At 29.8% G+C, this 72,089-nt stretch overlaps 2 protein-coding genes across 2 annotated transcripts; both read right to left on the reverse strand.

The window, feature by feature from the left end:
* Positions 1–3,139: 3,139 nt before the first annotated feature.
* On the reverse strand, positions 3,140–4,509 carry LOC123215072 (short-chain dehydrogenase reductase ATA1). The gene is made up of 2 exons (XM_044635130.1): positions 4,461–4,509; positions 3,140–4,100 (listed from the first exon to the last, which is right to left on the reverse strand). Exons 1-2 carry the CDS (start codon positions 4,499–4,501, stop codon positions 3,305–3,307), a joined length of 837 nt encoding a protein of 278 aa, XP_044491065.1. The 5' UTR covers positions 4,502–4,509; the 3' UTR covers positions 3,140–3,304.
* An 8,692-nt stretch (positions 4,510–13,201) lies between these two features.
* Positions 13,202–16,659, reverse strand: LOC123213401 (myb family transcription factor MOF1-like). Its single transcript, XM_044632835.1, has 6 exons — positions 16,121–16,659; positions 15,966–16,042; positions 15,844–15,880; positions 15,141–15,291; positions 14,748–14,952; positions 13,202–13,640 (listed from the first exon to the last, which is right to left on the reverse strand). Exons 1-6 carry the CDS (start codon positions 16,245–16,247, stop codon positions 13,389–13,391), a joined length of 849 nt encoding a protein of 282 aa, XP_044488770.1. The 5' UTR covers positions 16,248–16,659; the 3' UTR covers positions 13,202–13,388.
* Positions 16,660–72,089: the final 55,430 nt, after the last annotated feature.

Here is a 72,089-nt window from a genome sequence, read left to right on the forward strand (position 1 = left end):
CAAATGTTTACATGATTGCTTGGGGTGTCAAAGAGGGTTTAGCATGGTACATGGTGTTCAAGGAAGGAGGGAGAGAAGAGAAGAGAAAAACAATGAAATAACATTGCTAAGGGATGGTAAGGAATAGATGAGAACCATGGGATAAAAAAGAAAAAGAAAAACTTTCTTCATTTGAAGCCTTTTTTTAAATGGTGTTATTATTTGCAATCTAAATTTCTCTGTTTTAATAATATATTAGATAGTTAAATATTTTATATGTTTAAAGACCAATTTGCCATTGTGTAGTCAGAACTTTTTTTTTTTTGGTCAAATTCATAGAAGCAACCTTAAAAGGTCTATTAATTTATATATATATATATATATATATATATATATATATATATATATATATATATATATATATATATATATATATATATGAACTAGACATGCGAACTAGTTCATGACATAATACAGGAATAAGACCTTCTGTTTAAAGAATGGGAAGGAGAATTATTGACATTTATATTTATTGTTTCTGATCTTTCTGGCATATTTTATCCATCCCCTATCATTAAGGGATTAAAGATCACTCACAACTAAAATGAGAGTACACTTTTTTTTTTGGTCAAATTCATAGAAGCAACCTTAAAAGGTTTATTAATTTATATATATATATATATATATATATATATATACATACGAACTAGTCCATGACATAATGCAGGAATAAGACCTTCTGTTTAAAGAATAGGAAGAAGAATTATTGGCATTTATATTTATTGTTTCTGATCTTTTCGACATATTTTATCCATCTCTTATTATTAAAGGGTTAAAGATCACTCACAACTAAAATGAGAATACACGTTTATCTATTAAACAATAATTTAATTAGAATTTTCAATTATTCAACTGTGTAATTACATTTATAACATTGTCTCTTGTCATATAAATTAAAGATTATATAAAGGTATGAAACAACACTTTTAGCATTCATATTATCACATTGTCAAAAATTGTAATAACAAACACTATTAACATAATGATGGGAGTAAATTTTTGAGTAACTAACCAAACCTTGGTAGAAGCCTCACTCTACTTATAACAATCTCATAGTTTTACTATTTTTTTCAATCATATGCACCAAATTGCACACACGATTTGGTGTACTTCATATTGGTGTGATTTTAAACAATTTGATACTAGATTGAAGGCACCTATAAAGTTCATTAGTTTTCCAACAAACAAATGACTTTTTCTATTAATTTTCTAAGAACTTTTTTTTGGATGGCTTATGAAAGAAGAACTAAGAATATCCTAAGTGACCAAGTTATCGAAAAACCAGTTTCATTACTCTAAGACCTAGTGACTTTGTCAATGAAATCCAACTTTTCCTAATGACTGAAGATCGATTGATTGAACCTATGCACAAATGCAACTAAAAGATGTCATTGGTAGTCTGACCAATGTTATCACTACTCTAATCTAGCGATTAGATTATTTTGCATTGATAACAACATCAAAGACTCTGATTACTCATCCATCAATAGTTGTTACAAGGTCTTGAGACTCTCAAGCAGCTACTCCATGTTTCCATCAATAAAGACAGCGATAAAGTGCCCCTGAGCTGAGGGATTTGCCCCTTCGATATACAAAAGAAAGCTTACACAATCAAATTGTTGTTTCCTGTCACGACACCAATGTACAGTGTGAAGGCCTTAACTCACATGGCAACCTAATGCTAATTGCTTAATACATACCTCTAAGAGGAACCGAGGACTTTTGCTTTTATTATGGTAGTATTTGGTTAAATACACTTGCCTTTCAAATTCTTAATGAACTAGTTTTACCCTTAAGAAACTTCACAAATCAGCATTTTATACATATGATATTGACTGAAGGGAGCCATTCAATTGTTCTCCTTGTGGTTCCAATTTACAAATATCTCCCAAAGGTTTCCCTTAATACATTCAGTAGATGTCTATTTACATTGCCTATTAGATAAATAAAACTTTTTATTTCCGATGAAAAACAATACATTATAACAAAAACTAGTCGTATCTATTTAAAAAATTCCTAACAATTAAATTGAAAGGCTAGAGAACTTTTTGTACAATAGAATGAATTCTTAATCAGTTATTTCAATTTACATTATTACTCAATCTCGTTGATATATAGTATCTTTTTGGGTTTTTTTTTTATTGTAGCACATCTAGGCAATTTTCACATTAATAAAGCATAGAAGAGAAGTTATGTATATAAACAGCTCATATTACTTAAGAATGATAACGCAATATTAGTGTAATTGTCCACATATGTTTCAAGTTGCAACACTCAAACGTAAATTTGTGACAAATTGTATGTCTAAAGCAAATAACACATTGACAGTGAGTTATATTGTGGGGTCAGGACGTTACAAATAGTATTAGAGTCACTTCACATATCATGTTGAATAATGGTGAAGCAAACTTCAATTAGAATGTTAGATCTCATAAAAAGGGTTGCATGTAATACCCAAGACAAATCTGATATCAACAATGCATGAGAGACACATTGGATATATGAATCTTTGAGTCCCATAAGAGTAATGAATGTATCATATTTAGGAAAAAACCAACATCGACAAAGCACAAAATTGTGGGTTTTATGATCACTTAGTCACATAAGAGGGAAAACCCTAGATTGACAAATCACAAGTATGGTGGGAAAAACCTCAATGAGATCATTGAGTCCCATAAGGGGTTAAATGTAGCACCATCCTCATATTGATAAAGCACATAAGAAAAGTTGGGTATATAGACATCCTAACCACATCACTTGAAAATGAAAAGAGAAAATTAGTTAATAGTCTATGAATTTTTAAGTTGTTAAAACATATTTTGAATTACAAAACATAAAAATAAAATTGTGACAAACTATATTCAAAGCGCACATTATTTTGAAAATATGACAGATTGTAAGAGATAGTTGTTACCATTTATAAGCACAAATTTTTTTGTTTATACTTTATATGAGAATGTCTCCATCGGCCCAAAAATATGCATAGGATGCAAGTCCAAAGAACTCAAGAATTTATTTTGGAGATTATAAAATAATATGTCAAGATATTATATTTTTTGTTAGCTTCTTTCATGTAATGTTTACGGTGACTCTGTATTGATTGATCTAGGTAGGCCTTAAAGTCCAAATTTGGCCTATAATATTATGTTAAGCTTCGTTGGAAGGTTACAGTTCCAATATAGAAAGGCTTTAAAACCATTTTTACATCTTCAAAAGAGAGTTTATTTTAATTATTCATCTTAATTATTCCATTTCTTTTTTGTGACTATTGGTAGATAAAACTCTTGGTAGTGGAAGCAGAAGTGTAGCCTCCATCAATAACAAGATTGTGTGCTGTTATGAATCCGGCGTCTTCACTGGCAAGAAACAATGCAGCCTGTGCCACATCTTCAAAGCTGCCGCATCTCCCTCGCAATAAACTTCCTTTCTCGGCTACCATCTCACTCACTTCTTCAGCCTTCATGTCCACTTTTTTGAGGAGTTTTCTATAGGCCGTGACAAGCATTTCAGAAGGAACACCATGAGGAGAAATACAATTCACACGAATTCCATGCACACCCAACTCACAAGCTGTGGTTCTCACCAATCCAATGATAGCCTCTTTCGACAACGAGTAAGCATGTGATGCGAGGCCTGACATTAGGGCTGCAGAGCTCGATGTGCAAAGGATGCAGCCGCCTCTTCCGCCTTTGATCATCGCCCTCGCTGCGTGCTTGATTCCATGCACAGTTCCATTCAGATTAATGGACAGTAGAGAGTTCAGTTGTTTCATGTCAAGATTGGTGATGCTGCCTTCGGGGCCAGAAATGCCTGCATTATTAAACATTATATCTAATTGGCCCTTCCATGAAAGGGCGAGTTGGATAGCGGATTCCACATCTGTTTCATTGCTTACATCGCAATGTATGTATCGACCTCCGATTGAATCAGCTAACTTAGTTCCCAATTCATCTAGTATGTCCGCAATCACAATATGGGCACCATTTTGAGCAAACACTTTCGCTGTGGCAGCTCCAATTCCTCTTGCACCGCCGGTTATTACAGCAACCTTTCCCATTAACCTTCGAAAAAACAGAAAGAAATTCTAGTTATGAAAAGTTTTGTCACTTACAAACTTTCAATAACTTGGATTCCTAATGGATACATATTTGTGTAGCAAATAATTTGAAAACCATGTCATCATAAAATCTGCAATAATAGAAGATTGATGTGCTCAGATGTCATGCATGCAAGGAGCTCTGATATCTCCAATATACGATTTGTAATTAAATCAAAATATGCTAATGAAAGGATAAATTTTTTTAAAAAGCAACAGCAATAAATTATTATTGAATGTTCCATTTTGGTTTCTTAAAAAGAGTTTTCGATGAAGCAATATACAGCAAGCAATTGGATCCTTTCTGATTATTGGTAAAACTAACCTCTTTGTAGAAAACTTTTGTCTCTCATCAGGGAGCTCCATTTTATATGTATGATGCTTTAAGAGTAATTGGATGCCTTTATATAAGGAAAACTCAAATGCAAATAAGATTTACATGGGGCATCCCAGCAATGCCTTTTTGAAGGGTTATTTAATTACTCATTCGCACTTTTTTCATTCATAACTAATTACTTACAAACTATGAACTAAAAGCTATCTACATTTTTATTTTTATTTTTATTACTTTTATCCTTTTTATAATGCCAAATCAATCTAATTCTTAACTATAGAAGTTCTACTTTTTGCATAAGTGAATAAGAATAATAAAGTCATAAAATCATAAGAAAAATTAAAGAAAATGTAAGTGAAATTTTTCCTTTTTATATCACTTTTTAAAAATTCATTAAACCATTTTAAAGCCTGACTTTTTCAAGTTTAATCGATTCTTTTACCAAGCTTAGGCTACCAATAATCTTTGTTTCTCCCTCTTCCTAAATAAAAGCATGTCCTAATTCTCATCAGCTACCTTAAGCCAGCAACAAGAATCCAATTCTATTCATCAGCTAATGAAGAGATAAAGACTTTTGCCTGTAAGGCTGAAGGGAAGAGGAAAGTTGCTGTTTAGCATTGAGTTGTAGCTAAAACTAAAATATGAGGACAGGAAGCAGAGATGATAGTCGGCTGTGCCGGGGCCAATCCAGTGGGTTGTGGGTCTTCCATCATTCTTTCCTTCAACAACATCACAATTGCCACCAATAATGATCAAACTCACTCAGAAACTATTCTAACGGTGTGCTCAGGTGTTATCAGCAGTACTTGATTCCGATTTGGAAAATTTTTCTCATGGGTTCTAAATCTTCTCCTCCTGAATTTACTTAAGTAACATCAACTGGTAGTGATTTCAAAACCATAGCACAATTAAGAAAATAACTTGGTCATGTTGAGGGATAGGTTGTATGCACTATTTTGAAAACCGGACCGAATTGGCCAGTTCAACCGGTTGAACCGAGAACCGGCTCCAAAGTCTAGTCCGATTAACATTAAATGGTAGTTTACTTATTGACTCGGTCAAATCCAATCAAAACGGTGAATCGGATGAACCGGTCAAAACCAATAAAACTAGGTTTGACCAAAATTTAAGATATTTTTAGAAAATTTAATTATTTTTGAATAATTTGATTATTTTAAATTACATTGGATGAATTTCTAAAGGTCTATAAGGAAAACATTAGTTCAAAATTTAAATGAAAAAGATGAAAAAAAATATCTTTTATAGACAATGACTTACAAAATTATGCTTTTTTTTTTCTATATCACAAGATTGAGATTTTTTTAATCTAATTGTTTTATTAAAATCAGGCAGTCCTGGCCACAGTTCATGGCTTGAAAAAATAAGGACCCTGAACTGAAACCATAATAGGACGGTTTGTAACCGATTCAAAACCGATGGTTCCGATTCATGACCCCAGTTTAGAACTGATGGTCTCGATTCGAAACTGACGGTTTCTTTTCGAAACTGACGGTTTCTTTTCGAAACTGACATTAAACTGTCAATTCTAATACATGATCTTGATTTAATTTTTAAATTATTAATTACAATAATTGAAAATTAAAAGAAAGGTTTGGACTTAATTTTTCAATTAAACTTCTTACGTATCTTCTTAGGGTTTAGAAGAATCAAAACCTACATAATTCTCTTACCTTTGCATATCTAATAGCTGACAGTACCCCCTTACCTTATCATTCACCTCCACTATCTTGAGTATTATTTTCCGTCATCGAACTATCCGTAGTTAACTCAAACGATTCTTCATTGAAGTCCACTTTTATTTTTTGTTGGCGTAATTCGACTCTTGTCCAATCGTTCATGCATACTTGGGCTTCAATAGATTCGAGAGCCAAACTTGATCGCCTCTCATCCAATATATTACTCCCTTGACTAAAAGTTTGTTCTACTGCGACAGTTAATACTGGTGTTGTCAGAACTTGTTTAGCAATAGCTGCTAATGTTGGAAAAGTTTATGCATGTCGACTCCACCATTCTAAAACTGGAAAGTCTTTACCTATATTGTTGTCACCAAACTCAAAAATAGTAGTTAAATAAATATCAAGCTCCGAGGTGGAGTCTAATGTTCCTCTTGGTCTTTTGCCCCCTTGCATTATAATACAATCACCATAACTCATATTTTAGATTGATGATAGGGCAATATTAAAGTTGGTTACCATAAATTAATGAATATTCAGGTTAGTTATAGTTAATGGAATATTAACTTCATCCACACAATCTAATTGGTCAAATACTGTAGGGCATAAATTACCATAAATTAATGAATATTCAGTATAAATTTCTTTAATTAAATTCATAATGTTAGTTATAGTTAATGGAATATTAACTTCATCCACACAATCTAATTGCAAACATTCATAATATAATGTCAAATAATCTGTGACACCATCTAATTTAAATCTAGAATCAAAAAAATATGCAACAAGAAAAAGTTCTGGAATTGTTTTATAGTAAGTTAACTATTTTGTTTTCATTAAAAAAATAGCTTCTTGTAGGATAATATCTTGTTCGGCTTCTTGTAAAATTCCAATAATATTAACAGCTTCATTTAAAAACAAATGAGAAGTGGGATAATAAACCTCAATTAAAGTATAAGTTGCATTATTAAAATTTTTTAATACGTTTGAAATTGTTTTACAAATATCTTAATGTTGGGGATATAATGTAACTTGTAACACATTTTATGAAATAAATGAGCATAATAAATCTCTATAATCAAAAGACTCGTTGAGTAATTTATATGTTGAATTCCAACGAGTCGGCACATTTTTAAGAAATCTTTTTGGTCTTCTATTATATTGTTTACAAAATTTATTCTATTCTTTCAAAGTTTGGGGATGTGTCTATAAAAATAAAATTGTTGTTTTTGTTGGACTAATATAATTATTAAGACAATATAAACCATCTTGTACACATAAATTTAATACATGACATGCACATCTAAAATGAAAAAATCTACCACCTAAATTAGGTTTGCAAATATTAATTAAATCATTTATTGAGACAGTATTTGAACATGCATTATCAAATGAAATTGAAAAAATTTTATAAAGTAATTTATATTCTTCTAATATTCCTTTAATTATTCTATAAATATTATCGATCGTATGTCGTTCATCAAACACCTTAAATGCTTAAAAAAATTTTTGTAATAAAAATTGTCATCTATTCAATGACAAGTTATACCCATATAACCCATATAAGAGTGAACTTGTCAATGGTCACTCCAAATATCACTACATATAGATACACGTCCATCAAAATTTGTAAAAAATTGAATTAATTCTTTTTTTTGCTTTTTATAAAACTAAATAATGTTCTTTTTAATGTGTTTCTTGGAATAGTTTTATGTGCAAGATTTAATGTAGTTTTACAATAATTATTAAAATCTAAATTTTCACCAATACTAAATGTTAAATGATCTATTGCTACCATTTTTACAAATTCTTCTTTGCTTTTATTATCACTATACATAAATAAAGATTTGTGTGTAGAACCATACCCGGTTATTTGTGTTTGGCCTCAGTTTTGCCACATTTTTTTCGGATGTTTTAACTCCAAGTGCCTTTTGAACGTCCCGTATCCACCTCCTTATTTGAATTTATAAATTTACCTACAATAATTGCAAGCAGCATCGAAATTACCATCTTCCTTTTGTATTTTCTTGAAATGAATATTGAAAATATCGGATGTAGGAATTTTTTGAGAGTGTTGCTTCATCTCCATTTGTTGTTGATGTTGTTGTTGTTGCTCCACCTCTACATATTGGCTTTCACTTTCTTGTGTTGAAAAATCATCTATAAATTGATTTTCATTCACATTTGATATATGTGAATATTGACCAAATCTCTTATTACCGGAAGAATTTCTACTACTTATCATTTTTTGATAATAAATAAAATTAATTATATAAATAAATTATATGATTAATTATGACAGATAATAAAAAAATAATAAATAAAATTAATTATAGAAATAAATTCTTTAATTAATTATGGATTGTATAATAAAAATAGAAATTGGAATTAATAAAAAATTAAGAAAGAATTTAATTAAATTTAAGAGAATTTGATTGAATTGAAAGATTGAGAGAGTATTAAGAGTTGAAAGAATGAGAATGAGAGTTTGAAAGATTGAGTGAGAGAGTGGAGAGATTGAAATTTGAATGGGTATATATATAGGAAAAAAAATTTTGAAAAAAATTAAAAAATAGGGGGGTGAAATGCGATTTTAAAAAATTACAAAGGACCAAGCTCTGAAAATTGCAAAGAACTATTGGTTGTTTAATAAATTTAAAAAAATTCAAAATTTTTTGGTTCAGTATAGTAAACCGCTGGTTTACATGTCGGTTCATAAACCGGGTGTGAACTGATTGTTTCACGGTTCAAAATTAGGTAAACCGAAACCGAACAGCTAAAATCTGGTTTCGATTCTGGTTCAGTCCAGTTTCGGGTTTACCGGTTCCAGTTTCATTTTTATCCGGGCTGGTTTCGATATAGTTCACGGGTCAAACCGGCTCGTGGTCAGGTCTAAAATCAGGTGAATAATTATCACTCCTTAGAAATGATATGTTATAATCATCATAAGTCATGGTATCTTAATTAATTTTATTTTTTATAAATTTTTAAGTAAAATATATTCATTATAATTTGATAAAAAGTTGAATCAACCGATTTCCAATTGAACCAGTCAAATCATAAACTAATTAGACAACCATATTGATTATTGGTTCAATTTTAAAAACATTGGTTGTATGAATAACCTATTCACATTGTATTTATAGCCTCCAAAACTCTTAACATTATACGAAAATAAATTTGAATAGAAAAATAAAAAACAAACCAAACATAACTTGTAGGTAAATAATTCAAATGGGGAAGCTTAATACAAGGAAAATTGGGACTCTAGTATTTGGTAAACTAGGAATGCTAGGCTATTAAGGGTTGCGTCATTCTGTTCCCCTTAAATTCAACCTCCATTTTAGAAACGGCACCTCAGGGCTCAGGCTTTTCTGCTAAGATGTCCTCAATTCAATGGATGCTACTGTAGACACCTTTGTATTATCATTGCTACAAATGACCATCTTCTTCCCTTCCATGCTAAAATACACAGTGAGTTTGGAATGTAATGTCACCAAGTATTCGAAACCAGTTAGCCACAAGCACTAAGGTCTTTGTGAATATCTTAGCTTTCTAAAATTCAAAGGGAACATAAGGAATTACTAATAGGTTTTTTGAGATCTAATCCCCTTTATGTTTGGTCCTTACATGAAAAACAAGATTAGAAGCAAGTGAGCTGTTGCTTTGGTTATCACATCAATGTGAGATTTATTTTCGCATAAACTAAGTTAAATCATGCAACCTTAGTTTCACATTATTTACGCACATATTATAAAATACTAAATTAAACTTTAAGATTATAGGAATAACTGAAACATCATGAAATTTGAATCCAAAGAACTTTTGAGAATCACCTAAAATTAAAAATTTGTTATGACTAAACTTTCGCTCCAAAAACCTCCCTTAGCAATTAAGTTTTGGAGTGAATTCCTAGCCAATTTATAAAAGAAATTACTTGGAGTCTCTTATTAAAGGTCCAATAACTTAAAGGCTCACACTAAATCATCCACCCAGATTATAACTTTTGAGTTTATTAGGTTTATCTTTATTGATCACTTAAGTTTATCTATAAACTAATATTGAACTATTCAATTATCTAGTTTTACTAAACTAAAAACATAATTAATATTAGCCCACATCAGGAAATTTCTAACAATCAAATCACTAGACTTTAAGAATTGCAATCCAAGTTCATGAGATAGACTCCTTAAACAACAAAGTTATTTTTGTGGTTATTTGTGTCAAGTCTCTATATTCTACTTGTGGAAGACAAAGTTATAACCTTTTGTTTCTTAAAGCTCGATTTAATTAGGTTTGAGCCTAGAAATAAACGATACTAGAGGTTGATCTTTTATGTTGAAGACTACTAGCCCAATTTGCATTTGCATAGTAGTTTAGTTGTAACAAAAGGTTTAATTTAAAAAAGAGACCAAACTCAAGTGTGCCTTTGATGTATCTAAAGACTCTTGCATGAAAATTGAGTTTATGTTTATTATAAGGTCTAATTTGAGGATAAGTTGCACATATAAACACTTTAACATGAGAATAATCAAAAGATCAGTTACAAAAAGTTTTATTATCATAAACGATTATAAGTAGTTTGTTAAGAAAATAAATTATTGTTTGAAAGGCTACCTTGAGCTAATAGGGTCAGCTCATTTTTAACTATTTACTTATGTATTCTTTCATCTTTTGCATCTTCTTGATGAGTGTGTATACAAGAGCGTACGAAATATATTCCATTTTTAGTTAAGTAGGGAGTAGAGTTTCTATTATCACTACTTCTATCTGTTTGAAGACACTTAATTTTGATATTAAATTTTTAGCTAAACTACAAAAGACAACAAGATTGAAGAGCTTCAAACTTGAGTTTTAGAGAAAGACTCAAGTAAACTTACTAAAATCATACATAAAATGGATACTATACTTGTAGTATACTATTGAAATAAAAATGTCATAATACACTAATTCAAGAAAAGATGAGGCTGTAGAATTATTTTTTGGGAAGGTGGGTTGATGTAGTTTTCCATGTTGACAGGCTGATCAAAAGAAAATGGATTGAGAGGGAGGACTGAAATGTATCTATTTGAGAATTTAAGTAAGAACCTTAACATTTGGGTGTCCTAAGCTATTATATTACAAGACAATTTTTCTTTTCTTTTTTTTTCCCCCAAAAACCTACAAGACAATATTTAGATATGGGCCAGACAAGGCTTGGGTAGCTTCATCGCATGTGTTAGGGTTTTTTAAGATGAGGTAAACTCTAAGTTGTGATTCACATGTAATTTACAAGGTTTGATGCTTGACTTCTGACGTAGAAGGTTGTTCAAAGATTATAGTAACAAATGTATAGGAAGTAGTTTACAAATTCAACCAAAAGTTGTTGACAAAGTAGATGGAAATAAGAGGTAAAGAGTTGTAAAAGAATTTCTTAAGGAGTCCAAGAAGGCAATTAATTAGTAAATTAGTAACTTAATTTTAAAAAGGAAATTATATAATTAAATCAAATCAAATATTTTAATTATATCATCTTCATCTTTAATTCAAATCACTTAATCACATTGATATCATCTTATATATAGATAATATTATTCATATCAAAAGCCTCAAAAAACAACACAAAATTGAATTCATATCAAGTGAAGAGAGCAGATGAGAAGGTAGAGTTATTGCCTTAGATGATGATATATAGGGGTTTAATGGTTGAAGCAGATCAGCCTGAGAAGTGTTAGTGGGTAAACAAAACGTGATTACCTTGACTCTTCTTTATCTCTAAATGATTTCGTCTTGAGTTGGTTCTTAGGTTTCTTGTGAAGGAGGAGGCAAGGTTTTCCGGGTCTTCATAAAAAGAACTCTCTTCCATGAAGTTTGGCTTCTTAAGTGCCATCTTGAGAAGGAAGAACACAAATCAGCAAAACCTTACCACTAGTTGGAAGCAACTGACTTGGTTTCTTCGTTTTTATTTTTTTAATTTATGTTATCTGTAATCTTTAACCAAACCAAACCATTCTGTAATTTATGTTAAAAAAATTGAAGACCGATTGGTAACGGAAATTTACATTATGTGTTTACAACAAATTAAGTTGAAACAAATAAGAAAATTTATAATTAAACCAATTGATCCCGAATAAAGGATAACTTTCAATTTGAATTCAAGATAGTCAAATCAAATTTGGCTTGCTCAATTGATTGTTTTCTTTATGGAAAAGTTGTTTTAAAAAAAAAAAGGTCACTAAAAATGGAAAAATACCCATCAAAAATTTAAAAAAAAATCCAAAAAAGTAGTTATTAGAGAAGTTAAAAGTAAAAAAGTAACCAAAAAAAATGAATTTTCATGGACTCCTCCTCAAGATCAAGGCAAGCTGACTTGATTCGATCTCAAATTGAGACTACATATGTTTAAGTTCAGCTTTATACAAATTGAAAACTGAATGAGTGATTAGGGACGAAAGTATCAACATTTCAACAAAATTTCACAGAAATGGTTTCCATGCTTCACCATACTGAAGTGATAAAACTGACGGATCAAAATCCCTTATCTCTAGTTAGTAAATACTGTAACAAAAAAAAAAGTTATAAAAATTATTCAAATATAATATAATAAATAATAAAAAATAGATTTACATAAAAAATTATAAAATTCAAATATAAAAAGAATACAAAACATATATATATAAATTTAATATGACACATAATTAAAAATACATTTTTAAAAAGACAAAATTATCAATAATAATTTTAATATTTTTTATAAATTATCTTATTAATAATTTATATATAAAAATATCTAACTAATTATTAAATCTAATATAATATAATACATATATAAACTAAATTAAATAATCATCAAAAATTATCAAAAAAAACTTTAGAGATTCAAATAACAAAAATATTTTTTGTTTTATATAATTATACCATTTTGATCATTAATTAAAAATATAAAAAACATTTTTGCATTTTAAAAAATTCATAAAAAATAAAAACATATATATAATATATTTTAAGTTCAAAAATTTGAAATAAAATGTTTAAAAATCGTATTAAACAAAACAGAAATTAAACTTGAATAATTCACGTTTTTACCAAAAAGTATGCAATATCTTTTACAGGGTTATACACTTGGAATCAAAATCTGGAGCTCAAGAACTAATTAAGGACCCAAAAAACCAAGGAAAATCAATAATGAAAAAAAGGAAGATGAACTTAATTCATAAGAAAAAGAATAATTTTACAGTAATATCGACTAAGTGCCGCAGAGGGCAATGGATAGATCTAGGTTAATATTATATCTCCTGGTAGATGAACCCAAGCACTCTTTAAAATTAGACCTAGAGTATGAAACTGCCTCGCTCATCTCGCTTGTTGAAGATCCATTACTTCCCTGTGATGGCAATGACAGTGACAAGGATAACTCGTAATCGCCATCTTCTTTGTTGTCTACTCTTCCCCTTGCTTTGTTTCCATGTGAGGTATTGAAATCCTTTATCTTATCAACCTGAGAAGCAAAAATGTTATCTAAGTTTTTAAGTAATCCGAAAATAAAACTATGTTTACAAAAATATCTTACAAATTTATCCATATAAACTGATGTAACAACATATGATTTGATAATATGATTGATTATTTTTTCTCAAACTTCAAAATCATTCAGTCCCTTGTCGTCACATTTGATAGTATAAATAAGTTAATAAAATTTGTTTACACATATAGTATCACTAGTAATCTAAACTCATACCCACTACAAAATAAATACTGGGTGTGCGTTTTATTTTTAATTATATTGACTTTGTAATATGAAATTTTGCAGGAGATGAAACTGCAACAATCAGAAAGGCAGCCCTATTATTCAATGAAGGAGCAGTACTAGTCCTAGCTACCACTGAAAACTAAAAAGAAAAAACTGTCGGTTCTAAGAGTACTGCGTTTGAACGCAATAAAAGCTGATTTTGAATTTCCAATTGAATCTCCGATAGATCCCCCATTAATAATAATAATAATGAAGTTTCTGCCCTACTGGACAGGACCACTGAACTACAGAAAACTTGACTTCAGATTATCTCATATTTAAAGAACTAAAAATATATTATGCATATAAAGAATGTGTTTTTGGCTTCATTGCCACCAACTAAAGTGCTTTAAAGGGTGAAGAAAGAAAGAAAAAAATTTTCAAAAAATTATAACCCTAAAAGGAAATGCTTTTCTCCCGGAATGGTTTCGAGCTGTTAGGTGCAAATAAGCTGTACAGTGTCTAAAATTGACCTTACGATCCAATGGTCACAAAAGAAATTATTCTAAATATCCCCTTGTGGGTGTCTTCAAACATAAGCATAAACAAACCATTCAAAAAACATTAAAAACACCTATTATTACCTTGAGGAGGTTTCAAATTTTCAGAAACTTTGGGTTTGAAAAATCAAAGGATCCTCCTAATGGTACATGAAAAAGGCTCTTCACGAAACTACAAAAAGAAAGACTACCCTATAATCTGTAGAGGAGTTGAGTGTAAAAAGAAGAAAAGTTGCTACGAAAAAACCAGCATTACACTCAACCTCATCAAAAAGGCTGTCAAAAGAAAGAAGAGAGAGAGAGTTAAAAAGTGTACCTTGAGGAAATGAGATTCTGGCAAAGCATATTTGAAAGAGTTTACGTTGCAAATATGAAGTGGTGGAGCACCATAAGCCTCCTTTATTCCCTTGTGCAGAAGAAAATCATCAAAGGGGTACGGAGTTGCGACAGTTTCACATATCCCTTTGCTGCCTTGTTGCAGATTCTGGTCAGAGATTGAACTCCTCGTCTCGGTTCTAGTTCTAAAAGAATGTACACAAAAAGAAAATCAAAACAGAAGGAATTTGAAGAAAAGGCAAGGACCTTAAGAGAAAAGAAAAGATCAGTTAATGTAGATCTTTTCTTTAGTTGTATTTTTTCACACTAGCATTCAACTTTTGGTGACATTTTTGGGAAGTGTGAAAACCTCAAGGGGTAAAGCAAAGCGGACCTTTTTGAAGGTTGAGAAGTGTAGATGCGTGAAGAATCTGACTCTTTAATTGGTTCTGAAGATGGGTGCTGAAAACCCATATCATTTTCTTCATCAACACACCCATCATGGTGTTCAAAAGATTGTCTCCTTTGTTGAGTGGAACTCTTATCTATCATTTAAAGACAATAAATAAGAAAGAGTAAAGCTTTTCTTATAATGCATGAAGGTGCAACATCTTTGCATTTAACATGGATTTGATTCAGAGAATTATAGTGAAAGGAATTGTGACTGGATTTCATTAAAAAAAAAATACTAATATTAGATCATCTGGGATGTTGCAGGTAAAGTTTGTGTCATCTATTTTAGTATCAACTGAGGCAGAAAGAGAATAATATAATAAATGAAGTGTTCCAGCAACTTAATTTTCAAGGAGATTTTGTTAAAAATGTGAATTCATAGAATTTCAGTTGGACTTTGTAAAAGAACCAATTGAGGGAAAAAATTGTTAAAAAATGTAAAACAAAGAATTTCATTGGGACTTTGTATAAGAACCAATTGAGGAAACTTCATTGAGAAGAATCGCCTGCCTTAAATGCATAGACAAAATTATGTATATGGTGGACAAAGTCTCCTTAAACACACTTCTTCAAGCTGATTTTTCCAAACTGTGGAAAACTAAATGAAAACTAAAGAATAAGAAGAAATTAATTAAAGACTTTACCTTGTCTTCCCAGATCACTCCTCATGCTTCTATACATCTGGGGGAAACAAAGAGAACAATATTTAAAGCTATTTCATGAAAGAAATAAAAAAATAACATAATAAAACAAAAAGAAGGCCAACCTGAAGATGGCTTTTGACATGTGAAATGGTGAGTCCTTTCACATCCATCAACTGAAGAACAAGTTTAGGAGTAGCTTCTACAGAAAGAAACGCTTATTTATGGGAAGAACAATAGAAAGGAACCAAACAAAAGAGAGAGAAGAGAACAAACTTACTTTCATGGCCACCAAGTCTCTCAATGGCGTGAACAAAACAGTGATGAAGCTCAGGAGTCCATCTCAAACGAGGCACCTTTGATCTTATATACTGCCTCACCGTTCCACCCCTCCCACAACTACCCATTTGCAGGAAATTTAAAAAACAAGATCAAAAAAAAAAAGAAAAGGGCGATGATATTCAATCTTGTTGAAAGTGTCTAGGTTTAAAGAAACAATGGAAGCAGTGTTAATGAATAAATAGGAGAAAGAAAGAGAAAGTATCACGAGAGGAAGCTGTAAATTCCTGAAGAAGGGACTGATAATACAGAGAGATTGAGAATGAAAAGATGAAAATTCTTTATCACGAGTTTCTGATCTGCCTTCACCAAAAATCATTACCCCTATACTGCCATTAAATCTCAACTGCCCTCCTTTGACCTTTGTTTCCTTTTTCCCTTGTAATAAGCCAACGTTGTCATCATCACAATTTCATATTTTTATTTTTACCCTTCTATCGACAAATTAAAACAGCCTTTTGACTGTTTTACTACTACAAGGAGGAGGATTGCAGGAGTCTTCCCTTTTCTATGACTATTTTGCCCCTTTAACTATCAACTGATAAGACATTGTTGCCCCTTAATCTAGGATTTTTATGCCACCCAGAGAGGGGGGGGGGGGGCCCAAAACCTGACCAGAAATAGTGCTAAATTTTACATTGACTGTCTAACTTAATCTATCACAACAAGAAATCAAACCTAGCCCGCGTTGAGAAAATTTTGTTCTCTTTACTTACCATGCAGTTTCGTCTTTAAGAATGTGCAACATTTGCGGCTACTTGACAAATATAAATTGCCCCTAACTACCCCTCTATTTATGCATTAATAAAATTATATATATATATTCAATTTTAAATATTTAATTAAATATTTAAATTATATATTATTATATAATTAAGTGATCACATATATTTTTTTATAATATAAGATTTTGCCTATATTTATTAAACAAATAAACTTGAGATATAGTGCCCATACCAATTGATATTTTCTGCCCTGTTATTACACCAAATTGACTTCAAAGTTTTGCTGGAGCTTGAATTGGAATTCGAACTCTTTTCAAGGGAATTGAATTCACCCTGTACACCAAATTGATCGCAAAGTTTGATTGGTCAAATCAAACTGGAACACTCTTTACAAGACTAAAAAAGTCAACTATAAAAGGCGGATGAAATTTTATGGATGAAATGATTCAATTGAAAGAAAGCCCAAACAAGACAAAGTCACACAAATATGAATGATTAAAAAGGAAATAGAATTTGAAAAACTTGCCAACACAATCTAGATCTAGACCGTCTATTTTCTTCCCATCCAAAAAGAGACGTCGAAATCAAGTGGCTAGGCCATAACATGAGAAGCAGAAACACGTAAAGAGAAATATATGATATGACGAGTTCCGTATATAGAATTTTTAAATTTTGTAATTAGAATTTCAGAATAATTCATTCAATCAAAATCAATCACGTTAGTCATCGTAATTATAGACAACTTTGATCTTTCTAGGTGCCGACTTCTGAATTTTTCGTACCATTTATCACTTATTATTATCTACTTTCCATTTTTACTTTTATTTTCATAAGAAATATCTCTACTTTACATAACCATTTTTTCTTGGACACGTTTCGAAACCTAGATAAAAAAAAAAAAAAATGGATATATTATTAATCCCAGATTTTTTTTAAAGAAAAAAATGTATTTATCAATTAAAAATACAAACAAATGTTTATTTAACATAAATATATATATATATATATATATATATATATATATATATATAAATGAACACATTAACACCAACAACATAATCATGGATCCTTTGATTAAGAGATTCCCATGTAAAACATTTAATTAATGTTTAATTGATTTAAGAAAGATTTTAGTTATATTTTGTGAGTTATATTTTATTTTTAAATCATAAATTATTTAATGACACTATAAATCAAATAGAAGAAGAATGTAAAAATATTTTTATTAGTGTTGTTATAATAAATTATGGGTTCATTAGTGTGGTTCATATGTAATTGTCATTAGTGTGACAATTGGATATTCAAACTTATAAAGTTAGAGCAAATTTTAAAATCAATAAAATCGAAGTATGTATAAATAGAAATTAGATACTTACATTAATTTTAATGCATATGAAGAAACAGATTGTGTATTGCATTTATATATGAATCAATATTAATGTTTTATTTTTAATTAAAATAATTTAAATTAGGTCTTCAAAATATTATTGAATAAAATTTCAGGGACAAAATGTTATTTAACTTGAGGGTTTTTTTGTCTTTTCAACAATTTTATAAAAATTTAACAAAATTTTTTTCATAAATTAAATATATGGGTGGAAAATGACTTTTTTTAAGCTTAACTAGTGTGAAAAATCATTTTGTTAAACCTGGGTGGGAAATAGTGCTTTAGCATATAATATTTTTTTTAAATAACCGCATAAACTACAAACCAAACCGTAAATTGTTAAAATTTATTGACTCAAAATAAACTGTTTTATAAACCAATCAAATTATACATATCTTTAATCTTGTATTTTTTGGGATAAATTGTAATATTATCAATTGTTGGAACTTGGATCTTGGTATTCAAAGAATAGATTAAATTTAAAAAACTAAAATAAAAGAAAATCTTGTGTCTTGATAGTGCCTTCAACCCATGTAAAGATTGTGATTGTTTACTCAGTTGAATTGTGATTCAAAATGATCCAATAATTGATTGATTATCAGCTCTTAGTCAAACAGGATTAATCATCCCAATCCATCTGATTTTTAAAATCATAGTTCTAAATTTACATTAATTAAATTAATTTTCATCATTAAAAAACAAATATGGATTTGGACACAACTAGCCGCCATCCATGACTTGTTTTTTTATTATTTTGTGATGCTAAATTAGGCTTTGTCATTTCAATTAAAATTTAATTATTGCTTTATCAGAAATATCAACAAAAAGGTTATTAATTCAATTGATATTCTTTGTTGGTTTCTAGTAATTAAGTAATGAGTTTGAATGAACATGTTTTGAGAGTCACTCGTTTTTACTTTGAACGGAAACGCGAATATTTACTATTTCATCTCTCGGAATAACCAGTTATTAAAATAGAAAAGTTCAAGACATATAAATTTTATATTAATTATTTATATTTTTTAATATGAGATTTAAATATTATATTTTATATATTTTATATTTAAAATTTTAATATATCACTATACTCAACAGCTTAACACCCAAATAGATTGATTGTGCATTAACTTCTTACTTACCTCTGATAAACACTATAATGTTAACGTCACTATCTATACTACATGATTACAATTGAGAGAATCATATTCTACACCATGGTACCCATATGGGTTAGCTTTTTGCTAATCCTTAACAAATACTGTAATATTAATGTTATCATTCGTATTATACAATTACAACTAAGAGACGTGATGATAATTTTAATATCTAATAATTTAAACTTAAAAAAGAACTATATTTTAAAAATTAATTATTAAAATAAAAAAATTCAAAATCATACCAACGGCGGACTAATTACTCTTTATTTAACACAAAATTCAAACCTCATACCTCATATATGAGATTTTTACCTCAATTAATTTTATAAAAATATCTAATTCATAAATCCTTAACGACTTGTCAGAGGATAGATTGCGTCTTGTAAAGCTTGAGGGCACGTACACGTAAACTACGTACACCAATCCCGAACAACAATGACAGGATTTGCTGAAATACCCTTGAATTTGAGTATAATTACAGATAAGGTGCTTGTCTGGGTTTGTGGACGACAAAACAAAATGCATTAAATGAGAGCAGGCCAGCTGCTGGGGCAATGGCCTATGGGGTGTGTCTGAAAGAATATCCAAAAATTTCAGTCCTGCAAGGAATTATCATCACACTGCCATTTTATTTCCTTGGAAGACACCAACCTGTACGTACTCTCACGCGCATTCATTATCATTCCTTTTCCCCACGACTGCTTTTACCACTTGTTCAGCCTCCTCGCCCTCCGATCCTACGGCTCCTTGGTTAAATCATGAGATAACAACATTTTGTTGGCCAAAAGACTTATTGTCCCCTAAGAAAGGGTCTATTTAAAAACTTTCATGTGCATAATTTTAAAAACATAAATATTTATTTTTATATTAAATTTCTCCTTATTTAAGTTTAAAATATTTTTAAAAAATTATTATTTTATTATATTTTTTCTCACAATTTAAAAAAGTAATAATGTTTTATATCTAAAATTTGAAAAATTATCTTTTCTTCTCTAATATTTTTTTCTCCTCATGTGATGCTTAGAGATGATAATGGGGAGGGGTGGGGAAGGGATCTCAATCCCCGTCCCCATCCCCGTAGGGGATACCAATCCCCGTCTCGCTACGGGGATGAAAATGAGTCCCCGTCCCCTCCCTGCAAAGAAAAATTTTCTCTTCATCCCCTCTCAATCCCCGCGGGAAAAAATCTCCTCCCCGTACCCACAAAAAAATTTTATTTTATTTTACTTTCTAAACACAATATAAATATATTAAATAATATAATTAAATTAAATTAAAATTAACCTACTATTTTAAATATCACAAATATAATATATTAATTACTTTAATATATACAACAAAAACTTAAATAAATTTGAAAAATATAAATAATTTAAAACTATAAAAAATATATTAGTATTTTAAATAAATATATTAATATAAAGGGATAAGGATGGGGACGGGGAGGGGACACATGTATCCCCATCCCCGACCTGTTTCTGATTACGGGGATTTTTTTCATCCCCATCCCTTTCTCCGTTTCTATCAGGGAATCTCCTCCCCGTTAGGGTCGGAGCCCCTAAAATTGGGTCTAAATTGTCATCCCTAGTGGTGCCTTCTCTATTTTGACTATTTCAACATCTTCTTCTCCCACGAACTCCTCTCTTTAGTGGCTATTTTCATTAAACGAAGATGAAATGTTTTAGTTGATTCAATCAAGGATGAAGATTCATCTTCATTCACTCAAAGATCGACATCAAAAGAATCGTTTGGGAGATGTAGATTAATGAGATATCGTGCAACAAACCAGAAAAAAGATCAACGATAAACCAGGGAGAAGTAGATGCGGAATGAACTTGATAAAGAAAAAATCGCACAATGTCGCCAAAGGAGAAATCATGCTCAAGCACTAGAGAGAATTAAAGGTCAATGTCAGCATAGTCTTAAGCAAAGATCGAGGTTAAAGGAGGGAAAGAACATCAGAAGAAATGTTGGAAACTGAAGTTAAAAAAGGGGTAAAAGTGAAGTTTTGAAAAGTTTAGGTGGTTGGCTAAAATGAGAAAAAGATGGAAACCCTAAAAGGAGAGGAAATAACTTTTAAAAACTAAGTTAGAAGGGAAATTTCAGTTTTCAAAGTTAATGTAAAAAAGAGGGATACATTTTTATTTTTTTAAAAGAAATTATTAAATAATATTTTTATCCTAAATCCTAATAAATAAATTTGATAGACTTGCAAGTATTTAAGTTTTTAAAACTTTGTAAATAAAAGTTTAAAAATATACTAAATCTTGGATGGGAATAAGTCTTTTAGCCTATTTTGTATTATAATTTAAAATACTTTTGTATGAAGTAAATTGTGCGAATGATGTTCTAGTTTTGTTGGGAAATTAATTAAAATAAGAAGTCAGTTTGTCGTGTAAACCTTTTTCGATATTAATTCTTAGCCTTTATCTTTTTAAGTAAATCATATTTTTCATTCCAAAAATACATCTCTTCTAATTTTTCAGTTTTTACAGTAGTTTTCATAACATTAATCTCTTATATTTCAAAAGATATACATTAAACTTAATTTTTCTGTAATGAATAATATCTACAAATGAAAAACAAATTAAGTTTTTATATAATAATTGATTTTTATATACATTTATACAATTACAAAATGATTGATATACCGAGCGTTTTCTCAAAACGGTGTTTTTTTTTTCGAGCGAGTGCGAAAATGTGCAAAATGATGCGTGAAAGGATGCGGGTGTGGGAAGAGTTATGGGTGTGTAAAAGGGTGTGACAATTTGGAAAGGGTGAGTGAAGAGGTGTGGGTGCGTGGAAGGGTGCGGAAGAGTGCATGAAGGGGTGCAGGAACGGGTGTCAGTGCGGGTGCATGAAAGGCTGCGGCAATTTCGAAAGGGTGTGTGAAGGGGTGCGGCAATTTGAAAAGGGTACGGATGCATGGAATTGTGCGGCAAATTTGGAAAGGGTGCGTGAAGGGGTGTAGGAACAAGTGCGGGTGCGTGAAAGGGCATGACAATTTGGAAAGGGTGCGTGAAGGGGTGCAGGAACGTGTGTGGGTGCATGGAAGGATGCGACAAATATAAAGGGGTGCGGGAAATGCAAATATATATATTAGATATATTATATTAATAATATATTATATTATTAATATAATATATATAATATATATTTTTTATGTTTCATGCATTTGTACCCTTTCACGCACCCCTTCATGTATCCTTTCCAAATTGTCGCACCCTTTCATGCACCCGCACCCCTTCATGTACCTTTTCAAACGTGCTACACATTCTATGCACCTGCACCCTTTCACGCACCCTTTTAGCATTGTCGCACCCTTCTACGCCCCCGCATCCTTTCACGTACCATTTCGCACATTTTCGCATCCGCTTGAAAAAGCACACCGTTTTGAGAAAACGTTTGGTATATCCATAATTTTGTAATTATAGAAGAATCAATTATTATATAAAAAATTAATCTTATTCGTTGCAAAAAAATTAAGCTTAATATGTATCCTCTGAAATATAAGAGAGTAATCTATGAAAGTTATTGTGAAATCTACTGTAAATGCTGAGATATAAGATGAGGGGTATTTTTAGAATGAAAAATATAATTTATTTAAAAAGGTAAAAGCTAATAATTCTTATCGGAAAAGGTTTATGCAGTAAACTACTGCTTATTTTAATTAACTTACCAGTTTTGCTACTGATAATTAATAATAAATGATATCATACATATATTAAATGCAAGACTTTCCCCTTGAGTATAAGTAGTGAAGTATAAAGATTATTATAAATTATTTATACAAACATTAATATAATTTAATAAAAAGATGTTCTTTTTTAGGGAAATTAATTATTATACCTAAAATTTATTCTGCCTATACATATTTATCCACCTATTTTTTCACCATATAATTATGCCACAAATAGTACAAAGTCCCTAAAATACCCCTACCTTTACAAACTCTTCTTCGCCAACTTTCTCCCTTTCTGGGCGTACTTGTTCTCAACTTCAGAAATTTTAATCTAGTCGATTTCTCCAATCTTTCAATTTTCTTTGAAGTTTCAATTATACTTGACTTAATAATGGTATTGGAGGTGAGTGATTGTTTGGTTTTCTCTTAAATTAATTATTTGATGATGATTGCATTAAGGTTAGGAATTGTTGATTCGAAAATCATTATCTATTGAGGGAAAATATTTAGTTGTTTGTTTAATTTGTAATTTACGTTTGCTTATACTTTTCTGTCCCCAAAAAAGGAAGAAGGCATCATTTAACTAGAGCTTTGGCTATGAGATTTCAATTAAGGATAAGCAAAATTTTTATTTTTTTAGTTAGAATTGATTAATATGTGTTGGAAAAATGTTTGTGGACGATTAAAGTTTCAATTTCAAAAACTCTATGGGTGTGCCCTGTATCATGCCAGATAGTCTACTCTTTATTCTTCATCAACTTGCTCTTATCAGAGATTATCTGTTGTTTCTATACAACTCTCCATAGCATAAAGTTGTATCGATATTATTTTTTTCCTACTACCAACATCATACACTCAACATCAGTATAATCTTGAATCTCATAGGGCTTTCCACTCAACGATACTTCATTGGGCATAAACATGTGGACATAAGATCGACTTCGATTAATTTTGAGACGATAATAGATTTTTGCAACAAATCCTTTGAAAATCAACTCTTGTGTCAATGTAAATCATTCTTTCGTCCCAATATTGTCAGCTCCAGTAACTCATTGCCTTCTAAAACAAATTATAAATATAGCTTTATTTATTTTTAAATGAAAATAAAACTAGCGATACAATACAACAACAACTTAATACGTCAAATGAAAAATTTATTAGAATTTTGTAATAAAAAATCTATTTTATTACAACAATTTAATGCAGATGCACCTATATGTCTAGGTCAAGTGCACTTAAATGTAATATCTCTCTTTAGATACATACATTTGATGAGAATATACCAAAAGAAAGGTGCACACTTTATTAATCAATACTCATATGATATCATGTGTCTAAAAATATTAGCAACAATGACAATAATAAGAATGATAATAAAAAAAATAAAACTATATGTCTAATGAAAACTAAGCAACAAAAGGCCCTTCTCCTCGTGCAGCTCATAACTAGACCGTTAGATCTCTTCTCTACCTTGCTACTTATCTCTACCTACAAACATACGAAAAACATTGTGAGTAAAACTTAGTAAGTGGTGACTTTTTGGTACCTAAAACTATTATAAATAACTGATGGTAAAACTTGTGTTATATTCATAAGCTCAATGTGGTCACACTATAACACCTTGGTGCCCTCACATGGATTGTTCACAGAAGGTGTGAAGACCCAAGCTAAAATTGACATATCTAATGCATATAACTGGTAACTATCTAGTTGTGTGACACCAGCCTTAAGATTGTTCAACTTAGATTTGATCTGAGTTTGTATCGTCATCCACATAGTTATACACCTTACCTATATCTTTTTTGAATTCCTTGTTGTCTAATAACTTCTTATTTTTCTTAATTAACTCTCTCATTCTATGCATATAGCATAGGGGTATAATCATCTTTTATCTTTGTCTAGAGGTACACAATCATGTATTGCTTCACTCACACCCGTGTACCTCTAAGTCGTAAGTCTGTATCATCACTATCCTTATCATCATCATCATCATGATTCACACCATCCTCTTGGAAACTTTGTGATTGTGCCCAGTCGTATGTCAGATAATATTTTCTTTGTTTTTCATCAACATGCTCTTATTTGAGATTATCTTTTGCTTCGATATGACTCTCCATAACATAAAGTTACATCAGTAGTATTTTTTTCCTACTACCAACATGATACACTCAACATTAGTATTATCATTGATCTCATAGGGCTTTCCACTCAACATTAGGTGTAAATATGTGGACATAAGATTGACTTCGATTGATTTTGAAACAATAGCAGATTTTCACAACAAATCCTTCGAAATTAACTCTTGTATCAATGCAAATCATTATTTCTTCTTCACCAACATATCTCATAATATTGTCAGCTCCAGTAGCCCATTGCTCTCCAAAGCGAATTATCAATATAGTTTTATCTATTTTAAAATGAAAATAAAACTTACGATACAATACAACAACAATTTAATATGTTAAATAAAAAATTTATTAGAATTTTGTAATAAATAATCAATTTTATTACAAAAATTTAATACAAACGCACCTATATGTCTAGATTGAGCGAGCCTGAAAGTCTAGGCCAGCTGCATCTATCCTTCATTCTTTATCAGTTATGTTTTCTCCATCAATTTGACAACAAAAACATCATAAACTAATAAGCAACAATATTTATTAAGAAATCATCATTTTCCCCGTAAAATCATAAAGTATATGCTACTTGAAATTATATAGTTTTCAAATATATAACAAAAATATAAAATTATAAGAGTTTAGATTTATGCTTACCTGAATTAGGATAAGTTTGATACAAAATTTCTACGATTATATTTCGATTTTGGCAAAATAACTTGGGTCATTCATAGTGAGAAGTCAACTGAAGTATATGTTCTTAAAGCTGAAAACGAGAGTAAACATAATATTATCCTAAACTTTAGGATATAATTGTATAAATAATCAATTACATAATTAAAAATCCCATTATCATTATTATAATAACTTGACTATCAATTTCAACATTTATGTTTATGATTTAAATTAAGCTAAATATTATGGAAGTAATAAAACATAATCTTACAATAAATATATCATGCATGCAAATAAAGATATTAAAGTCATTATAATTTTAGTATGATCTTTTAGTTATTTTTATGATATTAAATTTATATGTAAATACTAATCTTTAAAATATTATGATATATATATAAAATTAATTCATGATAAATTTAATTATTTAAGTATAGATTAAATAAATTGAGTTTAAATTAAATTTAAAAAATAAATTATTTTAAATAAATTTAAATAATCACAATAAAAAAAACTTTGAAAACTTAATCAATTTAAAATTTAAATAAAAGTAATATTATTGTAATTGAAAATTTTTTTATCTAAAAATAAATAATCACAAACAATAAAATTATATATACTGATTTTAAAAATATAAATAAATATATATTTAATATATATTAGTATATAATTAAATAATTTTAAATTAGTAATAAAATAATATTAAATTATATAATAATATATATTTATTTATATTTTTAAAATAGATTGTAACTTATTCCTATTTGGCCATGTCGATTTATCACCTTGGAGAAAAGATGCTTACCACATGTAAATTCATAAAAATGATTAATTTTCTTAGTTAAGTGATCATTTGGTGGACATTTCATAATTATTATGGTACCATTTAAAGTTTTTGGCTATTTATGTTTCAATATATTATTGATTGTGATATAACATAATGAATAAATTACTTATAATTTTGATAAATGAGCAATTACATAATTAAGAATCCCATTATCATTATTATAGTAATCTTACTAGCAATTTCAACATTTATGTTTATGGTTTAAATTAACCTATAGTATCTAAACATTATGGAAGTGATAAAAAATAATCTTACAATATATCATGCATGCAAATGAACATATTAAAGTCATTATAATTTTAGTATGACCTTAAAGTTATTTTTATTATATTGAATTGACCAAAAGACTTGTTCCCACCTAAAATAAGTGAAATATCAAAATCTTACTCTCTAACTTTAAAAAACTCAAACACTCATTCATGAACATAATTCTGTTAAAATTTTCAGTTCAGGTTAGAGATAAAGTCATTGTTTTAATAATATTATTAAAAAATATATAAAATTTATTATATTTTTCTCTCTAAGTTTTAAAAACTAATAATTTCACACTTGCAAAAGTTTTCAAACATTGAAAAGTAACATTCCCCACCCCCCAAACCTAGGGTTTTTTTTTTTCCTCTTTCCGACCATTGATGACCTCCTTTTAGGCCAACCGTTTGGATTTGATGAACGTCTTCCAAATCGATGATGAATGCCACCCCAGACGTCGATCTAGACATGTCTAGACAAGATGTTGGCGTTTGTCATCGATATGGACGACGTCTTCATAAATGAAGATGTGTTTAGTTTTGGATGGTGATGAACATCATCTAGATCTTTGTCAAGGCATCGTCTAAAGCATGTTCGTCACTGATTGGAAAATTTTGTCAAGGTTTAGGGAGGTCGCCGGTGACCTGAGATAGTGATCAGAGAAGTGAAGAGAAAAAACCCATAGGTTTGAAGGGGAGAACATTACTTTTTAAAACTTGAAAATTTAAGTAGGGGTAAAATTATTAATTTTTAAAACTTACGGAAAAAATAAAATAAAATATATATTTTTTAATAATATTATTAAAATAACAATTTTATCACTAACTTTAATTAAAAATTTTAATAAAAATAGATTCAGAGATAAGTGTTTGGATTTTTTTAAAATTAGAGGATAAAATTTTAAAATTTCACTATATCTTATAGAAACAAGTTTTTTGGCCTATTAAAAGGGTATCATTCATTCACATATATATATATATATATATGGAAGGACAAATTTATTTTAATTATTTAAATATTTAAATTTTAATTAAACCATATCAAATTGATGTTATATTAGATGATAATAGAAGTTCTACTAAAGCCAGAATGAAAAACAGAATCAATAATGTCAAACATTAATGAAATGTAAATATAGGCAGGTAAAGAGAGAGAGAGAGAGAGAAAGAAAGAAAGATGAATGATCGTACGGTCGAAAACCATAAATGAATATTACTTGACAAGAGAAAAAACAAAAATTGTGAAAATTATGGCATTCGCATTGGCAGGCTGAAAAGTTTGAGTAAAAAGACTAAATATTTACAACTTTTCCAGGAAAGGACATTAAATTAATATAATAAAAAATAAAAATTTTATATGATAAAGTAAATAATTTTTTTGATATATATTTTACCATCCAAAAGCTTTAGATAAATTTACTTAAAAAAAAAAAAAAAACTCTGAAGAGAAAATGGTCAAGAACCCAAAATAAATGTTTTCTTCTGAAGATAGTAAACAGTGTGGCAGGACTGAGGGGGGCAAAGAGAATGATGGAAATTCCTGCAGTGCATGCTGCACAGTCCCCAATGGGAATTATGAATCATTTAAAAAAGGTTAAAGGGTTTGAATCAGTCCAAAAAGAGAGCAAAGCCTATTGGTATTGCCCCATTTATTACTCTCTGAAATTCACTTCATCTGAAAAATTGTATTGCATTGCATTACATTGCATGCACCCAAGTGAAAAATAGGTTAAAGTGTTGCGGCTTCGAGGCCGCCGGGCACATCTGCCCCCCTGCCCCCCTTTTATTTATTTAATGGTGTCTCGATAAGCGTGGTGTGGCTTTGAAACAAGAAAGAGAAGTGTGGTCAAATCAATCAAAACGCCGAGCTAAGGCTATGAAGAAGAACAAAGTGACGTAGACTACGTGTTTCTGTGTCTCTATTCTTTTTGCTTGGCTGCTGTTTCAGTATTCGCAGCCTCCTCTTCCCCTATCATCATCATCACTACTTTCCCATTCTTATTTATTGCTTTTGCTTTTCTGCTCGAATCCAAAATTCATATCATCATCGTACACAGTTACGATTACAAATCTATAAACTGATTTGTACATGAATATGTAATAATTTTTCATTATCAAGTACTCGTTAAAGTGATTATACCACATATTGCCCTGCAGGTATAAGTTTTATCCACTTCGTTGACATTTCTACGTGGCCAAAGTAGTATTTTTGGTCAGAGAGTTTTGATTTAGAGGTAAATATATATTTATAAAATTAAAAAAATTTAAATATTTATTTATAAATTAATTATTCTCAAAATTTTTTATTAAGATAAGAAATAAAATCAACGTTTTATCAATAATATTAAAAAATATATAATTTTATCTTATTTTCTTATCAAAGTTTTCAAAATTCTATTTCATTTCTTAACCCCAATTTTGAAAAATAACTTTTTCTCTTAAAATCTTTAAAGTTTACTACAAACTCCAGTGACAATGAAAGTGGTGGCTAATCGATTGAGGTATCAATCAACGTATTGTGCACCTCTCTCTACTACAGTTGACGATGTTAGACAAAACCCAAAGATGAAAAGGTTTCATCGAATAAACTTCGGACAGAGAGAATCTGTAGTGTTCGTGGCCGGAGAATGGGCTTTCATCGACAATCGTCTAAAGTTGAATAAATGAAAAATGCGATGGATTTTCACCGTCTAGAGTCAATTTAATGAAACCTCTTCGTCTTCAAGCTTCGTCGTTGTCATGACTTTATCGGCCTTCATTTGACATCATCGACGATAATAGATGGAGATGCGCCGTTATTATTGCCAGAGTTTAAAGTAAATCCTAGGAATTTAGAAGAGAAAATGTTACTTTTTAAAGTTGAAGTTAAGACTTGAAATACGTGTTTTCAAAACTTTAGGGAAATAATGAAATAAAATTATATATTTTTTTAATATTATTAATAAAACAACGATTTTATCTTTGATTCTAATAAAAAAATTTAACAGAAGTTGATATACGAATAAATATTTAGATTTTTCAAATATTGTGATATGTGTTTATCTTTCGTTCAGACTAAGGAGAGAAATAGCCTTTTAGCCCTCCTAGGGCATTAATTGGTTTGATTTAAAAAAGAAAAGTTTAGTTTTAGTGATATTCCTAGTTTTTTTTTTTTTTAATTATATCATATATTCTTATATATATATATATGTTTTAATTCATATAATGAATTTTGCAACTTAATAAGAATTATTAAAAAATTAAAATAAAAGATTTTCTCAAAAAATAGAAGATATTAGCTGAATGCTCACATAGTATATTATAATTATTTTAAATATTATTGAGTATAATTATTTTTAAATATTTTTTATGTTACTTATTATATTAATTAAAAATAAAGATATTTTTGTTCTAAAAGTTTTATAAGTAATGATAAAATTGTAATAAAATCAAGATTATTTTGATAATTTTTTAATACATAAACTAGAGGTGATAATTAGATTACTCTTCATTGCATTTGATTTGAATAATATTTTATTACAAAAAATGAAAAATTACCATAAACATAAATTATGTAGAATATTATTGAATATAATTATTAATATGTTTGATAAAAATTAGTAGGTATTGATAGATAAAAATAATTATTATATTTAGTTGAATGTAATAAAAAAATACCAATGTGATATTTTTTTACTAAAAATTCTTTGGTACAATTATTTAAAAATATTATTTATGTTACTTACTATATTAATTGAAAATAAAAGTATTTTTACCTTTAAAAATTAATAAGTAATAATATAATTATAATAAAATCAAGATTACCTTGATAATATTTTAATACCTAAAATAAAAGTAATAATCAAATTGTCTCTTGTATTATCTGTTACATCATCTTTGGTAAAAGAAGATTATCAGAATTTTTTATTACTGATCAAACCAAAAACAAAGTAATGTTAATAGTAAAATATATATTATCAAGATAATCATTATACATTATTAACCAAACATCACATTATATTACTTGTCACATTACTATTTGTGATAAAATATTATCGAAATATTTTATTATCTGATAAATAAAACAAGATAATTTTAGTAATGAAAAGAGATATATATATATAAAATCTTGTCAATTTTGTTATATCTAACATTTGATTGACGATATTCTACAAAGTGTATTATCCTTTGTATTTTGGTTTCACATTCATGCCTTATATCAAGAGGCATTTCCTTTTTCCTTATAGGTGGGTAACTGACTTATCAAAATGACAATCTTCAAAATGTGCGATGAAAAGATCACCTAGTAATGGTTTAAAATATCTTCTAATGGATGATTATTTATACCCAACATAAAGTGTAATTAGGATTTGCACAACACAACCAAATGTTCTTAAAGGGGATATATCATGTTGTTGTCCAAGTATAAGTTGTAAGGGATACTAAGCAATGGGTCATAAATGAATCAATGTTGCAAATACTACATGACACCAAACAAAAATTAATAATTAGCCCTATGATAGTAAAGTATAAAAATTACTTGAGCACACTTAATAATTGATTCTACAAATTCATTTTGAGTATGAACATGTGGAACAGAGACATGTAATATTAATTAGATGTTTTGATGTAAACTCACTACCATTATCCAATTTAATTGACTCAATTAGATGATTAGGGTAATGTTTCTTTAATTTGATGATTTTTGGTAACAATTTAGCAAAGTAGCATTACATGTTAATGTAACACCCACATGTACGTCTCAACGGTATACTAGTAATTTTTCATGATTATATGTTGGTGTATGATTCAATTAATGTGAAATAAATGTTGAAATCTGAATTTTGAGTGACACACAACCATGCATGAAATGGTCATGCCCTCGTGTCCATTGGATAAGATGAGCACTGCGCAGTTTTTGAATTAAGTGGCACACAGTCGTGTGTGGTAAAGCACATGCCCACGTATGGTGTTATGCGAAAATAATTTATATTTGACACATTAGTTGCGTTTTAGGGATCTTTATCCCAAAAGTAAATGCATGAAAACTTGCAAAGAGAGAGAAACGTTGAGATTGACATTTAGGCATTATTGTGACAACTCTGACATGATTTTTCAGGCAAAGAAAACGACAAAAAATGTAGAGAGAAGAAGGTCCATTGATCAACCCTAGTTCTAAAATTTTGGAAAAAAGGTAAGTAGGCTTGATTTACTATTGTTGGTATGCGATTTTTAGTGGATTGAGGCTTTTGCCTCTGCCAAGTTTGAATTATTCATGCTAGGATTGATTTGATGATGAGATAATGGGTATGTTAAGCTAAGATATGTCATGTTGATCTTGATGTGTTAATTGATTGAAAATTTGTAATGTTTAATGCTCTTAATGTGATGTGGATTTGTTTACGTCTATATATTGAGTTGATAAGAAAATGAATGATGATGAAATATTTCGATGATCAGAAGTTGTGACATGAATCTTATGTTGTCGTGTGCAATCCTCATGACTCAACGATAGTTTTTTATATTTTTGATATTACACTATACTATAGTTGATTAGATTGACATTTTGAGCATTACAATGATTTGAAATTATTAAGTGTGAGTTGTTAAAGAGTACTAAATCGGTAGTGAATGCATAAAAGTATATAAGAAGCAAAATAAGTCTGCTCTTTTGAATTCTAGATTCAACACATAGTTGTGTGGTATGAGATATATACCCGTGTGTGTGAACCTTAAGTTTCAAATTGAGTATTTCATGTGTTTTGACGATTGTCAGACGTTGTTAACCATTGAGCGATCAACTAAGGCACAAAATTCACCTGTGTATATCTTATGCATAACCCCTGAATGGGGTGAAATGATTATAATACCTCTAATAAGTGGAGCAGTTGGATTGAAGTTGAGTTGAGAAAAATAATAAGTTTGAAAAAGGCACACAACCATGTTTGGAGACACACATGCTTGTGTGTATTAGAAATTTCTAGCATGTGGAGAAGCCATAGTGAATGAAGGTTGTGTATGCTCTAAAGAGATAACACATCATGTTCTATAAGTGATACGCTCGTCTATAGAACATAGTAGAGACACAACCTTGAAGGGATAACCATGTCTCATGCAAAAGAAAAGATACATGCCCATGTTTCCCAAGGGGCACACTTGTGTATGAAAGATAGAATAAAGAAAGAAAAGAGAAACTAGACTAGAGGTTTATAGGTCATCTTAAAAAACAGTATAAAGATTTCAAATATGCAATAATACCCAATGTGCCCAAGAGCTGAGATTATGATGAGACACATGATGTGATTAGGGTGAAAGCTAAAATACGTGGAGGTGATCTGAGACCTGAGATGCATGCATGTGAGACTTCAAAAAGTCATTACGAGGGGGCACTAAGAGTACAAACTCTCTACATTGCCCATAGTAGGGCATGTTTATAGTAGGACATCATACCTGTAGTAAAGTATTAGCTTGTAGTAAAGCCCAGTTATAGCAAATTTTTGACAGTCTAATAATGGTATAAGTGAATGGACTGCATAGTAAGTACGCACATGGCCAAGGTGTCAAATTCTTGTATTTGATCTAGTCCGATCTACCTATTATACAACTATAAGATGCTTTCACCTAGAGATATTATGGTCACCTTAATTTGGAAAGTGGTTTCTCAATGACTGAATAAGACATAATTTTGATATGAGAATTATGATGTGTAACCTAGATGTTCTCGAGATTAGTATGAGTACAAATATGAGATATATGACCTATTATCATTCCAATGAGAGTTTTGTGATAAACTCCATATGATAGAGTTAGTATGGGTCGAGTCAATGGCATTTTAGGGATTGTATAAAAGTTGGTAGTATAGTCTCCTATTTACTAAATGTCTTATTACTTACTCTCCTACTTTCATGCGTGCAGATACATACAATCATGATGGCTACGGGGCGAGTGGTGGTTAATAGACATAGGAAGTATAGGGTAGTTCTGTCATTTTTATAATTTATCAATTTATGTATTCAAACTATACTTTTATGTATTGGGCTACACACCATATGATATGATGATTAATGTTTCCTATGTTTTGGACATCCTTTGACATGTTTCCGTTAAGATTATTAATGAAAGGGTATTTTGGTAATTTATGAAAATGGTTTGATGATTTTAATTAATCGCCTTAAAAATGCATGCTTAACTAGCTTATGTAGTGACATCTTCCTTTAAATGACAATATTTGTAGAGGGAGGTGTTACAATTAACAATAAACAAACATGAAATTATCATACAAAAACATTGTCGTGACCGTAAAATTAAAAAAAAAAATCCATTTGATGGACTAATCAGTCCACATATGTCCTTTTAAATCATTTACAAAATGATAGAGATTTAATTTTTACCTTATGTGGAGATGGTTTTACCACCAATTTGTATTATGAACAAGTAGTGCAAGATTTCTCATCAGACGATAACAATATTTTGTTATTAATGAGTGTTCATATGAATTTTTAATAATACTATGTATCATTGATGATCATGAATGATTAAGATGACATGTCAAAGCATAACAATCTTTGGACTAAAGAACTTTTGGTTCAAGATCATTTTAGTTTCAATCACTTTTACAAATGTATAATACAATATGAATGAAAAGATAGACAACTATTCTAAGACACTCTTGACCAAAGGCACTGTTAGTGATATAAAAAAAATTTATATATATTCTCAGTAGTGGTCTCAATATTGTAGTAGTTATCATATCTTGTATTTTTAAAATTATATGAATTTCTTTCAGATTTATGTGAATATAAAATATTATGTAAACACAATTTTGTTGTATATTCAATATTATTGTAGCTCTTTTGGAGCCTTCATTTTAATTTTTAGAACTTGTGATGGTAAACAAAAATTAGCCTTGGTCAAATTTGAAAAATATTTCTCGTCTCAGAGGATTGTATGTATAGTTGTATTGTCAGCTGAGCATTTGTCACCATCATTTTCGGAAACAAATTAGCTCATTTTCTTAAATCTATATTCATTAAATTAAAAAAAAAATTACATAAGCTAATAGTAAGAAAATTATGGAAGGGTTGTGCGATAACAAAAGTACAAAAAACTCATTATTCCGAAAGATACATAAAATATAATATAAAATTACAGCTGTTAATGTTCATCATTGATAAGATGATCAACTTTTCATTTACAATTTCAAAGAAGTCAAAAGACATCCAGAGTTGGAGGATCTTTTGGATCCAAGTCACCAATAATATGTTTGGCTCAATTATCTTTTGTTTTCTTTTATTTTTGTTTTAGGCCCAAGGACTATTTCTAGGGTTAGATTTGAATTAAATTTATTTGAATTTAAATTTAAACTATATTTGAATAAATCTAAAATGCCTTAACTTTTAATGAGCTCGAGCCTGTAATTTTAATATTTTTGAACTTGAGTTTAATTCGATTCGAATCTAATTTTAACTATTTCTTATCTAAAGTATCATTTTATCTTAATTCTTATATCTTAATTTTGAAATCCTATTTATCCACCCATAAGTAGTTAAAGTTAACAAAACTCTAACTCTTTAAAATTTTATTTATTTTTTCCTCCAAAACCCTAAAAACTGATAATTTTTCTCATATGACAAGTTTTAAAAATAACATTTTCCCCCTTAGGGTTTGGTTTTCAAAATCTGATGCCATCTTTGGTGCTTATCTGACAACATCTCTTTTCTCTTCCTTCGACGGTCGCTTCCTCACCATCTTCCCCAACAAGAAATGATGTTTCGTCGGGAAAGACAAAACATTGTCTTTCTGACGAAGACGAGATATGTGTCATTGACTAGAGTGTCAGATTTGACATCGAAAATCTAGAAACTAAACCCTAAGGGGGAATTGTTATTTTTTAAAACTTGGGTTTGGGGGAAACTTTTAGTTTTTAAAGTTTAAGGGAGGAAAAAGAGATTAAATTTTAGTTTATTTTTAATATTGCAGATAATATAACGATTTTATCTTTAAAACCATTATTTTTAACCATTTATGGATGAGTATTTAGGAATTTCAAAGTTAAATGGTGGAAACTTGATACAAGAGGATACTTTGGTGGGGAATAAGTCCTTGGGCCTTTGCTTTATATAAATTCACTGAATGTTTTGGTGTAGAACACGTATGTTACCAGTACCCTTTTACACCACTTTATTGTGTTTTCATTATTTATTTTTAGTTGAATTTGTCACGATTTTCCTTTTTCGTGTTTTTATCTTTAACTTCTTCCACTTTTGTAACAAGAATAAATAATCAACATGTGGAACGCAAACACAAAAGGCAAGTGGAAGGATCAAATGTTGTTGACACTTCGAGATTAACGATTGAGATGCTAAGATTGATGATTTGTCAATAAGAACTAGTTAATTTGTTATGCAAGAAGGGGAACAAGCTAGAGATAAACCTTTGATGGCATTATCCTTGATACAAAATGGGTGGATTGGAAATGGAGAGTAATTGTATATGCAATCCTTAAAGTTGATACATTCACCATCCAACAACAAACTTGAAAACGGTTGAGTTTTACATGGAGATATATTCAAAAATTGACACTCTCTATTTGCAAGTTCAACCTTTTTGAGTTCTTGTATTTTGTAACTAGAGAAAATAATGTTGGAAAGCAAAAATGGGGTTAGGGTTAGAGTTTTAATTTTCTTTTTTAATAGAAGATAGAGATTTAAGAGATCAATTTTTTAAGTTGATAGAAAAAAAGGAAATTCGTTTATAGTTTGAGAGTGTAAAAGATATTAATCCTACAACATTTATATATATATTTTTAAACTAATAAAAAATTTAAAATACCCTTTCACCGATAAAATTAATGTTTGGCTATTGAGGAAAGGTGGCATAATGTCAATTTTTCAACTTCAATGGTTTCCAATGGAAAATTGATCGTCACTCTTCCATATATGTACCCTTTTTATATCAATCAATTTATCAATTTTTTTTCTTAATTTTACCCCTACTCAAGTTCCCCTACCTTAAGGGCATTGTCAAAATTGAAAGAGACACCATCATTAAAGAGCCAAGTGCCAGTCAATTCCAATAAAACCATGTGCAATTGATTTGATTTTTTTTTTTTAAATATCAATTTTAAAGTGTTATTGTATTATTAAATAATTTTAAATTAAATATTAAAAAATATTTAATTATATAATAATATATTATAATTGATATCTATATTAATTCCTATTAAAAATTTATATAATATCACTTAAAATATTTCCTATTAATATAGACTTTGGTCATCCTTTTTTAAATTATAACTTAAGTACCTGCTGTGCTGTGTTCAACTAAACCTAACATTTTGACCCAAGTTTTACTCTATCTAAGCTTTTAAGATTTCTTGTATACATACAATAGCATCCGATGTGTTTTGCAAATCATACAATAAAATTAGAGAGCACAAGAGAAGTTTCTTATATTTGCATTGTCCTAATAAAAAAATTAGTAACTTTTAGGAAATGATCAAGTGATGTTGCCAGGAAATTAGGTCAAAGAATTAACTTTGAAACTACTAGATGACCTCAACCTTAGTATATATTTACGTGTATGGGTGTTTTATTTGAATTAATCAATATAGGATAGGCCAAATAACTTATTCCCACCCAAAGTATCCTGTAAGTTCAAGTTTCGACCCTTTAAACTACAAAAATCCTAAACACCCACACGTAAGGGGTTAAGTTTGTTAATTTTAAGGGTAAAATTGTTATTTCACCTGTAATATTAAAAATAAATTAAAATTTAATATTTTTTTCTCTCCAAAATACTAAAAACTAAAAGTTTGCCGCCTAAGCTAAGTTTTAAAAAATGACATTTCCCTTATAGGATTCAGTTTTCAAACTCTGACACCATCTCTAATGTCATTACCGGTGGTCTTTCCCTTCCAAAGCTTCCTCTCCCTTCGATGATCTCTCTCTACTCAATTGGATGTTCGATTGATATCGAATGAAGTTTGGAAGATGAAGCTCTTCGTTTGGAAAAATGGTTGTCTTCCCAAAAGAAGACGTTTAGGAAGATGAGATCTTCATCTCCCAAGCTGTATTTGGCGCTAATCGGACATCCAGTTGAGTGGAGAGAGATCGTTGGAGGAAAAGAAAGCTTCGGGAGGAAGAGACTACTAGCAGTTATATCAAAGTTTGAAAACTAAACCCTTTGAGGGAGGGGGGGGGGGGGGGGGGGGGGGGGGAAGGAGAGGAAATGCCATTTTTTAAAATTTAGTCTATAAGACAAACAGTTAGTTTTTAGGTTTTAGAAGAGAAAAAGAGATAAAATTTTAAAAAGTTAGAGTTCCGTTAAATTCAATTATTCATGAGTGGGTAAATGAGATTTTTAAAATTAAAAGGTAAAATCTTAAGATTACAGGATACTTTGGGTGGGAAATAATCCTTTGGGCATATAGGATATATATGGTTATTAATATTAATTAATTTATATATATATATATATATATATATATATATATATATATATATATATATATATATATATATATATATATATATATATTTAAGAATGATTGAAAGATTTTAAAGAACTGGGCGTCCCTGAAGAATTTTCAAAATCAAACCATGGAATTAGGTAGTAAATTAAATAATTATGTCTACTTCTTGTTGATTTGTAGAACTTCTGTCAGTCCAAGTGCATACCATATAATTATTTTTTTAATTATACTTATAAGACCTGTTGATGGAAATAACTGCCTTTTTTTAATTATTAATTTGTTTCAAATTATAATAAGACTGGTTAATGGCATGCACTAGAATAAACTATATTTACACAATTTAAAGCTTATAATTAAGTACGTAAATAATATATCATTATATAATTAAATAATATCTAATCATATAATAATATATCTTTTGTTAAATTAATTATATACTTAAAACTATATACACATAATATTACTTAACCTGAAATCATCATTAAAATATCATATTTCCCATAGAATGAATATATGAAATTCATAGTATAAACTCTTCAATATTCATTTATTTATTAAAATAAAAAAATGATTATCATTCTTGTGACTACCCCTAGCATCAATTTTCCCCTTTTTTTTGTTGAATATGATATTTTAATAATCACTGCTAGGTTAGAGAAGATATGTAATTCCATTGGTCAAAATAACCTACATTTATCAATTCAATAAACTTGTAATAAACAATTTAAATTCAACTAAGTTGTTGAATCTTATCTTAATGCATAAAATAATAATCTAGTTTAACAAGTAAATTCAATAGTATTTCAATATGATTCTTATATTATATGTAAGTTACTTGTTGGTTACTTCAACATCTAATAGGGTATCCGTGTCACTAATATGAGAATAGGTTTAATAATAATATATCATCTTCTTTATAATATAATATCATATGACCAAATGTGAAAGAGAAGCTCTTTTGGAATTATTCTTGGATGGGCATCCACTTTATTAATATAAAGAAATAAAAGAAATTGCATGAGCATGGTTGGCAGGCACAACGAGAGAATTACCTAGAGGATGAAAGGTGTTTTAAAAGAAGAAATATTTTAATGGGGTTTCGCTTTTGCATGGAAAGTGTAGAAGGTTGGAATTAGAATTCCAAATCAATATAAAATGCTTTCTCAAATCGTCTAGGGATTGAAGAAATTGGACCCCATATTCTTTGACTTTCGTTATCATTAGGTGATTGAAATATTTGCAAGGCCAAAAGTCTTACTCCCACCGAGGATTACTCCCTTCCTAAAAATCTCCCCACGTGATATTTTAAAAAGTCAAACAAATATCTGCCTTCTAATTTTTGGTAGAATTAAAGATAAAAAGATTTTTGAATTAATAATATTAAAAAATATAAAATGCATTTTATCTATGGCTGCCTCTTATTCCTAGTTTTCGTTGTCGAATGGAGATGGAAAACCCAACCATCTTTCATCTAGACAATGAATTTGTTTGGATGACAAAAGATTCATCATCCAGAGGATTTGTCTTCATTCTGATGACAAATCCTTCCTTGTCTAGATGAATTCCTCAAAGAGAAAACATTTGTTGTTAGAGGGAGAAAGAGAGATATTGTCTTCTATCGATGATAGCAGAGAAAGAAGATGACTCAACTAGAGTCAGTCGCTAGATAATGGAAGGAAGATTTTTAAACTCTAGGGGAAAAAATAACTTTTTAAAATTTAATTTTAGAGAAACTTGTTAGTTTTTGAAGCAAAAAGAAAAAAAAAAGATATAAATTTTTATATTTTTAATATTATTGGTTAAATAATCTTTTTACTCTTAATCTTAATAAAAAATTTTAATAAAAATTGGATAATGAGTAAGTATTTAAATTTTTAAAACTACATCGTTTAGATTTTGAAAATAGGTTAAACCTTGGGTGGGAATGGTATTTTTGCCAATTTGAAAATTACAACTTGGATTTTTTATTATACTTTTATATTATTCTTCTTCTTGGCTTTGCCGTAATCCCTAATTTCAGGTCACGGACGAAATTTTCACAAGGCCAAAAGACTATTCATCGTGTGTGACCAAATTATCCGCAGATTTTCTTATTCTCACAGAGAATCACTAAAAATCAAATTGTTTGGTAAATTCAGTCTTTTGTGGGTATTGTTAATTAATTATTTATTCACCTTGATTAGATAAAGCTTAACCTGTCAATTCTAGTCGCCAATTAATTCTTTGTGGGTTTATCAATTATACATGCGTGTCCGGAATCCCAAGCCCTAATTCTTTGATTTTCCTCTCTCCTATTTTTTTAAAACAAAAGAAATCCTCCACATGCTTCAACGTATGAACATACTTCTTCTTTACCTAATTTTTGCTACTGTGGCATAATAATTAGCTCACGATAAAGAGTAAATTAACATATAAAGGAAACAAAGGTCAAATTGAGAGAATCAAAAGTTGTGAGACTTCTCATTATTAACTACAAGTAGTTTTGACTTTTGTTTTTATTTCTTAACCGCTCCATACCACGAGATGAGCTTGACTGGGATACATTTCTCCTTCTCCATCATTCACAAATACAAAACTCAAGGCCAAGCAAATATGGGGAAAATCAGCCACAATGCCATGGGTCTATACTACTTGCCCTTAGATTTTCAATCATTTATAAATTATTGTATTTGCTTTGTTAAAGAAAAAACTAATGGGATAAAAACCCCAAGTAGGAATATTTAATATTTAACTGAAGGCATGAAAGAAATGAATGAAATTGTCTTTATGATTATTTGATACAATCTGAATGACAAGGTAAATAGCTTTCGTCGTATACACCTTTAACTAGAGACAATAGATAATATAGAGAAATTTTATATTATTTTCACTCATTGTCTCAATGTGGTATCTATTATATCTTATATTTTCAAAACTAAGGAGATGTTTTATGAATCTTACTTGAATTTACTGAATACACAATTTTATTTCACACTTTTAATATAATGGTAGCAATTCAGAGTCTTCAATTGTGTTGGCAGATTTTGTAAAGATATTAACTTTAGCTAAGGCTGAATCTGAAAAAGGCCAAACGACATAGTCCCACCCAGGGTTTGATGAAAAGACAAAACGCCACCGTTTAAGTTTAATAAACCCAAAATACAACCCATAAACAGTTAATGTTATCATATTCTGTTATCAAAAAGGGTATTTAAGTAAATTTGAATAATTTATTTTAAGCATTATAAACGAAAGAAATAATTCTTATAAATGACAAAAAAATAAAAAAAGAATTTCATTTATTAAAATGAAATTCTAAAGAACAATAGTCGTGCATTACACGTGGCGAAACTTTAAAACGACATCTGAGTTTTATGGCGCGTTGTGGCGATGAGGGAGACGATATATTGCTAAAGGTGGATGTGGCTTCATAAAGTAATGACACGTGGCAAAATATTGAAAAGCTGAATTATTACAATGAAAATGGGAAATGCATCTCATCACGCCTGAGTGACGTGTTGCAAGATAATAAATGCGCCATAATTATTTAAAATCAACGGTGGAAAATATTTGGCTGAGATCCAATGGCAAGGGATAAGTATAGAAAAGCTGAGCCAATAGAATCGTGACATGTATGTAGGGGCATTGTGTCAATTTATACAAATTTGAAAAAAATCTATAAATAAAATAATTTAATTTACATTTGAGAATGAATCACCTTGCAACACGTGTCTAACATGTTGTCTGGTTTTGGATCTGTTCCTTCATTTATAACATTAAGTTTCCATAATTTTTTTTATCATAATTATGTTATGGAAATAGAATTTGGAAAATCAATTCAACCTTTAAAGATTGTTTTGATAACATTCATTTTTTTGTTGGTTCATTCAATCATGGTTTTTTTTTGCGACGAAATTCATGCCATGATTGGAATTATTTATAAGTTTTTGCTTATCTTTATAAAGAAACATAATGATGATGATACTAGATTCGATGACTTTGCCTTTTCACTTTGCAAGTTTTAATCTTTAAAAGGCTTTATGCTGAGAGCCTCTTAAAATTGTTCTTCAGTCATCATTTGGGTTTTATTACAATGCTTCCCAGCTCTAGTATGGGAGATGAACTAAAATTTCCCTAGAGATGGGATTTTAAGAGGAAAGATGAAAACTTTGATTCTTCAAGCAATGACTGAAAATCAAATTTCATTAGTGAGCTTGTCCTCAAGGACCATGATTATGATGGAACTAGCAGTAATACTAGCAGACTTCAACAAAACTTAGACAATGATTCTATTTTAGTTTTGCTAATTCATCACACATCTACCATCCTAAATATAAGAGTTCAAAGAGTTGGGTTGAAAAATGGAGTGGTTGTAACATCTCTAGTTTAATAGCTTGACCAATTGTCAAAATATTATCCACTTTAAACACACAGTCTATTAGAGTTTTACTTCTAGGCTTTATAACTCAAAACACGTTTTAACAGTTTAAAGAACTTACAAGTTATTCAATTAGTTTGAACTTAACATCTTCAAGCGATGTAGGATGTGTATATATATGAAAAATCTCTCTTGTACTTTATTGATGTGAGATTTCCCTAGGGGTGTCATAATCACCCCTTCTTATAGGACTTCATATTCCTATTGTGATTTGCCCTGCCATTATTTAAGAAGACATGCAAAACGACTTTGATACTACTTGTAATAATCTTGGTTTAATAGCCCGATTCACCATCAATATATTATCCACTTTAGATACACAATCCATCATAGTTTTGTTTTTGAGCTTTATAACCCAAAACACGTCTTAACAATTTAAGGAGATCACAGGTTATTTAACTAGATTGAACTTAACATCTTTAAGCAATGTGCGATGTACATACATATCTAACATCTCTCTTAGAGGTGTCACAGTGGCCTTTTTTTTTTTTCGCATCAAATCAACAGTTTTTCCACCACTTGCCCAATGAATACTTTTGGCCATGGAGTTTGGTCGAGAAAGTGGTATACTTTTACTTGTTTGTAATGTGAAATGATGTTATATTAATTATAATTTGCATTATTGACAGTTATGTTTCCCCATGAACTTTGACAAACAACAGTGGGTGTATGGTGAATTAGATTTGAGGGATTGGCTATGTATATGTGTACAACTCCACACAATATATAAAAAATAAAACAAATTTTGTTAACTTGATGGCATCGTATAGGTTGTTGTTATATATTGTCGTGACAACCAATTACCTTTAAGTTACAAATATCCAGCCACCAAGTTAAAATTCAAGTATATCTAATAAGTCCTGAAGTAGAATCCAATATAAGGAGACTATGGAGTTTTTATGCTCACGTTTATAGAGTACCTAGCCCGGAATCGTGCGTTTAACTTCATAGCCAAACATTTGAAGTTGCTAAGGAATCAAGTGGTCATGTGCTTATCCACATTTGGTATGAAATATTTACTCCTTGTGTTATACATTTACATTATTAACATTTTCTTTAATGAAATATTTTGTGTGTTTATACAGATATTGAGGAATATGCATAATGGACGGTACGAAATGTTGTTGGCAAGTTGTATTTACATTATTTGTATTTATATTTGTATTTATTTTTAAGGTGTAGTTGGCAATTTGTGTTATTTGTATTTACGATTGCATCCATAGAACTAAATGTTACCCAAAACTAAGAATTGTAAACCAATTTACATCTTATACCTAGCCGTATGAGCATTTACAATTGCGTGTTAAGTTTCCTTTAATGTTATCTAATAAGCTAAAGGGGTAAAATAAACATATAGACCAATCAAATGAAACCAAAAATAAAATTAACATGTTTACAAACATCAATCACATGGTAACATATAGATTAATCAAATGAAAGAATGTGTCAAAGTATTATAAAATAGACAAAGTATGAAATTTGCATAATGGAAATTGGAAACGACTTGGACTCCATGTGGCATGCCCAACTCATAAAGAAAATCAAGTCAGATGCCAAGCTATTCTTCAGTTGTGTGTCACCTATTCCACATTTTGGAATATATGTTGCATTTACAGGAAATGCTTGATGCGAATTGTGCCATCTTTGTTATACCTATACAAAAGCAATGTAAAGTTGTCTATGACTAAGGTTCACCTGGTACCAATCAGATGCCTCACGTCTAGTCATGCCACTTTTACATGCCAACCGTGCTTGAACAAAATTGATAGATGGTCAAAGTGTTCAAAGTTAAGAAATTTTTGTGCAACTGTGCTTAAGGAAGTCCACCCATGCCTTGTGCAAAATCTATTTGGCATAGACATTGTGCAAGATTCTAAAAATTTTTCAAAAACAAAGACTCGAAGTGGATCCACAGGCAAGTCCTATTTTACCATCTTTTGTATAACAAACCCACTTGTCTTTCACCAACTTATCTAAAAAACTTTGGATGAACTGGTGTATGACAAGTGGCTTTGTTACACAGAAGATGGTAACTTTTTCGTTTTGAGACATTGATCTCATACCAATAAGAACTTGAAAAAAACCACGAAAAAATTATTTCAATAAGACATAAACAAAACCCAAAAAATAATAAAGTTAGCGATTTCAACATTAAATTATAGTATAAGACAATATATAAAATAAACCATGATAAACTATTTGGTCGATTAGAGTGGATAGTGGTTGCAATAGCCTTATCCTTTATCATTACCAAATTAATGAGATAAGGTTACAACGGGCACTAGAGTTAGACTTGGACAATTCAGTTTACTGTGCACAAGTTGATGGCATTAATTGTAGTTATGTTGCTCAACTTTCTTTTTCTATGACGACCTCCTTGCATGGTTGGATGAACGATCAAACCATCATTATTAAATCACAAGAAGATAAATCATTAATAGATTAGTTGGTTGTGCCTAAGTTAGCTGGTCCTCTACTAGATTAACGTTTTTTTTGTATACCTCTTGTAAATATTCTATGGAGTAATATACGCTTGCCCATCAGAAATAGTTTGATAGATTATTGAACTATGCCACAACAATAATGTATGTACATGGAATGTGGGCAAACTGATATTTTCCATATTCACACGTTTGTTACACCAGATCAATGAAGTTTACCTATTCCTGCGTATCATGGACTTCGTATTTATGGAAGTTGATCGGTTTATCCACCATATTTGTTGATTTACGAACAAGTCCAACAATCTCGTCTTCAACCTATGGTATTAATGAGTAGGTTATCCCGTCTGTTCCGAAAAAAATAAATAAATCATATCGCATATGGGACATATCAAAGCATTTGACATATATATTGAACTAATGATATTTACCCACAACGTTTCATCGATTGAAAAACCAATGTTATAATGTGCTCCTAATAAACTCAACCAGTATGGTGACAGGAAACCAACGAGTGGTCCATGTCAAAACGTTGAAGGACTTGACAATATTAGTCATTATGATGTTGAACTATAACCTATCAAATAGGGATGGTAATTTCGATCCAACTTTAGAGGTCTCGACCCTAATAAGGAGATAATTTCCCAATAGAAAAAAAAGGAAGAAGACGAAGATGAGGATAAGAATGAAAAAAATCCTTACAATCAGGGACAAGTTAGAGATGAGGATACATGTGTCCACTATTTATGTCGCCCCATCCCCGTCCCGTTATATTATTATATTTACTTAAAATACTAACATATATTTATAATTTTAAATTATTTATGTTTTTCAAATTTACTTAGGTTTTTGTTGTACATATTAAGTGATTGATATATTATATTTGTGACATTTGAAATAGTTAGTTGATTTTAATTTTACTTAATTTTGTTATTTAACATATTTATATTGTGTTTGGAGGGTATAAAGAGGAGATTTTTCCTTGTGGGTATAGAAAGGAGATTTTTTTCCAATGGAAAAAGAACGAGTAATCATTTTTATCCCTATAACAAGAATGGATCAGGAACGAAGATTGATATCTCCTATGGGGACAAGGACAAAGATTGAGATCCCTCATTGCTCTTCCTGTTGCCATCCCTACTGCCAAAGTGGGTTTGTGCCTATCTTTCATACCCAATATTAGCTAAATAGGTTGTCGTATAAGGATTTACCTAGGATATTCTTCTAATCGCAACATTGAAATCATGAAGGCAATATGCTTTTGCAGCCTTCAAAAATAATTTTTCAATGTATTTGGTTTTTTTTTTTTTTTTTTTGTACAGATGTTACATTTTATATGCTAGTTACAAAAACCATGGATGACATTAAACATAACGTTTGCCACTGACACAATTATTCTGATTTGAAATTACGATCAAGTTTAGGATGTCACCGATGCACATCTGTAGGTACCACAAAAACGATGTCCACGTCTCCATACCCTAATTTCCCCTAATACCAAATGCTAATAGATATATTTGATTATTACCATCTTTCACAACAGTAATGAAAAGTATCCTAACATACTTTTAAAATATAAAGTGTCAATACAAATCATTGGATGATAGAACTGATGAAACCCTTTTTTCGAATAACCCAATGCCATGAAGAAAAATTAAAACTTATTTTCTGCATTAGTGTCAATACGTGTTACGGTTCCTGGGTTTTGTAACTCCAAGTTGCGACAATACTTAGGTAAGAAGATGAAAGACTTCATGAGACTACCTTATAATGCATTCATAACATTTGTCTTAGTGTGCCACACTTGTGTGTATGATATGTTGATCTTATACCTATCCACATTTTGAAAATAATTTTCTTTTGTCGATATATGCGGTCAACCATAAACACTGATTTAAGAATGGTCCGCAAAGTCTAAGCACTAACTTGTCTATGATGTGGTAATATATGATCTTGTGAATATACGTGTACGTCCCTCATAGTCGTAGTTAGGGCGGGAAACGAGCCGAGTTGAGCTTGAATAGGGATTGGCTCATTTTCAACTCGTTTGGTGTATTAGAAGCTTAGGCTATTAGAAGCTTAGGCTTTGGTTCAAGCTAGATAAGCTCGCTCAACCATATGTTCGGGTTTGGCTCGCTCGGTAATTTGACTGTTTAGGATCATCTCGTATTAGCTTGGGTTCATATGAGACAGCTTGATTTTGCTATTAGGTTTGGCTTTAAACTCGCTTAGGGCTTGCATTTTAGACTCATTTCAAAGTTCTGGATTATTCAAATGTACAAATATGCAACCTATTTATTTAGATAAACTTATTGTGAAACACCATATTTATAAAATACATATCTCCAAGCTAAACATTTCTAAAGAATTGAACTCTTAAAAACTAAACACAGTAAAATCATTTCTTCATGAACTAGTGATGTACAAGCAAAAAATACCATAGTACTGTTACAATTGTTGAAACAGCAAAAACAAAAGCCGATTAATTAGCCAACAAAATAGAACTCATAATCCCTACTACACATGTAACAACAACTATAGAATATCTAAATACCATAAATAATATAACAAAAGCACAAGACAACAAATCATAACCCATAGTCCCTACTACAGATGTAACAATAAGCAATAATCTAAATTGAGAGCACAACACAACATCCAACCATCTACCTAAGATACATTCCACTACCAACCTATAAAAGAAACCAAGGATGAACATAAATGAACGTCATGCAATTTCTCAAACTAAACAAAATTTAATAAACTAATACATATATAAACATAATCCATTCTTACTTGAATGAGAGCATTGCATTACCCTCTAATACATGGTTGTTTAATTGTCTATTATGTCAATCTCAATATCAACGTCAATTTTCAATAAAGTAAAATCAGTTTATTAAATCGGTTTTTGATATCATAAAATCATTAAGTATTTGAATTTATAAAGTTATAATTATAACTGTATTGGTTTTTTTACGCAATGTTTTGCTTAAATCCAATCACCTCTATACATAAGCATGCTTACAGTTTTTGGTGCTAGAGATGTCTTATATGGGTCAATCACTTTAACACTAGTATTGAACGCATTTTCTAAAGCTACTATAGAGATCAAAATTACAAGAATCTTAGTCGCCATGCGTGAAAAAACCTTATAGTTAGTTTGATTAACAAACCATCAATTAAGTATGTTAAATTTAATTGTTTAATGTCTCAAACTTAAATACATCGAATTCTAGGTACATTTCCAACTCTGGCTTTCCTAAGGCTTTACTTTGACTTTTCTTACGGTGCGTACTCCATTTCAACACAAGATTAGAATCATTTGTCATTCCATGTGAAGATATAGAGTTGAAATGTATTTCTACAACGTTTATTAATAAAATTATATGACTATAAATAAATATAAAACTTTATGCCAATTAGTATTAATGTTTAATGAAACTATTTACCTGAGCTAGCTAATATATCATGAATGAGGGATGGATTATCTACTGATAAAATTTCTACATATGATATAACTTGCCAATTGTGTGTTGGAGGTTTTCTAGCTTAATCTTCGCATCATATTCCCCGTATAAAATAGGATAAGCAAACTTTATAAACTCAAATTTAGACCTACCATCACGATAAATTAGTTTGTAACTTTATGTACTTGATCAACATTAATAAGCATTAATAAACAATATTATTACCTCGGATCCAAAACAATTGCAAACACCATGAGTAGATTAACCTCTCCCCAATACTTCTCAAACTTTAACTTCATCAATCTAACCATTGGGGTTACAACTGGATCAAATTATCTATCTTTTAATGGTTTTTTTATTCTAAAAACCTCCATAAAGTACAAGTTGGCTATTAGATAGTCAGTTTCAAATATGATCTTGCTTATATTATTAATTTTCTTCAAAAACTCAAAAACTATAGCCACTTTGTTCCATTCATCCTTATTTGACAAATATTACAAGTAGTTTCCATCTTTGGCTTCGTATCGTAGTCAGACTTTTGGGAAAATAAATGTCATATCAAGCATATCATACATGTTATTCCACCAAGTCAAGCAATCCAAAACTAATTTTCTTTCTTTAATCCTACAAATTTTCATAGTGCTTGCAAAATCTTGCTGTCTAACCTTACTAGCACTCACATATTTCACCCTGTCCCTTATTTTATTGATCACTTCATGAATCTCAACAATACTATCTTGAACAAGCAGATTGATGATATAAGTCTACACCTAATATGGAATAACGTTCCCTCATAAACTATTGATCTGTCCATCTTAAAATCTTTTTTCAATGATCTTAAACACTTGTCATTTATCAATGCATTATCTACTCTGACGTTGAACACCTATTAACACAGAATAAACACATTTATTAATCAAGATATATCAATCAAATTTAAATAACACATGTTATCAATCAAGATTTTAAGCACTTTACCTTGTATTGAATACCTTAATCTTTGAAGCAATTGTACAAAACATGTGCAATAGTTTCTCTATTTCTTGGGAGGCACATGGACAAAGCTAATAATGCATTTATTTAATGTCCACTCTTGATCCATCTAATGTGTCATCACAACCATATATTTGATGTTTTGTGCATCTGACTTCCATAAATCCATTGTCACGCTTACCCTTGTTAACTCTTTAAAAGGTTTATTTAATTCTTTGGCTTCACTTAGAAAACTCGATCACAATCAAATTTTACTTTTTTTTTTGCTAATTCTCTTGTAGAGCGATTGTAGAATACTACAAAAAAAGTTGAATCCAATGTGCTTAACAAAAGAGAATGACAATTCATCAATCAAAATCATGTGAGTCAATGCCTCGTGGATCTGCATATTGAATCACAAAACTAATTAAGTATTTTAACTCAAATTAGTATAAAATTGATAAGAAATAACCAAAACAAGTTACTTTTTAAGTCATACTATTTCGTGATTATACTTAGCATTTGGTCTCATTATTAGTGGAGTAAATGGGCCTAGGCAATTTTCTTCTGTTCGCTGAAACCCTAATAACTTTATCTTTTCTCAGCACTTTGTTTCCCCATTTCCTTCTTCCCTAAGACACACAATTTCATATGGTGGGAAAGGTGAGTAGTTGAATGTGTCTTCTATAGCTTTAACTTTCTATTATAGAATTTACATATAGCAAATTGTGTATCCCTTATAGTCACAATCATGTCTTTAGGAAAGCATTCCCAAATAACAGATGTCTTCCTTTTCTTGCTAGTGAGACAATTGGTTGAGTCAATAAGCTAGATTTCCTTTCAGACATTATATCTTCTTGCTCACTAATGTCTTCATCTTCAATATCATTAGATTTGTCATTATCTTCTATAAATGTAGTCTCTACATCTGCATCATTGATTGAATCACACAATTGAGGTTCTTGAATTGTTATTCCCTTCTCCGTTAATAAACTAGACAAACAAAAATGTTTTTTCTTGATTGCAATTGATACATGAGCGAACCTCAACTAACGTTTCCTCGATGCATTTGCATTACATAGTGAAAAAAATAAAATTAACTGAACCTTACAATAATATTTAAATTAAATATTATATGTATATAAGAGAAATGCACTTTTATTAGTAGTCTAGTACTATTAGTAATGTTTTGTGGAACTCCAATTTGTAACGAGCTATACACAAGATTGCTTAAAAGGCCAACTTGGCAGACTATAACATGGAACTAAGTTGACCATATAAGATCAATAAAAAAGATCTCAAAATTTTCTATATTATGAAATGAAATCGGTGCAATGTTTTTACAATGGTAAAAACCTGTTACAAATATCAAAAACACATTTGTGATACTGTTCAATGGTAAAAACCTGATCTTGAAACCAAATTTATGAATTGTGATTCGCTCTAAACACAAGTTAATGCATCAAGATATAGACTTGAGTAAGTTCCTTTTCTGTAAAATTAGTAACAACAATAAATTCCAAGTCAAAGTTTTAACTCTATAAACAGTTCCTCCACATTAACATTACATCATTATAAAATTACAAAGAAATTTGATAATTTTTGGAAAATGTAGGAGAAGAACCAAAAAAGAAAAAGAAAACAATTAAAACACTAAAATTTGATTTAGCTTGGCTAAGCTCTTTACACTCCAAAATCCACCACAACCTCAAACATATCTTCGGTTTGATTCTTGAGAAATTAAATAATTTTATAGAGCTAACCTATTAGTATTTTGCTATCCAAAAACATAGCCATAATTTAGTTGCTGAGAAACACAAGAAAAGAAAAGGAAAATGCTTAAAACGAACATAACAATAATACTCAAAATCAGAAAGTACACAAATCGTAAAAAGTAACTCAATTTTGATTTAGTTGAGTAAATTATTTAATATTTTAGAATCTAGAAATAAAATCACTATTTGGTTGTCAAGAAAATGCAAGAAAGCAAAAACGCTGAAAAAGAACATATTACATATTATAGAATAACGCATATATGTATCATAGAATACGATCTACAATCATGACTAGGGATGACAACGGGGAGGGGAGGGGCGGGGAGGGGATCTCAATCCTCGTCTCCGCTATGGGGATAAAAATGATTCTCTGTCCCATCCATGCAAAGAAAAATCCCCTTTCCATACCTGTAAATTTTTTTTTTTTAACCTCATAAATACAATATAAATATATTAAATAATATAATTAAATAAAATTAAAATTAACCCACTATTTCAAATACCACAAATATAATATATTAATTACTTTAATATATACAACAAAAATCTAAATAAATTTGAAAAACATAAAAAATTTAAAACTATAAAAAATATATTAGTATTTTAAATAAATATATTAATATAAAGGGATAGGGGTGGGGAGGGGAAGGGGCAGGGCAGGGCAGGGTGGGGTGGGGTGGGGTGGGGAGGGGAAGGGGTAGGGCGAGGCTGGGAAGAGACACATTTATCCCCATCCCTAGCCCGTCCCCGATTGCGGAGATTTTTTTATCCCCATCTCTGTCTTTTTTCTCGTTTCTATCGGGGAATCTCCTCCCCGTTATGGTTGGGGTTTCTAAAATCGGGTCCAAATTGCTATCCCTAGTCATGACCAAGTTGGAAAGGGTTAATATTACTTAAATATAAAGTATATTACAAACCTCAAAGTGCAGCAAAAGACCAAGTCATAGCGACCAAATGAGAGAACTGAAGGAGGCATTGTTAAGGAGTATGAATGACTCACTGGATTTTGCAGCAGTAATCTGTGGCAACAAATAGGGTTGGATTCTGGGACGGTATTGAGGTGTTTTTGTGACGAATATTTCTTAGGTTTAGAGTGCATATTTGTTTTTTAAAACTTTTCTTCAAATCTTAGATTATTAGGAACCCAATGGCACAAATGTTAGAGACTTAGACTTTCTACGACAATTGGAATTTTTTTTATTTGAGTGAGTTGTGCCAACTCACGAGCTAAGCAAGACTCATGTTCGAAGTCAGGTTCGAGCTTGGGCTCATTTTTTGCATTATTTTAGGCTTGGTCTTGTTCATGTCAAGCTTGTTTCGAGCCCAAACGAGCTCACTTCAAATTAGCCTAGTCATAGCACATAACAGTCTCCATCCTCGTCCTTTGTTGCTCGTGCCTGCTATTTACAATGCTCCACAACATACTTATCTCCCATTATTTCCTATCAGAATAACGTACTCTTCATCTGCCTTCCAGTTATCAAAATCCATTACTTTTAAACTATTATCTCATTGTGTTTCATGATTACTAATACCCATATTCTTAACATCCATAATGGGCTCAAAAACCCATTAAAATATATTTGGATCTGAAATGTGACTTATATATGCTTTATGATTTGTGAAACCATGATGTATTATGCTACACTTGAGCTCGCCATTACAATAATTGGTTTGACTTCTCTGAACATCTTTTCGTACATTATACATCTCAGGGCATTGGATCAATACATTGTATATTTCACCAACATCTACAAATAGCTCAAATTGATCATCATTACCCTCATCATTGTCATCGTACTCCTTATAATCACCATCATCATCACCGTGATTCATATCATATTCTTGGAAATTGTGTGGTTGTGTCTAGTTGTATGTTGAATAATTCTCCTTTTCTTTCTCACCAACCTATTCTTCTTGAATATTGTCTCTTTCTGCAATAAGACTCTCAGTAACATAAAGTTATATTGATCCTCGTTTGCTTATTGCTACCACCATCACAACATCAAAATCATTATCATAATCATCTCAAATCTCATATAGACACCACCCATCAATGCTTCACTGGGGATAAATATGTGTACATTTGATTGATTTCGATTTATTCTAAGATGATAACATAGTTTCATCTTTAGTAATCCTTTAAAATCAGCACTTGTGTCAATGCAAATCCTTCTTTCATCCCTATCAACAAATCTCATTATATTGTCATATTTGGTAATCTATTGACTTTTATAGCAAATCATAAATGTGACTTTTTTTCATTTTTTACTGAAAATAAATCTACAATATAAGTAAAAGAACAAGTAGGCTAGGTTGCTTACTCCAGGTGATCTCACGTAAGGCAAACGACCTGATCTACTTGCTATTGTTCACCGAAATCATAAACACATTATTCCACTAATCTAATCCTTTTTTTCGGTTGAAACTATTAATAATTTAACTAATTTATCTAACAAAAAATAACATTTAACATTAAAATCTCATTTCCCATAAATCTCACAATTTGTCTACTTGACATTCTTTGGTTTTCAATTATAAAACAAAGAAAATACATAAGAATAGAGATTTGGATTGCTGATGACTTAAATTTGGATGAATTTTATGGAAAATCTTTGCAAAACACCTGCTATTTTGTGTTCAACAACTGACATTCTCTTTTGAAAGGTTGAAGAGCCTTCTTTTTTTAAGGTTTAAAGAAAGGGTAATCTTGGTATTATGCTGACTTTGTGGTATAAATGTTTAGTGAATAAATAAGTAGTAATTTTGTATAGACAGGGTCTTTTGGTGCTAAAAATTTCAATATTTATAATTTAATATTATTTAATTATATGATAACACATCCTTTGAATCTAGTTGAGTATTTAAAACCGAATACGTATAGATTAATTGTAAAATGTCCCTGATATTCTTGTTTGACATAATTTTAGTATTAAAAAAATGTCTAATTCATGTTTATTCTGATTTTTACTCGGGCTTAGTAACATAATCTTTTCGATAGTCAAACATTAAATCCAAAAAAGTCCATTAATTAGAAGTTGGTTAATAATGTGTGGCCAATTTCGCATGGGGTAAATCATGCACAAATCATCCGCAAATCTGTCTATCACTTATACGAACTATCATAAAGCTTTGATTGATTAGGTAAATTGCATAAATCAGACTACTTAGACTTTTTAGGTAGGGTTTAAAATATGTCATCTCAAAAGTCTAATAGGAACAAATTAGCAATAGGAAATTTTGGTTTGTTAACTAAGTGGGTTTAATTCTAACCTCTTATGTCATATCATTATCAGCTACACAAATTTATGATTTATCTCCCTTATACAAGTTAAAACAAGGGTATTTTTCTTTAGGCCAAATTATTCTCATACAAGGTATAGTAAAAACTTAAACTTATATCTGTTAATTTTTAAAACAATAAAATTATGTGTACCCACTTTGGGTACACAAGTATGTACACATTTATATATGTCATCATGTGATTGGATGATTGAATTAAGAATAAAACAATAATCAATCATATGATGACACATATGAGTGTGTATACATTTGTGTACCCAAAGTGGATACACATAGTATTGCTCTTTTTAAAAACCCAAAATTTACTCATGAGATAATTTTTGTTAAAAATCTTAGTTGGAGTTAGAGATAAATCCATCATTTAATAAAAAAATTTTTAAAACTAAACTTTTATCACATTTCCCTCCCATCAATTTAAAAATCTCACATTTCACCTTCCAAATTTTCCTTCAAAGTTTAAAAAGTAGCAATTCCACCCTAAGATTTTTTTCTTTTTTCTTCGACGACGATTAGTTGTCTCCTACCATCAGTCGTTTCCCTCCCAACCTGTTCCTGATCATCGATTGACGAAAATTGTTTGGAAATCTTTTAGACGAATTGTATAGACACGTTGTCATCCAGATAAAAATTGTCTGGATTTTTAGATGATTTTCGTCTATCGGTGGTAGAAGAGAGGTCGAGAGGGAGAGATAAGGTGGGAGGGAGGACAACCAATGGTCGGAGATGGCGGATTCTCACTGGAGAAAAGAGGAAATTGTTATTTTTCAAACTTTGGATAAGAGAAAATTGCTAGTTTTAAAAATGATAAAACTTTAATTTTTTAAAATTTTTTAATAAAAAACGGTTTTACCCTTAACCTTTACTGAAATTTTAAACATAAATTGTCTCATGAGTAAGTATTTGAATTTTTGAAAGTTAGAGGATATAATTTTAGGATTTCATTGTATCTTTGGTAGAAATAAGTCTTTTGGCCTTTTCTTTATTGAAAGGTCTTAAATAAAGTTGAGCTTGGTTACGAGAAATAAAGTAGAGTTGAATTTATAATAATATCAATTCGTATGGGACATTTACATTCCATTACCTAGATTAGGGCTTCAACCCGTTCTTTGTTTCATAAAGGAAAAATAGGAACCCGTTCTTTATTTCATAAAGGAAAAATAGGAAAAAAATTGAAATATCTAAATTAATACAATTCAATTAATTCTTAATCACAAGAAAATTGATCATCCTTTAATAGCTTAGGATTACATGATAAAATGATCTATGAACATTAAACGAAAAAAACAAAAGAAAAAAGAAAAAACAAAATGAAAATCCAAAGGGACTTAACTTTTGGCACTTAACCTCGTAATATTAATGACATGGGTGTCAGTATTTTACAATGTAATACGATACAGGTAAAAAATGATACATGTTATAAAATATATCAAATTAATACGATACAATGAATATATTATATGATATAGTGAATGTGTCGTGTTGTACAATATATATTACCAATACGAATTGATATATTTTTTTAGAAAAAAATGATGATGTAATAAGGCTTTAGTGGGTTAGTTTTTAAATGTTTGGTTATTTTCTTAGACTCTCAAAATATGGTTATTCCAATTAGTAACTCAAAAGTAAATAGCCCAATGGATAACAATATATATAATTTGATTTAAACTATAACATTGAATCGAACTTTAAAAAATTATAGTTTTGTTTTGTTTCATTTGGTTTATAAAATGATTTGATTTAGATTGATAAAATTTGGAAAAATAGTTTGATTTGTGTTAATAAATTTTGAAAAAATGGTTTACGGTGTAAATTACAATTTGGGTGGTTTCTAAATCAAACTAAACCATAAAAAGAAAAAATGAGGCATGTTAATGACTTTTTAAAAAGGGTTTTGAAAATTTATAAAAAGTTTGAAAGTGTTTTGAAAATTTTTAAAATTTTGATATATCTTTCAATAATTTAAGAAATGAATGACAATTCCATTTCTAAAGAATTAAATATAATACAATAAATTAAGGATTTACAGAACTTGTCTTTTGTACTTATTTTGTCATTTTGTTTATATATTTACTGTATAGGTATTTCATATTTATTTTATATATTTATTTCATGTTCCAAAGAACTATAATTCAATGTTATTTACTAATTAAAAAAATTTAAAATTAAATAATTTTTAAGAAGATCAAACTGTATTCTAAACTAATTAAACTGTATTTTAAATTTAATTTGATTTAATTTGAAATCTAAAATGGTTTTTTAAAGTTTGGTTGTGCCTACCCTATATAGGGTGAAGTGGGATTATATTCTTGCTAGTAATGCGGAGGCTTACATCCATTAGTGCAAGCAGTCCCGTTCAATACAAAATTTAGACAAGGCCAAATCACTATTTTCCACCCAAGGTTTAATACAAATCTATTTTGCATTTACTAATTATTAAAAATTTAAATATCTATCAATCTGTTAAATTTTGTTTGTTACTGTTAAGAGCAAAATTGTTATCTAAAAATATTATTTAAATTGATATTTTAATATTATCTTTTAAGTTTTGAAAAACTATTTTTTCGCCTAAATTCCCTTTTCTCTTCAGGTTTCAAAACCTGCTTATTTCTCCAGTCCTAAGGTTTCTTTGACAAATTTTAAAAGCCCCCCATATATTTTTCTATCTACCTAGCGCCACTCCAAGGTTTTAAAATATTGTCGGTGCACACCTTGATCTCTTAATCCTATTGCTATTGCGTTTTCAACGTCATCCCCTTCATCTCCGACCACCAATCTGCCAGAAGTCAAGCTGTAGTCAAACTTAGTACCAATCTCCAACGAGTTTGCCCTTTCCCAGTGACCTTCAGATGCTATTTTTCTTCTCTTTTGTCATCCACCAAGATCAAGCAGGTCTAGTATACTCCACTTCATTGGCACCAACCTTCCTCCCTAGTGACTCGCATCAACAGAAATCTAACCAAAATTGAGCAAACAGTAAAATTTAATAGATGGATAGATGTTTAGATTTTCAAAAGTTAATGGGTGAAAAGTTGAATTTGCATCAAACCTTGGGTGGCACATAGTTATTTGGCCTTTAGACAAGTACCTGACTCACAGGTATAACGCAGTGCAGTGCACTCCAAAAAAAAAAAAATCAATAACTTTTACAAAATGATCAAGTGATGTTGCCAAATCGTTAGGAAATCAGGTCAAAGAATTAACTTTAAAACTTCTAGATGACTTCAACCTTTGTACATATTTACGTGTATGGGTTTTTTTATATAAATTAATCAATATAGGATATCTATGGTTATTAAAATTAATTAATTAATTAATGTGAATGATTAATTTTATATATATTAGTATTGAAGAATGATTGAAAGATTTTAAAGAATTGGGTGTCCCACCAGGAATTTTCAAAATCAAAGCATGGAATTAAGTAGTAAATTAAATTATTATGTTTACTTCTTTGTTGATTCGTAGAACTTCTGACTGTCCAAATGCATATCATATAATTATTTTACTAATTATATTTATAACACCGGTTGATGGCATGCACTAGAATGTTGTGTGGAACTTGAAACAATAATAAATATTTACATAATTTAAAATATATAATTGAATATGCAGATGATATATTATAATATGATTAAATAATTTTAAATTAAAGATAAAGTAACATCTAATCATATAATAATATATCTTCTGTTAAATTAATTATATACTTAAAATTATATACACATAATATTACTTAACCTTAAATCGTCATTAAAATATCATATTACCCATAGAATGAATATATGAAATTCATAGTATAAACTCTTCAATATTCATTTATTTATTAAAATAAAAAAATGATTATCATTCTTGTGACTACCCCTAGCATCAATTTTCCCCTTTTTTTGGTTGAATATGATATTTTAATAATCACTGCTAGGTTAGAGAGGATATGTAATTTCATTGGTCAAAATAACCTACATTTATCAATTCAATAAACTTGTAATAAACAATTTAAATTCAACTAAGTTGTTGAATCTTATCTTAATGGGTAAAATAATAATCTAGTTTAATAAGTAAATTCAATAATATTTCAATATGATTCTTATATTATATGTAAGTTACTTGTTGGTTACTTCAACATCTAATAGGGTGTCAATATCACTAATATAAAAATATGTTTAATAATAATATATCATCGTATGATCAATAGTGAAAGAGAAACCCTTTTGAAATTATTGTTGGATGGGCATTCACTTTATTAATATAAAGAAATAAAAGAAATTGCATGAGCATGGTTGGCAGGAACAACAAGAGAATTACCTAGAGGATAATAAAAGGTGTTTTAAAAAGAAGAAATATTTTAATGGGGTTTCGCTTTTCCATGGAGAGAATAGAAGGTTGGAATTAGAATTCCAAATCAATATAAAATGCTTTCTCAAATCGTCTAGGGATTGAAGAAACTGGACCCCATCTTCTTTGACTTTCATTATCATTAGGTGATTGAAATATTTGATAGCCCAAAAGTCTTATTTCCACCAAGGATTCATGCATTCCCATAAAGCTCACACGTGAGATTTTAAAAAGTCAAATAGACAAATCCCATCTAATTTAAAGTAGAGTTAAAGGTAAAAAGATTATTTAATTAATCATGTTAAAAAATATAAATGTTTAATTTAGAAAATTAATTATTTTTCTAGAATTAGGTTTTAAAAAATTACGTTTGCTTCTATAGTCTCAAAATTTTTTATCCATTTTTCAATAATCTTTCATCTTTGTTCAGCTATCTTCTCTTCTTGTGACTGATACAATTTGTTTGTGGTTGTTTTCTATTTCCAAACTTCATCGTCAAATGGAGAAGAAAAGTCTAACCATCTTTTGTCTGGACAATGAATTTGTATGGATGACAAAGGATTTATCATTCAGATGATTTGTTTTCATTTTGATGACAAATCCTTCGTTGTCCAGATGAATTCTTTAGAGAGAGAGAGCATTCGTTGTTAGAGGGAGAAAGAGAGATGTTATCTTCTATCGTTGATACAAGAGAAAAAAGATGGCTCAACTAGAGCCAGTCGCCAGAGAATAGAAGGAAGATTTTTAAACTCTAATCGAGAAAATGTAATTTTTTAAAACTTAATTTTAGAGAAAATTATTAGTTTTCCAAACAAAGAGGAAATAAATGATATAAACTTTTATATTTTTTAATATTACTAGTTAAATGATCTTTTTACCATTAATTCTAATAGAACATTTTAACAGAAGCTGGATAATTGGTTAGTATTTGAGTTTTTAAAACCACATGGGTGAGAATTGAAATAAGTTAAACCTTGGGTGTGAATTATATTTTGGCCTATTTGAAAATTACATCTTTGATTTTTTATTATGCTTTAATCTTATTATTCTTCTTGACTTTGCCCTAATCCCTAACTTCAGGTGATGGACGAAATTTTCCCAAGGCCAAAAGACTTTTTCCAACCCCCACGCGCGTGCCCTCCCCAACAAAACCCCACCCTCGGTCGTCCACTTTCATTAGTAAATTTTTTTAAGTAAAAGATAAAAAAATTATTTTTGTCTATTTTCCCTTTTCAAAAGTTTAGGGGTAAAAGCAATGTCAAAATTATCAGGGATATTAATAAAAATTTGAAAAAATTTTAAAATGTTGTAAAAAGTTTTAAAACTTTAATATTTCCCTCAATAATTTCAAAAATAAAGTTATACCTCTAAGAATGAAGTAAAATGCAATATAATTAAAACGATTCTTTTATACAAAAGAAAGAGATATTATTTAAATCTTGATCTTTCAAAAATAATTCTTCTAAGATTTGTCCTTTTAACAAATCTCAACTTCATGTATTCATCGTACGTGACCAATTCTCCACAGATTTTCTTATTCTTGCCATCACTAAAAATCAAATTGTTTAGTAAATTCACTCTCTAAATTTGTGGGTGTTGTTAATTAATTATTTATTCACGTTGATTAAATAAAGGTTAACCTGTCAATTCTAGTCAGCAATTACCCAAGTAGGAATGTTTAATATTTAACTGAAGGCATGAAAGAAATGAATTGCGAAAAGAAAGTAGAAAAAAAGACATGATATTGGGGTTATTTCTCCTATATGTACAAATCAAAATTGGGCAAATCTTTATTCGAAATAGGGTATAAATATAATTTTTCAATGTATTATAAAGTGATAATAAATACAGGCTTAAATTGTCAAGAAAAATTCAATGTGTCAAAACCTAACTAGTAAAAGAGGAAAGAGCATATAATTTTTCATTAGATAATAAAACTCTTTAGTCTTTTTAATAACTATCCACACACATTATTTTTTATCTTAAATGACCAAAATGGTCATGCCAAAACATTAAAAACAATAATAATATTAGAAAACTTTTAGTTGAACACTACATAAGTTTTAATTGTCTTTATGATTATTTGATATAATTTGAATGACACGGTAAAAGATATGATTTTTCACATGTGATTTTGAGAAAATATAAGATATAATAGATATCACATTAAAATTATGAGTGAGAATAATACAAAATTTCTTTGTATTATTTGTTGTGTCTCTAGTTAAAAGTGACACTTGAAGTAACATTTTCTCATAATCACACGTGCAAAATCAAACGTTCCACATTTGTAAAGATCACCAAGAACAGTTGACAATGACACAACCAAATAGTTGATGATGTAGACACAATTAACACATCAAAATAGCCGATGACACAAATACAATCGACTCACTCAAACAACTGATGACACAGACACAACCGATGACGTAATGGCAGGGTAGGTGAGTTCCTCTTTCCAATTGATGGCATGATTAATGGATTGTTGATAATGGATGCCTTTTTTTGTTAGATTTTAGGTTTGGCTATGAAAATCAGGCTTGATATATTGGTTGTGATTTGGTTAAGCATGATTTGAGTTGGCGGTTAGGGTTTGATATGGAAGAACAGGTTAGACAACCTTGTGTTTATACCTTTGTTAGATGTTAAATTTAGGCTTTGTAGTTAGAAAAAAAAGATAATTCCATGAATCATTGATCAATTTGTCGGTTGTGATATGTAAAATTGCTTGAGTTCAGTTGGCTATTGTGGGGAGTCTAGAAGAATAGATAGCTTAGGTTGCCTATGGTAGGTGACCTCACGTATCTGTTCTTCTAGACTATTCATAGTAATTTTTTATACAAAGTAATTATTGCTTTTGTCAGGAATTTGCGATCAATTATCAAAAGGGGGCATACAGGTTCCATGAGGCATATGAATTTTAGGTGCAAATAATGCTCCATATGGAGATGGACACAGTTAACATAATTAGGAAAAAACTAACGATGACCCAGAGAGAGATCTTTCGGATGGCTCTTCTAGGGATTAGAGGAGACCTAATTTAATGTTGTTCTTATGAATGTAGTGTTCATTTAATTAATCCAAGGACTCAGGAAGAAAACTTTGGTTTAGATTAAATGACATTGATGTCCATTTTAGCCTTGTAGAGTTTGCCCAGTGACTAGTCTCGTCTTCGGGCATGATATGGAAGTGTCAAACTATATTGATTGTTTAGAAATGTTTAACAGGTCATGAACTTATTGGGACATCCTAAAGGTAGTTGAGGCACATATATGAGAAGACAATGACGAGAATGCTATTAAGTTTACGGTATTATATTTGTTGCATGTGGGATTATTTGGGGTGAATAATAGGAATGTCATTAAAAAATGTTTCTTGCATTTAGATTATATTTATCAAGTTTGATGTTGACAGTTATTTTTTCTATGTTTACAAGTGTTTAAATTTGTAATCATGAAATGACATGTTTTCAACATTTTCAGGTGGATGTGCCCTAGCTATAGGATGTGTCTTAACATGATGATATGGCTTAGTTGAAGGTTGTGCCTTAGTAGGAGGATATGCCACACCAAGATGATGTTCCCCCAAAAATGTTAAGAAGACTCCCATAGCTCCAAAACAATCAACATTTGGTTGTATTCTTCAGATAGGTAAACAATTGATTAGTCTGGTCATCGATTGAACAAAGACATAGAAGATCGTTGGAGTGAAGGACAATGCTCTTATTGATGTCTTAGACGAAGACATGAAAGACACTACAATAATAAATGCAACTTTGGTACAATTCTACAGAACATTCAAAATGTGGTACCGTAATGCATCTAATACTGATTGCAAACACGTCTTCCTTATTGATCCCCATGATACCACATGACATATGACCAAAGGGTGCCTTTGGACCCCATTGGTTACTAAGGGGCTATAGTTGGATAACTCAATATGCACTTGTCTTATTTGGTTTACTTATTTTATTTCACATTGTTTAAGTTATGATCTCATTTATTTTCCAGCACAACAAGTTGAAGCTTTCATTAGAATACTTTGTCATGACTTTCGAGAAAGTAACTAGATGATTGTATCTACCTAGTTTGTCACACATCTATAATCCCAGGTACAAGAGTTCAAAGAGTTGGGTTCAAAAATTGAGTGGTTGTAACATCCCTAGTTTAATATGCTGACTCACTATCAAGATGTTGTTCACTTTGGACACACAATTTATCATTGTTTTGCTTTTAGGTTTTATAACTCAAAACATGTCTTAACAATTTAAAGAGCTTGCAAGCTATTCAACTAGTCTGAACTTAACATCTCTAAGCAATGTGTTTTGTTAATATGATATTTACCTAAGGGTGTCACAATTACCTTTTTTTATCAGACTCAATGTCTTCATTAAGATTTGCCCTACAATTATTTATAAAGATATGCGAAGTGGCTCTTATACTATTTGTAACAATCTTGGTCTAATAGCTTAGTCCACTATCAAGATATTATCTATTTTGGACATACAATCCATTATGATTTTTCTTTTGGGCTTTATAACCCAAAATGCATCTTAACAGTTTAAGGGGCTCATAGACTATTTAACTAGTATGAACTTAACATCTTCAAGCGATGTAGGATGCGCATACATGTATAGCATCTCTCCTAGAGGTGTCATACTGGTTATCTTTTTTCCTTTATCAAATCAACAACTTTTCCCCCAATTGTCTAATGAATACTTTTGGCAGTTAAGTTTAGTCAAGAAAGTGGTATTCTTGTACTTGTTTGTAATGTGAAATAATGTTATATTAATTATAATTTGTACCACGTGATAGTTATATTTCCTTAAGAACTTTGACAACAAATATTGGGTATGTGGTGAATTGGATTTGAGGGATTGGACTACGTATATGTACGACCAATATACAACAAATAAAACACAATTTGTTAAGTTGTTAGCATTGTATAGGTTATTGTTATACATTATCGCGACAACTGATTACTTTAAGTTATATGTATCTAACCCACCAAGTTAAATTTCAAGTATGTCCAACAAGTCATGAAGTAGGATCCAACATAAGGAGACTGTGGAGTTTTTATGCACATGTTTATAGAGTACCTTGTGTAGATACATGTGTTTAACTTTACAACCAAACATTTGAAGTTGCTAAGGAATCGAATGGTTATATGCCTATTCCATAGACATAAATTTAGTATGAAATATTTACTTATGTTATACATTTACATTATTAACATTTTTTTTAATGAAATATTTTGTGTGTTTATATTAATATTGAGGAATATGCATAATGGAGGGTACGAATTGTTGTTGGCAAGTTGTATTTACGTCATTTGTATTTTTATTTATTTTTAAAGTGTTGTTAGCAATTTATGTTATTTGTATTTACGATTGCATCCATAGTACTAAATGTTACCCAAAACTAAGAATTCTGAACCAATTTCCATCTTACACTCAATTGTATAAGCATTTACATTTGGTATGTTGAGCTTCCTTTAATGTTATATAATAAGCTAAAGGGGTAAAACAATCATATATACCAATCAAATGAAACCAAAAATAAAATTAACATGTTTACAAACATCAATCACATGGTAACATATAGACTAATCAAATGAAAGAATGTGTCAAAACACTATAAAATGGACAAAGTGTGAAATTTGTAGAATAGAAACTAGAAATGGCTTGGACTCCATGTGGCATACTTGACTCATAAAGAAAATCAAGCCAGATGCCAAACTGTTCTCCAACCGTGCACCACTTGTTTTTCCTTTTGGAATATATGTTGCGTTTATAGGAAATGCTTAATGCCAATCATCCTACCTTGCAGCCAGTTGTTCCATTTTTGTGCCACCCATGCAAGAGTAATACAGAGCTATCTACGACCAAGGTTCACCAAGTACCAATCAAATACCTCATGTCTAGCTGTGCCACTTATACATGCGAACCGTGCTTAAACAAAGTTGATGAGTGGTTAAACTGTTCAAAGCCAAGCAATTTTTATGCAGATGTGCTTGAGGAAGTCCACCTGTGCCCTGTGCAAAATCTAGTTGGCATGCATTTCGTGCTTTAGTAGACATAGACACCGTGTAAGCTTTTGGAAATTTTTTTAAAACAAAGACTCGAAGTGGATCTATTTCACAAGCAAGTCTTATTTTACCATCTTCTATACAACAAAGCCACTTGTCTTTTACTAGCTTATCTAAAAAACTTTGGATGAACTGGTGCATGACAAATGGTTTTGTTACACAGAAGATGGTAAATTTTTCCTTCTAAGACATTGATCTCATACCAACAAGAACCTCAAAATAAACCATAAGAAAATTATTTCAATAAGACATAAACAAAACCCAAAAAATAATAAAGTTAGCAATTTCACCATTAAATTATAGTATAAAACAATATACAAAATAAATCATGATAAATTATTCGGTCGACTGAGGTGGGCAATGGTTCTGACAGCCTCATCCCCTATTGTTACCAAATTCACAAGATAAGGTTACAACAAGCATTGGAGCTAGACTCAGATAATTCAATCTACTACACCCAAGTTGATGGCATTGACTAAAGTTACATTGCTCAACTTTCTTTCCTTGTGATGACCTTTTTGAACTGTCATAAAGTTTTGATAGGGAAATTTTGGTTTATTAGGCTCAGTGGCTTTAATCCTTCCATAGCCAAACATTAAATCGAAAAAAGTCCTTTAATTAGAAGTTTGTTAATAATGTGTGGCCAATTTTTTGTGGGGTAAATCATGCGCAAATCACTTATATGAACTATCATAAAGTTTTGATTGATTAGGTAAATTGCACAAATCACTTATATGAACTATCATAAAGTTTTGATTGATTAGGTAAATTGCACAAATCAGATTACTTAGACTTTAGGTAGGGTTTAGAATAAATGCCATGTCAGAAGTCTAATAGGAACAAATTAGTAATAGGGAAATTTTGGTTTATTAGGCTAAGTGGCTTTAATTCTACCCTTTTATGCCATATCATTATTAGCAATACGAATTTATGAATTTTTCCATTAAGAGGTAGCAATTGTCCAAACAGAAAACTTTAAGGTTAGAAAACTATTTCCCCCCTAAAGTTTGCTAAAATGATAAATTCTCACATTTTAAGTTTTGAACGACTAAACTTTAACTCATTATCTACTTCTGTTTTGTTAAGTGAAAGAGTAAAAAATTCATTTTATGCACAATATTCTATTGTCTTTACGTTTTTTCCCTTTATTCTTTTTATTTTCCCCACTTATTTTTTTTTAATTCTCTTTACCAAACTTTAAGAGAGAAACTACAATTTTTAAATATATTAGGAATGTTCACATATTTTTTATAGGTTTTTGGAAATTTAAAAAAACTTAGGATGTTTTTAAAAATTTTAAGTTTTTAATATGTCTCTCAATAATTTAAAAAATGATAATTCTATGTCAAAAAACTTATTAAAATGCAATATTTTAAAATTGATTACAGTTTTGATAATTTTTTAGAATTTAAATGATAAATTTTTAAACTAATAAGAAAATGTTAGTAATTTGATATTTATATAAAGTATTAATGACAATTTTGTAATTTTAATAAAAGAGTAAAATAGTTATTTCAAGTGAAACTTAATAGATTCACTAACATAAGTGGATAGTGGGTGATAATTTGATTTTTTGAAACTCAAATTATAAAATTTGTCATTTCATCAAACCTTGTGTGAGAAATAGTCATTTGGCCAACCTTTAAATCTAAACCTAATTTAGACTTTGGAGTCTACTTCCCAAAATAATTAAATATTTAATGATATTATCTTTCTGATATAAGTTAAAACAAGGGCATTTTTCTTTAGGCTAAAAAAATTATTCTCACCTAAGGTATAGTGAAAACCTAAACTTATATCTGTTAATTTTAAAAAATTTAAATACTCACTTATAAAGTAATTTTTGTTAAAAATCTTGGTTAGGGTTAGAAGTAAAATTATCATTTAATAAAAAATTTAAAAAAATTAAAATTTTATCACATTTTTTTCTCAATTTGAAAATCTCACAATTCTCCCCCAAATTTTTCTTCAAAGTTTAAAAAATGACAATTTTTTCCTTAGGTTTTTTTCTTCTTTTCTCTGGTTATGATCCGCCGTCTCTAACTGTTGGATGTCTCCCTGATCATTGATCGATGGAAATAGTCTGAAAATTCAGACAATTTTCATTTGAAAATCTTTTAGATGACTTTCATCTAGATGGTGATATATGTAGATAATTAATCTAGACATCATTGTCTATAAGAAAAATCTTTTGGATTTCTAAACAGAAATCGTCTAGATTTTTAGACAATTTTTGTTGATTAGTGGTTTGTCAGGAGGGAGAGATAAGGTGGAGGGAGGAAGTTCGACTGCTAAAGATGATAGATCCTCACCAGAGAAAAGAGGAAAAACCTTAGGGGGAAATTATCATTTTTCAAACTTTAGTGGGGTAATAGAGTTTTTAAACTTGGGGGAGGAAAATGTGATAAAATTTTAATTTTTTTAAAATTTGTTAATAAATATCGGTTTTACCCTTAACCATAATTGAGATTTTAAACAAAAAAGGCTTCATGGGTGGATATTTAGATTTTTAAAAGTTGGAGAGTATAATTTTGAGATTTCACTATACAAAATTCAGCTTCGTTATTTTTGTATTGAATGAAACTTTACCTTCACTAATTTAGACAAGGCCAAATCACTATTTTCCACCCAAAGTTTGCTGCTAACCCAACTTTCCATCCGTTAATTATAAAAAATTTAAATATTCACTCATCTATTAACTTTTACTATCAAGGTTAAAATTCTCATTTAAAAATTTTATTTAAACTAACATTTTAGAATTGTCCCTTGAGTTTTGAAAAATTGATTTTTCCCCCAAATTACCTTTTCTCTTTAGGTTTCAAAACATGCTATTCCCCCCCCCCCCCCCCCCACACCTAGGGTTTCCTTGGCAAATTTTTAAAACCCCCCATATATTTTTCTATTTGCCTCTGCCACCCCAAGGTTTTAAAATATTGTCAATGTACACCCTGATCCCTTATTCCAATTGCTATTGTATCTTCAACATCATCCCCTTTGTCTCCGACCACCAATCTGTCAGAAGTCAAGCTATCGTCAAACCTAGTATTAGTCTCTGACGAGTTCGCTCCTTCCTAGCAACCTCTTGATGCGATTTTTCTTCTCTTTCGTCATCCACCGAGATCAAGTAGGTCCAATATACTCCATTTCGCTTGTGCCAACCTTCCTTCCTAATGACTTGTGTCGACGCAAATTTGATCAAAATCGAGTGAACAGTAAAATTTAATAAATGGATAAATATTTTGATTTTCAAAAGTTAACCAATGGGAAGTTAGATTTACATCAAACCTTGGGCAAGAAATAGCCATTTGGCCTTTAGACAAACACCTGACTCACAAAAATCAATAACTTTTACAAAATGATCAAGTGATGTTACCAAATTGTTAGGAAATCAGGTCAAAGAATTAACTTTTAAACTACTGAATGACTTCAACCTTAGCATATATTTACGTGTATGAGTGTTTTATATAAATTAATCAATATTGGATATATATGGTCATCAATATTAATTAATTAATGTGAATGATTAATTGCATATAGGTACATCAGTATTAAAGAATGATTGAAAGATATTACAGAATTGCGTGTCCCAGAAGAACTTTCAAAATCAAAGCATGGAGTTAGGTAGTAAATTGAAAAATTATGTTTACTTCTTTATTGTTTTATAGAACTTCTGACAGTCCAAATGCAGATCATATAATTATTTTATTAATTATATTTATAAGACCTACCGATGGAAATGTCAACCTTTTTGAATTATTACATTATTTGTTTAAAATTATAATAAGACTGGTTAATGGCATGCGCTGGAGTGTTGAGCCTGAGAGAATTGGCGATGGATGAGAGACAGACATGATAAAACTATATTTATATATTTTAAAATATATAATTGAATATATAAATGATTTATTATAATATAATTAAATTATTTTAAATTAAAAATAAAATAATATCTATTTTTATAATAATACATCTTCTGTTGAACTAATTATGTATTTTAAAATGTATAAACATAAAAATTAACAAGTGAAATTTGTGTATATATTTTGAAAAGTAAATAAAATTGTTGATTGGATCTCTAAATTTACTTTAGATTCTTTTAATAAGTTAATATTCTATTAGAATCAATCAACCGGGTTGTAAGAAATTATTTTGACAGAAAGTACTAAAACTTCATACTTAGATTAATATCTATTTTTCTTTTCTTTTTCCTGTCCCGATCTTGTATAAAAAAAGTATATATACATAATATTTCTTCCCTAGAAATCATGTGTAAAATTTCATGTTTCTCATAAAATGAATATGTCATATTCATAGTATAAACTCTTCAATATTCATTTATATATTTACATAAACAAATTATTATTATTCTTGTGACTACCACTAGCATCAATTTTCATTGATTTTTTTCGCTGAACATTATATTTTGATAATGACTATTAAGTTAGAGAAGATATATAATTCAATTGGTCAAAATAACCTACATTTACCAATTCAATAAACTTATAATAAACAACTTATATTCAAGTAAGTTGTTGAATCTTATCTTAATGCATAAAATAATAATCTAGTTCAACAAGTAAATTCAATAATATCTCACTTTTTCCACCTTAGTTTTGAAAACTCATAATTCTCTTGTACCCTCATATTTCACATGTTTAAAATTTGACTTTTTCTCTCGGTTTAGTTTGCAACCTCCATATTTTTTCCATTCACAGTCGCTCCCCAATCTTCTGAAAAATCTCAGTTTCAACCCACTTCAAATTCAGTTTTCAGATTGTCATCAACGACCTTCTCTCTTTGTCTCCAATGTCTTCTCTACCTAGTCCAAGCTGCTAGCATCCATCTCTCTCCCATTTCTCTCCCAGCGGACGTCTTCATCTTTGGAGATGAAGACGTCATCTTTGTCATCAATGAAGGATCATTGAAGAAATGCGTCCATACATCTCAAGAGTCGATGAAGAGATGCAAACAACATGCGATGCCGATGGATGAAAGTTGTGCGATGATAGGGAGAGCTATCGCGTTGCAATCTCATTGAGGGAAAGAGACTCCATAGGAGAGAGAGGTTGTGTTGACACTAGAGGGGAAGGGAGACATGGTCTTGGGTAGAGGAGTCAGCCGGAGAAAGGCATTGAAATGTGCATAAAGTTGAAAATGAAAGGGGCTGAAATTGAGATTTTTCATAAGGCCAGTGGCATGAATGAGATAAATATGGAGGTTGCAAACCTAGACTTGAGGGGGAAAAGTCAGTCTTTAAACCTGAAAAATATGAGGGTATAAGAGAATTGTGAGTTTTTAAAACTAGGATGGAAAAAAGAGATAATTTTTTTCTTTAAATAACAATTTTATTCCTGATGGTAATAATAAAACTTAATAAACGAATAGGTATTCAAATTTTCAAAAATTAACAAATGAGAATTTGGGTTTGCATTAAACTTCTAGTGGAAATAAGTCTTTTGGCTTTAATAATAATTTGTCATCTTCATTAAAATATAATATCATATGACCAAACGTGAAAGAGAAGCTCTTTTGAAATTATTGTTGGATGGGCATTCTCTTCATTAATATAAAGAAAAAAAAGAAATTACATGGACATGGTTGGCAAGCACAACAAGAGAATTACCTACAGGATCAAAGGTGTTGAAAAAAGAAGAAATATTTTAATGGGGTGTTTTTATTTTGCATGAAAAGCGTAGAAGGTTGGAATTAGAATTCTAAATCAATAAAAAATAAAAGGTTAGGCAAATACATTCTCATAGTGGTCTAGGGATTGAAGAAAATTGGACCCCATTTTATTTGACTTTTCGTTGGCTTTAGGTGATTGAAATATTTGAAAATGACAGCATCGAATTTTTATTTTGCTTTTTATCTTATTCTTCTTCTTGCCGTAATTCCCTAATTTCTGGCCACAGACGTAATTTTCACAAGGTCAAAAGACTATTTCCTACCCTAGGCTTGTTGAAATGGCAAACCCTAATTCTTTCTTTAAAAATTTTAAAAATTTGGTTTATTAAAATTTAAAATATGAAAATTTACCTTTTTATCTAACCCTGGGTGGGGAATATTATTTGACTTTTAGGGAGAGTTTGATTTGAGTAATATTTTATTACCAAAATAGAAAAATTATCTTGAAGATAGATTACTTAAAAGATTACTAGGTATAAATTATTATTATATTTGATAAAATTTGATAGGTATAAATAATTATTGTGTTTGGTTAAAAGTAATAAAATATTATTAGTAAATTATTTTACTTAAATGCTTTTAAATATAATTATTTTTAAATATTTTTTATATTATTTATCATATTAATTAAAAATAAATTTATTTTTATATCAAAAAATTAATAAATAATAATATAATTATAATAAACTCAAGATTATCTCAGTAATCTTTAAATACCTAAGGTGAAGATGATATATTATCTGTTATGTCAGTATTGGTAATAGAAGATTATTATAATCTTTTATTACTGATAAACCAAACAAGAGAATAAAAGATAGATTACCAAGGTAATCTTAAAAGACGTCAATCAAACGCCCCTTATGTAAATCTCAACCTCATGCGCTCACCATATGTGACCAATTCTCTATTGCCTTTTTTTTCTAAATTCTTACCGAGAAAGAGAAATCACTAAAAATTAAGGCGATTGGTAATTTTAATTATTATTTAATTAATTATTCATGTTGATTAAACAGAGATTAACCTCTCAATTCTAGTCAACAATTAAATCTTTCTGGATTTATTAATTGTAAATGCGTGTCTCCATATACCTATTTATGCCATTGCTTAATTGAGAGACTTTAATTCAAACCTATACAGA

Source organism: Mangifera indica, chromosome 4, assembly GCF_011075055.1.
Source record: "Mangifera indica cultivar Alphonso chromosome 4, CATAS_Mindica_2.1, whole genome shotgun sequence".
Classification (NCBI taxonomy): domain Eukaryota; kingdom Viridiplantae; phylum Streptophyta; class Magnoliopsida; order Sapindales; family Anacardiaceae; genus Mangifera; species Mangifera indica.

What these genes read in the sequence shown, in the direction of transcription:
- LOC123215072 (XM_044635130.1), bottom strand. Translation starts at nt 4,501, where the DNA reads ATGGAGCTCCCTGATGAGAGACAAAAGTTTTCTACAAAGAG. An exon ending in CAAAAGTTTTCTACAAAGAG is followed by an intron (nt 4,101 to 4,460) that starts GTTAGTTTTACC and finishes GTTTTTTCGAAG; the next exon opens with GTTAATGGGAAAGGTTGCTG.
- LOC123213401 (XM_044632835.1), bottom strand. Translation starts at nt 16,247, where the DNA reads ATGGGTAGTTGTGGGAGGGGTGGAACGGTGAGGCAGTATATAAGATCA. An exon ending in GAGTGATCTGGGAAGACAAG is followed by an intron (nt 15,292 to 15,843) that starts GTAAAGTCTTTA and finishes TTTAAATGATAG; the next exon opens with ATAAGAGTTCCACTCAACAA. An exon ending in CAGAATCTCATTTCCTCAAG is followed by an intron (nt 13,641 to 14,747) that starts GTACACTTTTTA and finishes TTTGCTTCTCAG; the next exon opens with GTTGATAAGATAAAGGATTT.